Source organism: Humulus lupulus, chromosome 2, assembly GCF_963169125.1.
Source record: "Humulus lupulus chromosome 2, drHumLupu1.1, whole genome shotgun sequence".
Lineage (NCBI taxonomy): Eukaryota > Viridiplantae > Streptophyta > Magnoliopsida > Rosales > Cannabaceae > Humulus > Humulus lupulus.
The window spans coordinates 165,490,572-165,562,660 of record NC_084794.1 but is presented as its reverse complement, the minus strand read 5'-3'; the positions used below and the strand labels follow the sequence as shown (position 1 = coordinate 165,562,660).

Below are 72,089 nucleotides of genomic sequence, written 5' to 3'. Positions count from 1 at the left end.
AGGTTTACCCAGGACAGTGGGGCTTCATGACTCGGTGTGGGTAATAGTGGACAGATACACCAAGTCAGCTCACTTTCTTCCAGTGAAGACAACTTATACGGTGGATCAATATGCAAAGTTATATGTGAGGGAGATCGTACATCTTCACGGGGTTCCTAAGTCTATAGTGCCAGACCGGGATCCTATCTTTACCTCCAAGTTTTGGGGTAGTTTGCAAAAGGCTATGGGAACTCAGTTGAAGTTCAGCACGACCTTTCATCCTAAGACTGATGGACAGTCTGAGAGGACGATTCAAGTGTTGGAGGATATGCTTAGAGCATGCATGATCGACTTTGAAGGATCTTGGAGTACGTATCTCTCGTTGATTGAGTTTTCATACAACAACAGTTATCAATCAACAATTGGAGTAGCTTCATTTGAGATGTTATATGGGAGGAGATGTAGATTGCCCATTCATTGTGATGAGATGGGTGAGAGGAAGTATTTGGGACCGAACATGGTTCAGAAGACTAATGAAGCTACTGAGAAGATTCGAGCTCGAATGCTTGCTTCACGGAGCAAACAGAAAAGCTATGCTGATCCTAAGCGTAGGGACATGGAGTTCCAAGTTGGGGACCTTGTATTTCTGCGAGTTTCACCACTGCAAGGGGTGAGAAGGTTTGGGAAGAAGGGCAAGCTGAGCCCTAGATTTATTGGACATTTTGAGATCCTGGAGAGGATCGGACATGTGGCTTACAGGCTAGCTTTGCCACCGTCATTGTCGGGAGTTCATGATGTATTCCATGTTTCTATGCTTCGAAAGTATGTTTCAGATACTACACATGTGTTGAAGTATGAAGACTTGGAATTGTAGACAGATTTATCTTATGAGGAGCAACCGGTTCAGATCTTAGACAGGAAAGATAAGGTTTTATGGAATAAAACGATTCCTCTGGTCAAAATATTATGGAGGAAAAGCAAGGTTGAGGAAGCGACCTGGGAGCTTGATTTAGCAATGCAGGATCAGTATCCCGAGTTATTCAGGTAAATTTCGGGGATGAAATTCTCAGTAGGAGGGGATAGTTGTAACGACCCAAAATCACTAATAAGGCTTAAGGGCCTTGATTACCATGCGGGGACGGCATAATTGGTTTATGTGTGATGTAAAAGATTAAATGAATGATTATGTGAAAAGCATGCTTATATGATTATATAGATATGTGAAATGCATGTTTATGAGTATTATTATGCATGTGGGCTCTGTTTAGCTTATAGGGGCATATTTTTAATTTTGGCTCGTTGAGGGCATAAATGTGATTATTTGTGGTAAATTGTTGAGGCCACATTATTATGTGGATATATTTGCAGCATATGGCTCGAGACAGTCCTAGTGAACGGTTTGGCAAAATAGTCACGACAGGGATTTACACCGGCTCGGTGGAGCCTGGGGGTATTTTTGGGAACTTAGAAAATATATTGGAGATTATTATACTTTGGGTAAATAATTGGATGATTAATTGGATGATGGAATTTAAGTGGTAAATATTAGGAGCACTTGAGGAAATAATGGGAATTTGGAATAAGTGACTATTTTACCCCTAGATTGAGTTAACGGCTGGTGTTATTTGGGAGGGAAAAGAGGTCTTTTCCTAAAACTAAGGATATACTCAGTTTTTTTTAGAACAAAATAGAAAGTGGTGGAATTTGGAGGAAAGGAAAAAAAACAAAGGAAAAATTCTCTCAGCTCATCTCTCTCTCTCCCACGCATCTCTCTCTTCCTCTCTTGCTTCCATTTGGACTTGAAGCTAAGGACTCAAGAGAAGCTTAGGCTAAGTTTTGGGGGTTGTGATCTTTGAAGAAACCGAAGGAATTAAGTTGGATAAGAGTGAAAGGTTTTACTGAAATTTGGGTCTCCATTTGAGGTAAAATTATTGCTTTAAATTTCTATGTTTTGCTGAATAGTTTAGGTTGAATTTTGAGTTCTTGAATATGGGTTTAATGATGAATTTGACTGAGCTTGTGAGGGGATAATATCTACTGAATTTGGTTATGATCTTAGTTTTTTGGTTAAGGTTTTGGGGATCAAAATAGGTGATTAATTCCCATGTTCGTGGTTTTTTTGGTGATTAAATTGGGAAGGTTTTTGAGGGAGAATAGTGGGTTGAGTTTCAGTGTTCTTGGCTGGGAGAAGGAGGAGAAAACCTAGGCGTTCTCTCGGTTCATAGGCACACCATGACCTGGCTTGGGGGGCATCGCAGCATGTGTGGCCCTTATGGCTTAGGGAGCTCTCTGACTTGGGGGTGCGCTGTGACTTGCTTGGCCAAGTCGCGACCCGCCTCCCCTTTGGCATGGGAGCTTGCTCTCTAACTTGGGGCAAATCACAACTTGCTGAGCTAAGTCACGACCCGCCTAGGAATTTTGGCCTTGGAAGTGTTTTAAGAATTGTTAGGGCTTGGGGGTTCGAACCTAGGTGCTCGGGACAATTTCTACTACCCGGTTTAGTAGAAATTGAGGTCTTGGAGGCTAGTTTTGTTTCCTTAGGTATTTTATTTCTGATCGAAAGTTGATAGATATTAATGGCCCTTGTGACTAGGTTTGTCGCCAAGGCTCGAGGCTAAGGATCATGCTCATAACTAGTTCACTTTCTTCGCTCGGAATCAAAGGTAAGAAAACTGCACCCGTTTGTGTGGCTATGTTGGGACTAAGGGTTCCCTATATTTGTATACAATGTTGTATGATTGTGTTATGCCATGTGAGCATGAAATAAACGGCCTAAGAGTGTCAAAATTGATACTTGCGCACAGAACGCGGCTCGGCCACTGGTAGCTGAGGTTAACTATATAATCATTGAGCTCTGCCTAAGTGAGCTGGAGTCAGTGGGATAAACAGAGGGTGCAGCCTAAGGGCGCCGACCCTGGGAGTTGTATGATTGATTTACTGTTGTTAATCTAATGATTGTGGCATGTTAATTACCTGGATGATAGATTGTTGATTTGTTGATTGATATCATTGATTATGTGAATGCTATGGCCTGTTGAATATCTGGTTAATGTTTTGTGAATTATTTGATTACTATTATTGGTTATGCTCTGTATTATGGTTTTCTTGGTGGGTCTTGGCTCACGGGTGCTACGTTGTAACGCCACGTCACATTGGTTGCTTCCTGGAATGACGACTAGCCCTGCAAACCAACACGAGTCTCTCCAGCATGCTTTGTCCTCACTCGCACACTTCTTGGGAAAACTTCCCAAGAGGTCACCCATCATGAGATTACTCCAGGTCAAGCATGCTTAACTTTGGAGTTCTCAAGTGATGGGATACCGAGGATGGAACTTATCATGCCCATTCATTACTCAACTCTTAATGGATCTAGGCCTCCCTCAAAAATTGGAGGGTAATATTTCTGGAATCTTCTACAAAGAAATTCCCACCTATTCTCAACCTGAGGCTGAGCCAATACTGGTGCTACTCATGGCATAGCAAAGAAAGAGGTGTTCCCTGATAGAACCTACTGCTATTTTAACCACCTGATCTCTTCCTCTTGCCTCTGCAATCTTAATTGCATATCTATAAACACCTGCTGCAAATTCTGAGGGGCAGATGAAGAACTCAAGCCCTGGCTGTAATTCCTAGCCTCTATATAACTACCAACGAGTCTCATTAACTGCCTTGGGTACATAACCTCTTATTAGTCTACAGACAATAGCTTGATCCATTAAGCATGATAAGCATATTCAAAAGCCTTCCCCCACTGGAACAATCACACAACACCACATTCATATACCACTGCAGTGCTAAATATATGCCCACAACATTCATACATCAATCATAATCCCTACTCTTCCAACATACATACCATCTCTCAACTCTAGCATACAAATAACACATTTATATATTCACTGAGCAGGTAATCATATAATCATATCAATAGCCCTAACAGAAACTCATGCTCCCTAATAAGGCATGCAAGTAAAGCATTTACATTTTATTTACGCAATTAAGCACATAACCACATAAATAGTTACCATACCCTGAGTGAAGCTTGTCTTTAGTAATGAGTGTACATGCCCAACTTATCTATAGGAACCCTTAACATTGGCTCACTCTGATACCAAGTTGTAACGCCCTACTACCCAAGGACAGTTACGCTGTGTATTTTAAACAGTGCTAAACTCGTTAACCAAGTCATTTGGCCATAATCATGTAATTAAATGTGATTAACGGTTTAGGGTTAAAAAATTTGGTAAAAGATACAACGTTTCACTAAAACGTTTATTGTATACATTGGGATCCGAAAATAAATTTACAAGGTTAATTATAATAAAAGATTTACAACCAACCGAACTAAGTGGCAAAATAGGGTTTAACCCTAGTTCCTCTTTAAACCCTTGGTCATGGTGGTCGAGCAGCCACATATGTACACATCGTCACCTAAGCTTTCTAACTCAAGGATAGTCCAACTTTCTTTTACCTTTACTTGCACCACATAGCACCCGTGAGCCGAGGCTCAGCAAGAAAACTCAAACACATGCTCAAAAGTAGTTAATAATATGTCATCAAATCATAATAAGCATGCCTAGCAGTAATTCTTGGGGTTTTATGCCCTAATTAAAACCCAATTTCTTTGTAATCTCATTTATTATCAATAAAAGAATAGAGATTAATTTTTTGACTTGGTCAATCACTTTGCTCACATGTTTTATTTTCATGATTATTTGTTTAATATAAACTTCTATTAAATCCCGAGCATATAGCTAATTGTATTTATAGTGACATAATCACAGTGGAATATAAATATGATTATATGCTCAAATATAAGTTAGTCCAAAGATTAGTCAGTGCACAGGATTTACACTGACTTGCCAATCTACGATATAATCTACTTACATATTGTTGTGTTATGTTCTTTCCAGAACATTAGCAAAGTAGATAAGATAGGGTGTATTTGTTACATTGGACATAACCGATATTGACCGTAGATAGGATAAGTAAACATATTGTTATTATCTATTCTAGTCATATCATATAGTTGACCAAATGTCAATTCAATCTCAGTTATGAGTGGTTAGTATTCTAACTGATTGTATTATTTGAGTTCTTTGACTTGTTCGTTACTAGCTAACCCTACGGACTAGCCCATACTTACATCTTGGGAACTCAGTAGTATAATTGAGTGGGAGTGTTAATCATAGATATAAAAATCTATAGCTTCTGATGAAGAAGTGAAATGATGGTTTCCTTTTAGTTTGGTTCAATGTGCTAAATGATAGAGATCTCATTTCAGTAATTAATATTAATTTACTGAAATATCATTTACAAGGAACTAAGTATTTTAAGGATAAAATACAATGAGGGGAAAAACAGTATTTTAGTCCCATCTCATTGTAGACCGTCTATAGAGGATTGAGTGACAATTATGGTTGTAACAATGGATAATTAGTAATGTATCTATATTGCTTATAGAGTTTTCTATGAATTCAAGAGTGCAATTCCGAGTTTTTAGTGGAGTCACGAGGAATTAATAAGTTAGTAAATTTATTTGTTAGATTTATGATAACTTATTGGAGCTTGATTTCATAGGTCCATGATCCCCGCTGTACCTTGGATAAAATCACATAGATAGTCTCAATTAATTGATTTAATTATCAATTATAATTATCAAAGTTGATCAGGTCAATTTTGGATTGTTTCACAGACTTATACAATTTAGAGAAGAAAAGAGATATTATGGCAGATTTATTAATTAAGATAAATTGATATCTAAATTAATAAATAAGTTTAAATCAAGGTTCAAATTATAAATTGATAAAGGAATTGAATAATTATTTAATTAATTAAATCAATAGAAAATAATACAGGTCTTGATTTTAAGTCCAATGGGCTTATAATCAAATGGAAAATTTCACGGGCCTAAAGCCCATGATAATTTCGACCTAGGGCTGTTAATTGGCTATTATTTTATTAATTTTTTTAATTAAATAAATGACATAATTGAGTCTATAAAGGAATGTTAAGTGAAAGTTGAAAACATAAGTAAAAACACAAGTTTAATCACTGGTTTTCTGATACATTCTCTCTATAAACATAAGTCATTTTCTAAGCCTCGTCATTCTTTCTCTTCTTCTCTCTGTATCTATATGTGTTGAGAATTGCCCACTCTAATCTAGGTGATTCAAAGGATACTTTGGAAGGTTGTGAAGAAAATTGAAGAACGGTTCAGTTTCTTGGTAATACTCTGCGATAGAAAGGATACAAGGGTTAGAGAAACTGAAGGAATGACTCATTCATTCCGCTGCGTATAATGTAAGTATTCTTATCATTATTTCTCTTTGAATTCAATTTTAGAAACATGTTCTAGGTTTTCTCATATTAACTTGTTTGATATTATATCTACATGAAAATAAATAAAGATCCTGTATAAGTTTTCCTAACAGTAATAACCCAATTCATGCATGCAGGCAAGTACAAATAATTGATTATGGGGTCCTGCGCCCTGAGTAGATGACTGTCAAGTCAATCCGGGGTCCTACGCCCTGAATAGATGACTTATTAAGTCAATCTGGGGTCATGCGCCCTGAATAGATGACTCATTAAGTCACTCTGGGATCCTACACCTTAAATAGATGACTTACTAAGTCAACCTGGGATCCTGCGCCCTAAATATATGACTATTAAGTCTCTCTGGGATCCTGCGCCCTAAGCCATATGACGTTCTTGTCACCTGAGCCTTTTAGCCCTTGCTTTGAGTAACTAGCCTTAGACTAGCCAAGCGCTTTAGTTTTCTTTGACCAATAGGTCGGTCAAGCATTTAATGCTCATTTCGGCCTGCGTTGAATACGCTAATGCCGCTCTTGACTCATAAGTCAATTCCATACGACCAGCGCTCAGTATCATGATTGATAAATCAGAGCTTCACGACCAGTATTAAACACCATTGTCATTTCTTAACTAATAAGTCAGTGCTTTCTCAATGAGGTAATGCCAAAATGGCATATATCGTATGTCAAATATCCATATATAAGGCATTCAGCATGCTTAATCAATAATCGCAAGCATAATCATAAATCATGCACAATTACAAAGACTCAAGCTCTGATCAATTCCATATTCAACATTCATGCCATGCCATAACCACATGCATCTCATACTGGGTGCAGTTTTCTTACCTTTGGTCCAAGCACAGGTTACCAATAAACGGCCCTCAAGCACAATCCTGTTTCCAAGCCCCAAGCAACAACCTAGTCACAACCATAATATAGAATCTCATCAAAATGAGTAAATAAATACCTCTTAACCGAATCCTAGCCTTCGGGACGTCGAATCCTACCAAACCGGGTAGTAGGAATGATCCCAAGCCTTTAGAGTTAAGTTCCCACGACTAAAAACCAAACCTGGGCAAAACTACATAGGCGGGTCGTGACTTGACCCTAAGGGTCGCGGCATGCCTCTAACAGAGAGCCCTTTGCCTGGGCTTTAGGGTGCGGGCCACAACTTGGTCCTCTAGAGTCGTGGCGCGCCCCCTAGGCAGAACCCTCCTGGTTCTGGGTTCGCGACTTGACCACGATCCTAGCCATTTTCTCCATTTTTTCCCATTTAAAACCTTCCAAAATCCTATCCAAACATATCCAAATCCCAAAAACAAAGTTCCCAAACATCCTAATTTCCCAAAACCATCAAAACCCAAATCCCAATCAAATAAAAAACCCCTCAAAACGTAAAAGTCCAATCAAGGCTTAAAAATTCAAAAACTTAAAACTTAAAGCTTGGATTACCTCTGATTGAGTCGTTTCCCAATTAAATCCTCCGGCTAATAAACTTTTAATCTTTCCTAGAATCGCTATGCCTCAATCCTTGCCTGAATCCGAGTCCTAAAACTCGAGTTTCCTTCGAAAATGCGAACGGTGTCAAAAAGGGAACATGAGAGAGAGAGAAAGAAAATGTTCTAAATGTTCTTTTATATTTCTGACAGGTTACTTCGAGCTTAAGTAACCTCAAGCAAATCCTAATGCTCTGCGTCCCAAAAATGCCCCAGGGTAAAATAGTCAAAATTCCCATAATTTCCTCCTGATCTCACTAACTCCCAATATATCATCAAATAATCATTCCATTACCCAATATCCTGGTAATGTGCTAAATACCCAAAATACCCCTTGACTTACTCCGAGTCAAGTATGGATCCCGTTGTGACTTTCCCACTAGCTTGCTCCCTAGGATCATCTTGCACCAAGTAACCCAAACATATCCACATAGTAAGGTAGTACCACACACATACCACATATATGCCAAATATACCCATAACTGGCCAAATTACAAAATTGCCCTATTAAACAGAAATGGGCTCACATGCATATTTAATACACCTAAACATACATATCAAGTCATATTATAATATTGCTCACATAATAACATAATGATGCACATAAATATCATATAATCATATAATTCCATAATTTGCCATCATGTCCCTCTAATAAAGGCCCTAAGCCTTATTAGGAAATTTGGGACGTTACAACTATCCCTTCCTTATAGAAATTTCATCCTCGAAATTTTATCTGAACAGCCCGAAATATCAATCCTGCATATATGATTCCAGTTTCCACGTCACTCCCTCGACCTTACTATTTTTGTATAATACCTTAACCAAAGTTACTGGTTTCTTCCTTCGAACTCTGCTCTTTTTGTCTCATATCTGGACTGGCTATTCCTCACAGGATAACTTAGCCTCTGATTCCAGATCCTTATAACTCGACACATGAGTCTCATCTAACACATGTTTCCTCAACATGGAAAATATAAAATACCTTGTATACGGCCAACAGTGCCAAAGCTAAGACCGATCCTTAGGCAACCTAACCGATCCCATCAAGGATTTCTAACGGTCCTACTAATCTAGGACTCAACTTACCCTTATCTCCTCACCTGTTTCCATGGTGAGACTCTAAGGAAGATATAGTCTTCCATTTGGAACTCCACATTCCTTCACTTCAAATTAACATAACTTTTCTATCTATTATGCAAAGCGAGCATCCAAGCTCTAATCTTTTCAATAGCCTCAATGATCCTCTAAACTACCTCAATATTCAAACATAACATCTCACCCATCTCATCCCAGTGAATGGGTGATAAACATTTCCTACCATACAACATTTCATAAGGTGCCCTTCCAATAACTGGATATCTCCCTCTGATTCCATCAATCTGAGGATAATAAACTGTACTAAACTCCAACTGTATACTCATCGCCTTCTGTAACCTTCCCCAAGACTTGAAAGTAAAATCAGGATCCTCATCTAATAAGATAGACCTTGAATTCCATGAAGGCATACTATCCCTCTCACATAGAGACCTGTATATTGATCAACTGTATCACTCGTCCTTATTGATAAAAGTGAGTTGACTTTGTATACTGGTCCATAATAACCCGAACTGAAATCACACTTGCCCACTACCTTGGGCAACCCCACCACGAAATCCATCGTGATGTCCTTCCACTATGGAATACACAAAGGCTGTAATGGCCTTATAAGTTTTTGATACTCTGTCTTGACTTGCTAACAAGTTAAAAACTTTGCCACGTATTCAGTTATGACCCTCTCCATCCCAAGCCACTAATATAAAGCTTTTAGACCCTAGTACATCTTCATGGTTCCTGGATGAAGAGAATAAGGGGTAGTATGAGATTCATCCAAAATCCCTCGTTTAATCACAGTGTCCATCGGATCCCAAGTCCGATCCATATACCTCAATAAACTCATACCTGACACTGCATGATCCTTAGCTAATCCAGCTAAGACATTCCCCTTAATTCTTCTCATCTATGGTTCTCTCAACTATTTTCCTTTAATTCTCTCTACAAGAGTAAACTCAAACATAATGTTGACCAACTGGCCCACCAGTAACTCTGTTCTAGTTCTGGTCATACTCTTCAACTAACCTGATGCATAGGAAATTATCTTTTTCTGTCAATGAGGTAACAATCCTAGAGAATTCTTTCACAAAACCCATGTAAAATCTTACTCATCCAAGGAAACTCCTAACCTCTAAGGCGTTCCCTGGCTTTGGCCAATCTCTGACTGAGAGTATACCACAATATCATCAATCATTTTACAAACACCATACTTTGTATTCGCTCAAGCTTACAAAACTAATTGGATCTTGTTCATCTTATCATGAGTTTGGGATCTTTTCTACTCAATAAAAGTGTAAGTGGACATAGGTCATTACCAAAACTTGGGGCAGAAACACTATAAATTATTGTGTTCTTATTTACTTTAGTTCAGTTCCCACATTTCATATCATTTATTTGACTCAGTGTCGTTGGCCAAATTTGTAGTCATCAAACTTCATACCCCTTAGAAGAACAGACAACATCAGGTGCAAGAGAAGGCGAGTCACCATCTCCATAATCAAAGAATTAGGTAGACTCTTCTTTGCCATGATCACCAATTGATTTATCCACAAAAAAATCCTCCAAATTCAACACCTCTAACTCATCAAGGGTTGGATTGATATTCTTTTTTCAGTTGCAAATGTCAAACAATACAACAAAAACACACAAAAAAAAAAATAGAAATATAAATAATTTTTTTTTGAAAAACAACAATGAATTAATATGAATCAACAAAACAAAAACACTACAACAACATAACAAATACTTGCTTTCATGGAATATAACAAATATTGGTCTTCAACTCCTTCAAAGTTGCAGTGGATAAAGAACTCCATTTAAGAATCCTTGGGATTCAATCGCCTTCTAACTTACAATATTTTCCATCCATGCAAGGACAACTTTCATAAAACCAGACATGGAATGCATGAGTAAAACCCAAATACCTATAATAACCTTCATACCTCATTCCCTTATTACTTTCACGTTTATTTTTCTTCACAATACCACTATCTATCTCACCCTTCAAAGAATCCAAAGTGAAAGCAAACACCTCAATTCCCCAAGCAAACTCATTATATCGACCACTGTCAATAATATCTAACTTCTCCCTAGTAACTTTTTTTTCCTCAAGAGAACTAAAAAAAAAACACTTAACTAATCACAACACTGCCAATTTAACAACATCATCATCACTGTCACCCTACCTCTAACCCTTAAATGCATCTTCAATAGATTTTTTGGTAATCTTAGAATAATAATCAAATAATTTTCAACCAAATTGGATTTTTCTTGTTTAAAGTCCAACTTGTTGTACTTTTCATGACAATCTAAACCTGTAATGAAGGCAAATTCCTCAATACTAAATCTAAGTCTTTGACTAGAAATATTCACCCAAAACTTATTATATGAAGGTTTTTTAACCTCCCTTAACAACAAACTATGAAAGACTTGGGGTGGAAAAGTAAAACTTGGAATACCTAAAAAATGACCAAAAATAGTCTCAAAGAATAAGACATTCTGTTGAGTAGACAAAATTGAATTAATATTGGCAATGACATCATGAGAAACACGTTAAGAAGACCCTCGAATTGTAATAATGAGATTGTGCATACTTGTTTTCAAGATCTAGAGAAAGAAACAATGTAAAAAATAACAAACATATCACCATAATAAACGCGAAAAAATAACAAACAATATATAAACCACAAAGTTAAAACAAAACATAACAGAAATGTGAAAACAACGTGACAGAAACCCTAAAAGATGGCTTAAGCAAAAAAATGAGCATATTGAAGGAATCATAAAATTGTTCTAAAACTACATAACATAACAATGCAAAATGACTTAAGTATAAAACTAAACACATTGCATGCATTATCAAATATAAAACTAATATGAACGAATGAAAAAGAATCACTACCGAAAATTAAAAGACAACCTAACAATCATTTTGCAAACAAAATGCATTAACATATCAAACACATAATACAATACAAAAATATCACAAAAAAATCAATAGCATAACAATTAAACTCAAACCTTAATAACTTTCTTCTTCCCAGAATTTTCACATAACTTTGGATCATCATTTTTTTCTTGGACCCTTTTTTCTTTTCTTTCTTCAGCTGAATCCAACCATATCCTCTTTCTTGACGATTTGGGTTTTCGTGGGTGGGCAATAACTTTCTCATATTGGATATCTTCTTTTTTAGATTTGGAAGCTTTACTAATTGTTTTTGGCTGGGGGAGAAAGAAAAGATGAAATAGAGCCAGCAATTGCTATAGGCCATCTCCAACCACTACTTCATTTTAAATCTTACTTAACTTCATTTTTCACATTTTTCAAACTACTATTTCATCTCCAATCACTACTTCAAATTTCACTTCAACTTTTACTTAAAAAAAGAATATTCATTTTTTTTAATTCTTTTTAATCATCAATTAATAATTTAACTAATAATAATCTTATATATTAACATTCATATCTATAATTAAGTAATGATTTTAAAATTTATGTTTTTAATATTATTGTATTCCCAAAAATAAATTAATTTTTATGTTGTATAATTTTTATTTATTCTTATAATATTGGTGTATATTTTAAAAATTAAAAACTAACAAAAACTAATAAAAGATTAATTAAATTAATATATTTAATAAATAATATATGTAATTATTAATTGGACATATGGATATATGAGTAATTTTACCCCTTGCATCAAATTAATAGTGCAACATCAATATTGATGTTGCGTAGTGGAATAACATCAAAATAGCGATAAAGTTAGTGCTAGGTTGGAGAAGGAAAATTGGCCCTTTTGAAGTTCAAGATGCCTTTGATGCATACATTGGAGTGGCATAAAGTGGAAAAAAAAAATAGATTATATATAATGAGGTATAGAAAGTGGGCGTGAATCAAACAGTTAGACAAATTGAAAATATTTTGATCGTGCAATAAAAATGTAGAGAAAAGAAGAAGAAATATGTAAAAAGTGTTGATAGAAACGTGTGTTAGTAAAAATTGTATTTAAATATAATTAATAATATTGTATAAAAGAAAATTGTTAACAATTTATATGTTAAAGGGTTTATACCTTTTTGGATCCTGTGTTTTGACAAATTATTTTTTGGACCATGTGTTTTGTAAAATAGTTCAAAGCATTTAGCCATAGCTCTGAATCCGTCGAACATAGCTCTTAAGTCATGGTGATCTAAGTCTCTTCGTGAAGTCAAGCCATTCTTGCCCAGCCCCAAATGTCGTTGTCGTGAAGACTTTTGTCGATGTCATCCAACACCAGCCGGCTTCTCCCCCAGCAATCAATGCCGTTCGACGAAGACCCTAGTCGACGCTAAGTCCCCTTCCCGCATCGTTACTGTCGAAGACCCCCGCCAAAGAGGAAGTCCCAATAAGGATTTGTTCTTGTTAGTTTTGTTCACACCAAAAGAAATGGTGTTGCTCTTGTTGTTATTGGTTTTGTTGCTGTGTTGTATTCAAATTCAATTAGAGAACTTGATGTTGTTAGAACAAAGGAAGATTTAGGCCATTTTCTAACAAGCTCTATTGCCATCTTTTTAATAACTATTTTCTAACAATTTTTCAAAACTATACATGGATTTGCGTGAATTTGGTGTGAACCATGTGTGAATTTTGTATGAAGCGTGTGCGAATTTTGGTGTACATAGTGTGTGAACCATGAGTGATATTGGTGTGAACCATGTGTGAACTTGGTGTGAAAAAGGAGTGTGAATCAAGTGTGAATAAGGGGTGAACTTGGTGTGAAATAAGTGTGAATTAGATGTGAACTAGGGGTGAACTTGGTGTGAAACAAGTGTAAATTAGGTCTGAGTTAGGCGTGAACCAAATGTGAACTTGGTGTGAAACAAGTGTTAATTAGACGTGAACCAGGGGTGAACTTGGTGTGAATTAGGTGTGAACTATGTGTGAACCATGTTTTGAATTTATGGTGATCATGTGTGAACCAAGTATGAATCATGTGTGAATAATGTGTGAGGTATGTGTGACGCAGTAACCTAAGTCCTAGAAATCAATCAGAAATTCGCCATTTCAACATAAAATTCTTTCTTTTCACAGATTATTTAGCTTAGAATAGATTGAAAATTCCATATAAACTATTACATAAGACACCCATAACCTATAAATAAAAAAATCACTTGCTCATTATCAAATCAAGTGTTTCAATCTTCTTCAACTTTGGGAGATGATTTCTCTTTATTCTAAATGCTAGCGTGGCTAGATAACATTACTTTCCAAATCTTTTAGTGAGAAGATAAGAATGTTGATGATCTTTTTCTGATGATGATTTAAGAGAGAAGTGGTGTTTATTCTCATGGTGTGGCTGCTAGGTACGTGCAAAGAGAAAATAGAGAAAAACCTAATATTTATAAGGGGTATTAATGTATTTTTTTAGTGCTAATAAGGTCATTAATGTGAGAAACATTAATTAGGGTTAAAAAGGATTAATTAGTGTGGTTTCCCAAATCTTGGCCTAATTGTAAAAGGGAAATTTCATGTTATATGCATGATAACTTAGTAAAAAATTTTAGTATGCCAACATAAGTTACTATCCCAAATATATGACAATTTTAATTTTTTAGACAAAAATACCCCTAACATTCAAACACTTATTTTCTCTCTCAATCCGAACTCTCTCTCTCTAACATCTCTCATTCTCTCACTCTCTCTATCATTCTAATCTTGTAGATCTCGAAAAAAATACCAAAATTAAAAAAAAAATCATTTGAAATCGACATTTGAGTGAAAAAATATGAACCTCCAAAGTTTTCGTCAAATTTCAGTGCAGAGCATCAAAATTGCATCAAAAAAGCATCATTTTGGACAAAAATCAAGTTTTAATGATTGCATTGCAACATCGAAACACCATAGATTTTGTATCGAAACACCATCGATTTAGCATCGAAATACCATCGATTTTTCATCGAAAAAGCATTGTTTTGGCTTAAAAACAAGTTTTCATGATTGCATCACAAGAGCATCGAAACATCATTGATTTTGCATCGAAACTGTTGACCCTCAAGTTGGTCAACAACACAGAGTCAAATAAACGATAGAAAATGAGAGGAAAATAAGAAGAGATTCAAATAGAAAACAAACAACACAAACGATTTATAATGGTTCGGCCCCAATTGGATGGTAATGACCTACGTCCACTTAGTGTTCTTATTGATATTGAATCCCAATATTGTGATCAATGAACTATGGCTCACGAGTTTCACAAGCCTTGGGAAGATTACAATTTCGGCGAGAAACACACTATCTTCTTCTTGTCGAGTACAAAGATTAAAAATTCAAAAGTCCCTTCCTTGAGCCCTCTCATTCTTATTTATAGGCTCAAGAATGTTACATGGGCCGATGGCCTTAATTACAATCAGATTTGCGTATTAAGGTTATAAAGGAAAATATAATTAATGCAATTATTACAAGATTGCATATCCAAAAGGAAATAAATGAAAGTATGCGACCAGATTGCTCGCACCTAAGCGTGAGGCTCGACAAATTAATGACTCTCTGGTCGATGGTCGAATAGGATTCATTTAGTTAATGTTGTCATGTGCTTGTCACGTGTAGGTCAATCCTGCCATGTCATCAGGGGCCGTTTTTGGGTAAACATTTGCCCCCAAGTTTATTTTACTGCGACCAGCATAAAGTAAACTTAGGCAACCGCCCTTTCGCATGCCCTATCAAATCTGTCAGAGCTACCCATGCTTCCTCGAAAAAGGCAACCAATCATATCATTGCAGTTTCCCAAAAGTGGTGTGATGGCTATTACACTTACCCATGCTTCGAAAATTTACCCCTTATGATTACCTTGGTAACTGCTCCTCGATCAATATAAATACTCCTTCAAAATCACTTTTTACTTTTTACTCTTCATTCTCTTCCTCAAGAACACTAAAGAACAAGACACAGAAAACTCAGAAACCCAGACGACTTCGACGATCCATGAGGTTTCTGCCCAGCTACCTGACTTAGCGTCTCAAAGATTCACTTCAATCTTCATCCAAGTAAGTTTCTCAAACTTTTCAGTCGTTGAGATGCCATGCAATACCTGTTTCGTACCTTGAGTTCTTGAACGTTCTTGAGAGAAACTGTTTTGGGGATAAATGGGCATGTAGATGTTAGCACAATATGATAAGGAAAAAACACTATACGGGGCTTAGGAATCGGTTTGAGAGTTAGGATTATTGATTTAGGGCGCAAAATCGAAGTAAAAATTCGATTTTTAAGCATGCAGAAAAAACTGGGTTTCTCCCGCCCTTTCAATGTCGAAAAGTTTTTCTTTTCACTTTTGCTTTTTAATCTGTTTTCCAAACTGGTCGCATAGAATTTAGTGTTTTTGTTAGAATACTGCTAGTCGTATAAAAGCTAAGCTTTTATACACGAGCAACATTATTCCAACTTTTACACTACTTGGTCTTTTGGCCGTAGATTCTCATCTCCCCTTCTCTGTTTGCAGATTTTAATGCATGACCCATGGGGAGGTGAGAGGCCAATCAACGACGACTTGCTCGCGCAGTTACTCGAAGATCAGGAATAGCCTTCGCTGCTAATCCCAGAAATTCCTTTTTCTCGTAACTCTTTAGATAAACCTTCGACCAGTCCAAAAAACATGGGTCGAGTAAAATCCACTGCCCAAAAGAAAAGGAAAACAACCTCTCCTCCTGCCAAACAGCCTGCTCCTCAGGCTGAAAATCCTTCGACTAGCCCACATTCTGAAAACACCCCTCAGCCAGGAATCCAAACGAAAGCCCAACCTCGGGACGTCCTTCAACCAGAGGTCGAATGGTACGTAGTACCTCCTAGCAATATTATAACTAGGATGGTAGGGAATTATCTCAAAAAGTACAGACTTTCTAGGATAAACCTAATCAAACCTTCCATCGACCAGCGGGCAAACCTGCCTGGGGGTGCCTACAGCGCCTGGTCGAGATACCATATCGAGGCAAGGGCAACCTTGCCTCTGGTCGCCCCCTTCCAAATCACCCCAAATGGATATAGAGTGCTCTCTGCTCTCTATATCCTGTACTGCCATAAGAAGTGGCATGTGCCTACGGCGCATAAGATCAATTACTTATTTGATCTCAAGTCCAACCCCAATCACAACAACACGAGGTTCTTCCATTTTTACCACCAGGAATCTGCTCGCACCTTCCTGAGTGAGATCACCTACAAGTCCAACGTAGGAAAGTACTTCCAGGAGTACTTTTTAACAACAGACTTGGTTGCCAACAATCTGGCCTTCACTCAAGGAGGTAATTTCTTTATTCTCTGGTCGCTAATTTCTTTTAGTTTTTCTGCACATTCCTTAGAATCTTCGTGCCATTCAGGTCTGTGACACCGACCAGCTCCTACAACAAAAATGGAGATGCGAGCAGCTTCCCTGGCCAGCATGACGGATATAGAAAAAAGCGTCAAAGAGCTGGTCACGGAAAATAATCTAAGGCTGGTTGGCCTTTTGGCCCCACACCAGGATGTGAAGGAATCAACTACGAGGAGTGCTACTGGCGGAGAAGTTCCCGAGCAGCACCACGACGTGTCACAACCTCCAAGAAGGACAACAAGAGTGACTATCAAGGAACCCTCCAACACCCCACGAGTAGCTACTGCCCATGCTCCTTCAGGAAAGGGCAAAAAGAAGGTTTCCGAACACCCTACGCCTATTCTTGAATCTTCAGATGAGAACGGTACTGTCTTCTCACTCTTAGACAGTTTGCCCATTCCTTGTCATTTATTTGACGGGGATGGCAACTTTAAATACACGCCTAATTTAAATTCAAACTTCTTCAAGGCAGTGAGTGAGTGTAGTTGTAGTACAGTAAATAATATAGCGACCAGTAGTTATAGCTCAGGTATTTCACTTACAATTTTCTTGCTTTTATTTCCCTGATGTAGTAAGTACATCTATTCATATTGTCTAACTATTCGTTTGTTTTCTTACTTGTAGATATGTCATCTGACGATATGTTCGAGCTTTACAGCGTACTCGTCGCTCCTTCGAGCAAGAAGAAAGAGAATAGGCCACACCGTGGAGAGAGCAGCAAGAATCCCCCAACCAAAAAGGCTCAGACTAGGGACCCTCCAGCAGTAGTTCCTTCAAAGGAAACAACGCCCCCTCCGTCTCCCCTCGACCAGACGTCTCCCCCAGCACCAATCGACCAGAACCCTCCTCTACCAGCACCTACCGACCAGACACCTCCTGACCAAACTAGAGATGTCCTGACAAATGTCGCGCTTAGCTCGGCCAAAGAGAGAATGACTAAACTCTTTAGGCACCGCCGCAGTCGAGAGGCCATCCTCAGCACCGACTCCATGGAGGTTGACCAGATAATCAACCGTGCGCTGAACGAAATAGCCAGTGTAAGCTGCTTTCTATCGCTAAGTTTTATTTATTTATCTTTTCATTTTTGGTCATCACCTTGTATTTTTTGTTGATTGCAGGGAATGCTAACTATGACCGCTAGCTGGCGGCACTCGGGGGCTTTGATTACCGAACTCAAAGCGTCTGAGGCCATGCATGCTGAGGAGTCCAAGATAGTTGAGAAGAAAAATGCAAAACTGCTCGAGCAGAACACCAAGCTGGCCGAAGAACTAAAGATGTTCCAGACTGCCTTGACTAAAGCCCTTGTAGAAAAATAGAAGTAAAAGGAGGCTTCCTTGCTCAACTTCAAGGAAGCCACTAAGCTTCAGGATGACTTGGTCACTAGCAGAAAGGAAACTGAGGGGCTGGAGGGGAGCATCAAAGAGCTCGAGAAGACCAATGCCAGCAACTTGGAGAGGTATAAGGGAGCGCATGAGGCAAACTGAAATAAATTGGTGCCTTGATCGCTTGGAGGAAGAGGAGAGAGCAAAAATCCCAGCCTCCCCCGAAATCTCCTTGGCTACGAGCATTGATGGCGCGGAAGAGGAAGCTGGGACCTCTGTCGACCAGAAAACTCCTCAAGACCCTCCTACTGCTTCATAATTTTACTTGTTTTTCTTTATATTTAACTTGTAGCTTAAGAAACACGAACTATGGTTCATGATGTCGAAACAATTTATATTTTTATTACTGCACGGGCAACTTTTCCTTTTAATGGACAATTACATCCGAGTAGTAACTGCTCGCGGTGTAAAGGATTTTTCTTTTGACATTATAATATTTTTATTTTATTATAACATCTGTTCGCATGACCGAACTTATCATAGCACTTTGATTTGATTTAACAAAATTTAAACAAAAATTTGAAAAATACTCTAAGTACCGTAGCATGCTTTCACTTATTTTGCTCGTGTGTTTACATACATGTTGATATGCTTTGTTTACTAGATACCTTATATGCCCCCAAGTGATTGAGGATCTTTAGGTCCTCGGTCACTTGCCTTGACCAAGACCTGTTCGAACATTCCTGCTCGTAATAGAGATATAGAAAAAATGATTATTATAGCAGAACAACACACATAATGAGCAAATACTTGTAATAAATACAATAGTTGGCAAGATTGATTGGCTGCACACAGTCCCTTTTATTTCTCGTAATAAATGGACAATCGTGTCTGTACAAGTGATCAAAAATATGATCTTACACTTATAAGCGATCAATCATAAGATTGACTAACCCTTGTTCATTAACTTGTAAAAAGTAAAATTAATACAAGCCAATTCTTTAAGAAGAATTGTTTATTGGTAGTACTTGCGCAGGTGTTCTCCATTCCAATAGTGAGGAATGAGATCTCCATTTAAGCGAGCAAGTTTATAAGTGCCTGGATGGAGATCTTCTTCGATTTGGTATGGTCCTTCCCAGTTAGGTCCGAGTACTCCAGCAGCTTGATCGCGGGTGTTAAGGAAAACTCTTCTAAGTACCAGATCTCCCACATTAAATTTTCTTTCACGTACTTTAGAGTTGAAATAACGGGCGAATTTTTGTTGGTAAGCTACTACTCGAAGTTGGGATTGCTCGTGCCTTTCATCGAACAAATCCAAAGATTCCATTAATAACTGGCTATTAGTTCCTTGATCGTATGTCATCCTCCTATGCGATGGCGGATCTAATTCAACAGGTAACATAGCTACATATCCATAGGCTAAGGAAAATGGAGTATGGCCTGTTGCTGTTCGATGGGATGTTCTATACGACCAGAGGACTTCAGGCAACTGCTCTGGCCATGCCCCTTTTGCTTTTTCAAGCCTCTTCTTCAGAGTATCTTTTAGCGTTTTATTGATAGCCTCGACTTGTCCGTTTGCCTGTGGGTGAGCTACTGAGGAAAACCTCTTAATAATCCCATGCCTTTCGCAAAAATCCATGAACATATCACTATCAAACTGAGTGTCGTTGTCTGAGACAATTTTTCTTGGTAATCCATAGCGACACACTATGTTCTTGACCACAAAATCCAGCACTTTCTTGATCATTATGGTTGCAAGTGGCTCAGCTTCGGCCCACTTTGTGAAGTAATCAACAGCTACCACAACATATTTGACGCCGCCCTTTCCCGTGGGCAAAGACCCGATCAGGTCTATTCTTCATACTGCGAATAACCACGGACTTTGCATCTACTTTAGCTCGTTAGGGGCTGCTCGCGAAATCTTGGAGAATTTTTGACACTTGTCGCATTTTCGAACAAATTCCATCGAGTCTTCATTCATTGTTGGCCAGAAGTACCCTTGCCTTAAGATCTTTTTCGATAAACTCTGCCCCCATAGTTGTAACGCCCCAACTCCAGGGACCGTTACGGTGTGCCTTGTAAACAGTGCTAAACTCGCTAATCGAGTCATTTGGCCAAAATCTTGTAACTAAGCATGATTAGCGGTTTAGGGATTAAAATTTTTGGTTAAGATGTAACGTTTCACTAGAACGTTTAATATATACATTGGGATCCCAAAAATATAATTTCAGAGTCTATTACAGAAAAATATTTACAACAGGCCGTTCTATGCGGCAAAACTGGATTTAACCCTAGTTCCTCTTTAAACCTCAGCCGTGGTGGACGAGCAGCTGCATATGTACACGTCATCACCTAAGCTCTCCAACTCAAGGACGGTCCAGCTTCCTTTTTGCCTTTACCTGCACCACATAGCACCCGTGAGCCGAAGCCCAGCAAGAAAACACAATATAACATGATATAATGTCAACAGTAATTGTATTGATTATTCAGGACCAACAGTCCAAACAAATAGGTGACTAACACAAGAGTCACAAATGTGGGGTCAACACCCTTTAGCCATGTGACGATAGGGTCACCAGAGCTTAACTGGTAGGTTGTCCTTTCATAAGTTCAATCAGGACAGGTGCATGGTGAATGGTCACCAACATAACCTTCCTCCCGACTCTAGAGTCGTAACTATGGACAGCCTCCCCTAGCCATGTGCAAAACAGTCATCGGGGCCATATGCCCTGGCTATGAACATCTGGTCTTAGACCAGGCAAGCGCTTATGAGTTCATTGACTTTAGGGTCGGTCCAGCATTAATGCCATAGAGTCATTCAATGCATGTTCATCGACTTTAGGGTCGGTCCAGCATTAATGCCATAGAGCCATTCAATGCATGTTCATCGACTTTAGGGTCGGTCCATACACAAGTAAGCCATGCCACCAAACATATATCACATGTTCAATATCCATAAACAAGGTATTCAGCATGCTTACTAAACAAGTACTAGTACAATTAGGATCATGCATAAACACAGAGGCTCAAGCTCTGAACGATACCATACTCAGTATACAAAGCATGTCCTAATCACATGTTTCTCACGCATCATATGCATAATATTCAACAATCCAACATGCACCAATAATAGCCATGCATGTCACGTTCAATAGTCAATCAACATGCATCAAGAATAGCCATGCATGTCATACTCAATAATCAACCAACATGCATCAAGTATAGCCATGCATGTCATACTCAATAATCAACCAACATGCATCAAGAATAGTCATGCATGTCACATATACACAGGGTGCAGTTTTCTTACCTCAGATTCAAGTTATAATGATTAAAAGAACGACCCTTGAGAACGATCAACTTTTAGTCCTTTAGCGGTCACCTAGTCATAACTAAATATAGGATAACATCAATAAAAATGATCAACAAATGGTTCCCAAACCAAAACCTAGCCTCTGAGACATCAAACACTACTCAACCGGGTAGTAGGTTCGACCCTGAGGCCTAAGGCTTGAATCCCCAAGCTAAAAACACATTTCTGGCCAAAAAGCCACTAAGGGTCGCGACCCTCCCCAGCTGCGCCGCGGCGCGCCTCTCAAACAGAGACAGCCCTCTCTGTCACACGCCAAGGGCCGCGGCACACCACAGCCATGTCGCGACGCTTAGCCCAGACTAGCCAAAAACCCAACACGCACCAGCTCGACTTCCCCTGCGTTTTCCCTTGAAACCAGCCCTTCAAACCTGTCCCAAACCTCAACCTAACACCCAATTCAACCACCAAACATCATCTACAACTCACCCTCATCATAACCCAAGTCAAACATCAACCAAACTTCTATTAATCCAAACTTTCTACAAGAAATTCACAAGCTGAAAACTAAAGCCCAAAACAGAGTACACCATAAAATTCATGGCTAAAACTTACCTCAAGCTTGATTTTGAATCCCCTTTAATGGCTGAATCAAGTTCCTAAGCTCCCACCTTTGATCTCCTAGCTTGATACCTTAAGATGGCTCTCAAAAATTGAAAGAAAGATGAAGGAGAAATGGTGTACGGGTGAGGGAGAAGGTTGGGGATAATGATGCTTTGTTTTTTAACTATTCCACAACCTTCTAAAACTCTAAGGCTGATACAAATCCTTAAGGTCAAAAGACCATAATGCCCCTAGGCCAATAAAATCCCTCAAAAGACTTCCGAGGGTAAAATCGTCCTTTCCCACCTATCACGTTAATTATAATTAACAATCTCCAATTCCCACTATCCACAACATTCTCAAATACCAATAAATCATATCCCATTACCCTTTTATTCCCAGTAATGCTCTAATCATCAAAATGACCCCGAGACTCACCCCGAGCCCCGAACTTAATCCCGTTATGACTAGACCGAAAACTTGCATCCCATGATCGTCTCATGCCGAATAGCTCGAACCAATCCACCTTATAATATGGCTATATTAATTAATCACAACCATGCACCCAAAGTACACAATTATGACCACAGCGGCCAAATTACCAAAATACCCCCATAATTAACATATGAACCCATATGCATGCATTCACCATCATATAATAATATAATTCACATAAACATGCATTTAATCATTAAATATCAAAATAAATCAATTATGGCCCTCCCAGCCTCCTAATCAAGGTTCTAAACCTTATTAGGAAATTTGGGGCATTACAATAGTGATCTCCGCAGAAACCTTCATGGACCTCTCGCATCAATTCTGTTGCCTTTTCCTTTGAGACACACCTTAGGAGTGGCATTGAGTACCCCCTTTGGTATAGAATTCCGTCGACCAGGATAAACTGAGCAGCCTGCCTCTGGAGGGTTCTTGCTTTGTTTCGGTCCGTAGGCAACACTCCATGCGCCAAGTACTTAGTGAAAGGTGCCATCCAAGTATCTATTGCCTAAATAACCAAAGAAGTTTCTTCTATTCTGATGCTTGGCGCAGATAGCAGTTCAACAGGCACTATGCTCAGTGTGTCGACATCCTTTTCACTCGCTAACTTGGCCAAGGCATCAGCGTTTGAGTTCTGGTCGCAAGGCACTTGCTAAAGAGTATATCTTTCAAATTGTGCCAACAAATCCTTTGCTTTGCTCAAGTAAGCAACCATCTTCAGACCTCGGGCTTGATTTTCTCCAGTAATTTGATTAACCACCAGCTGGGAGTCACTATAGATTTCAAGTGACTTTATGCTCATGTCCCTAGCTAATCGTAAACCTACAAGCATGGATTCATACTCGGCTTCGTTGTTGGACGTTGTAAAGTCGAATCTGATTACGCAGTGGAATCGATGTCCTTCAGGCGTTACCAAAATCACTCCGGCTCCAGCATGATGTTCATTAGAAGAACCGTCTGTAAACAACTTCTAAGAGGGAGTTTGACTTTGAGGCTCAGGCTCTTCTGTCTGTTCATTGTCTGGAAGCCCAGTAAGCTCTACGATGAAGTCGACCAAAGCTTGCCCTTTTACTACTGCTCGTGGTAAGTAAGAAATTTCAAACTGCCCAAGTTCAACTGCCCATTTCAATAATCGGCTAGCGGCTTCTGGCTTCTGCAGAACTTGCCATAAGGGCTGGTTGGTTAGTACTGTGATGGGGTGAGCTTGAAAGTACGGTCGCAGCTTTTTGGAGGCTAAGATCAAGCAGTAGGCTAATTTTTCAATGGGCAGATATCGCAGCTCTACTCCTATTAGCCTTTTGCTTACATAGTATACGACTTTTTGCCCATTTTCCTCCTTTCTTACCAAGACAGCACTAGCAGCATATTCTGTGATCGCCAACTAGATGAACAGAGTTTCTTTTTTGACCAGCTTAGATAGAATCGGTGGCTGCGACATATGAGACTTTAAAGACTGAAAAGCCTGCTCGCATTCCTCCGTCCACTCGAATTTCTTATTGCCTCTAAGTAGATTAAAAAATGGGATGCACTTGTCCGTCGATTTAGAGTTAAATCTACTTAGAGCAGCGATTCTCTTGGTTAAACTTTGAACATCTTTTATCTTTGTTGGCGATTTCATATCGACCAGGACTTTAATCTTTTCGGGATTAGCTTCGATACCTCGTGAGTTCACTATAAATCCCAAAAATTTCCCTGATCCAACTCCGAAGGAACACTTGAGGGGATTCAGCTTCATCTGAAACTTATTCAAGATGTTGAAGCACTCTTGCAAGTCCCATATGTGTTCTTCTGCCTTCTTTGACTTAACTAGCATGTCATCAACATATACTTCCATGTTTGTACCAATCAGCTCCTTGAACATGTGATTGACTAGTCGCTGTTAAGTCGCACCAACATTTTTCAAACCGAAGGGCATTACTTTGTAACAGTAAAGCCCTTTATCAGTCCAAAAGCTAGTGTGATCCTCATCAGGTGGGTGCATACTGATCTGATTGTACCCAGAGTATGCATCCATAAATGACTGGATCTCGTGCCCTGAAATGGCATCGACCAGCTGGTCGATCCTTGGGAGTGGGAAACAATCTTTCTGGCAAGCTTAATTAAGGTCTGTGAAATCCATGCATGTTCTCCACTTGCCATTCGGCTTGGGTACTAGTACGGGATTAGAGACCCACTATAGATAAAACGCTACCCTGATGAATTCGTTCTCCTTTAACTTCTCGACTTCTTCCTTTAAAACTTTCAATCTATCTTTGTCGAGCAGCCTTCTTTTCTATTGCACTGGTGGAAAGCTTTTGTCTACGTTCAGGACATGGCTGATAACTGCTGGGTCAATTCCAACCATGTCTTTATGCAACCAGGCAAAGACTTCCTAGTTCTTCTTCAAAAATTCCACCAGCTTTTGTTTTATCGTTGTCTCTAATTTTTTACCGACTTTCACAACCCTGTTCAGATCTGCTTCATCGAGTTGGACCTCTTCGAGGTCCTCGATGGGTCCTACTTCTTCATCAAAATCCCCAAAGCGAGGATCCAAATCCCTATCCTCCCTTTGGGAAACACCCTATTTGGTGATGTATTCACCTGATTGGGATTGTGTTTCATTGGTTGTCTGCAATTCTTTTCAGGCGTCTTCCCTCAATCCACCTCTCTTCGTCTTAGAAATTGAGGAATTGTAACATTCCCTCACTTCTCGCTAGTTTCCCAATACGCATACTATCCCGCGTTAGTTGGGAATTTCATGGCAAGGTGCCAAACCGAGGTCACATGTAATGACCCCAAATTCGCTAATGAGATTTAAGGGCCTTGATTAGTGTGTCGGGAGGGTATAATTGGGTTAAATGTGATTTGAGTGACTTTATAGATTTAAATGCATAATTATATGATTAATGATGCTTGCATGATTATATTGGTATTAATGTGATATATGTATATGGTATTGTGAGAACCACATTATTATGTGGGTAGGTCTGCAGAGCACGACTCGAGGCGATCCTAGGGCTAGTTAGCGGGAAAAAGTCACGATAGGGCTTAACAGTTGACTTTGGATAAGTCAGGGGTATTTCAGGTATCGGGTAGCTATTTAGACTATCGGGTTATGAAAATAAATATATGAAGATATATTTGAGGTTAGGAAGTCTAGGTGGGAATATTGGAGAATTTTACCGTTTTGCCCTCGGGGACATTTCCGGCTCCCCGAGCCTCGGGATTGATTTAATGGGATAAGATTGGACTGAAGCTTTAGAAAACAGTAGACAAAAAATTAAACCGACCCTTTATTCAGCCTTTCCTCTCTCTCTCTCCCAAGGAAAACCACAAAGGAAAAACAAAGAATTTCTGGGATTTTAAGCTGGGAATTTGCTGGGAATTCAGTGGGGATTTGAAGCTAAGCTCAGAGATTATCCAGGAGATATTTAATCAAGGCTAAGGTAAGGATCAAACTATGTTTTTGAAGTTTCAATTCTGAGTTTTCAGCTGGGTATTGAGGTGATTTTAGTTTTGATGTTTAAGGTGGAATTTGAGCTGGAAAGCTTTGGGAATTAGCTGGGTTTTGATTAGGGAAAGGATTTCATTGAAGAGGTAAACTTTAATTTATAAATTAGAGGTTTAAATCTAAGCTTTGAATGGTTGGTTTTGAGTGTTTATGCTCTTAAGTTTCATAAATTAAAAGTATGATTTCAATGAGTTTAAGTTGACTTTTTCTGTTGAATTGTGTAGTTTAACTTGCTCTGAAAGTGTTGGGATTGTTGGGTGTTGAAGTAGGGAGCTTAAGGGTGGTTTTGGCTAAGGTTTTAAGCCTAGAAATGGTGGGAGTTCTGGGTTCAAAGGGAAGGGTCGCGGCTCTGTTCTAGAGCGCTGCGGCCCTAGGTTGAAGATGAGCCAAGGAGGCTCGGCCAGGGGTGAGCGCCGCGGCGCCCAATGCTAGGGCCGCGGTGCGTGTCTTTGTCCAGGGCTGCGGCTAAGCTTCAAGGGCCGCAGCCCTTAGTTGTGCACTTGAACGTTTAGGGTTTTTAAGGTCGGGAATTGAGCCTAGAGTGCTTGGGATCAATTTCACCACCGTGCTTGGTGGGATTTGATTTCCCGGAAGCTAGTTTTGTACCCAAAAACCTATATTTGAATATTAATGGAACCCTATGCCTTGGTTGTGACTAGGTGATAAAAGCTTAGGCTTGGGAACAGATCGTGCTTGAGGAGCGTTGCTCGTAATCCGAAACCGCAAAGATTAAAGGTAAGAAAACTGCACCTGGTTGAATATCTATGACGGGACTAAGGGTTCCCTATTGTGTATGCTTGAAAATATGGTATTATGCCATGCAAGCTAATTAGTGAACCAACGTCCTAAGGGTGCCAAGGGTTACACTAGCGCACAGGGCGCGACTTGGCCACTGGTAGCCAAGGACAGCTTAATATGCACTGAGCTCGGTTTAAGCGGGCCAGAGTCAGTGGGGTAAACAGAGGGTGCGGCCTAAGTTATCGGCCCTAATTATTACATGATGTGAATGTTATAAGTGTTTGATTGCATCCATGATTTTGAATATATGCTGAATGATTAATGTGGATTAGTGAGTTTGCTATCTGTTATTACTGTTTGTGTTGCACATGTTTTCTTGCTGGGCCTTGGCTCACGGGTGCTATGTTGTGCAGGTAAAGGCAAGGGCAAGCTTGATCAGCCTTGATTGGAGAGCTCTGTGAGCGGAATGTACATGGCCAGCCGCCACGGTTGAGGTTTAAGCAGGGACGCGAGACCTAAAGATTGTCTATTTTGCCTTAGTATGGCTAATAATTGTTTATGTACTTTTGGAAGTCTGTATATCAACTTTTAACTCTGTTTCTTTTGGGATCCCGTGTATATAACAGTTTAATTATATAAAATGAAACTTTTGAGACCAAAACCTTTTTAACCCTAGCTCATACATGTTTAGTGACACGTTTTCAAATTAATGACTTGATTAGCAAGTCTTGCACCTTTATAAGTACACAGTGTAGCGGTCTTGGCTATCCAGGGCGTTACATCACTACTATAAAAGTAGTGAGTAATGTCCTGTTCACGGGCGCAGCTCCTGCTGTAACCGGAAGCCTAATCGACCCTGTAGGCGCGAGCCCTTCGCCAGAAAAACCATAAATGGTTTGGTTGCACGACTCCAGGTCCTTCACGGACAACTTCATCCTCTCCAGTGAAGATTTGTATAAGATGTTGAATGAGCTCCCTATGTCAACTAACACCCTTTTAACCATCATGTTGGCAATCTGGACGTCCACGACCAGAGGGCCCGAATGAGGGAATCGGACATGCTGAGCATCAAGCTCAGAGAAAGTTATTAACTCTTCCTCTGTTCGAGCTTTTTTGGGCGCTCGCTCCTCCACATTTAGCATCTCGATGTCTTGATCATGGCGTAAGGTCCGAGCGCATCGCTCCCTTGCCTTCCCACTATCTCCTGCAAGGTGTGGGCCGCCACAGATGGTGAACAACGTTCCTGCCATAGGAGTTGGCTGTAAAGGTGGCGAGCGTTGGCTTATAGGCGCCTGCTCGTTGCCTCCTTGAGCCTCTCGTTGAGAATGGCTCGTACGTACCTTCTCAGGTGTCCTTGTCTGATAAGGAACTCAATCTCGTCCTTTAGCTGGTTACACTCATTAGTATCTGACCATAGTCGTTGTGAAAATGACAAAATTTTGTTGTATCTCTCTTGGAGATATCCTTCCTTATAGGTGCTGGTCGCTTGTAAGGGACATTGGAGTTGGTTGCCTGGTAGAAATCCACTCTGCTCTTGACAAGGGCCGTGTAGTTGGTGAATCTTGGCTCATACCTATTGCCTTTAGGGCTCTTATTTTCGGACGTTGATGTCTCATTGTTCGCCATTTTTCCATCATTTTTATCGTTCCCGTTGCCTTTGCTATTGCCATTGGGTTTATCCGACCCGTTGGCGGCTTTAGCGGGATCTTCCTTTGGTCCCTTGTCTTTCACAAGCGATTTTCCCTCGTTGGCAATCGTTTCCTCGAGCTTAATGTATCGGTCTACTCGATCAAGAAATTCCTGGGTACTCTTCACCCCATTCTTTCTTAGACTGTTCTAGAGGGGAGAATGGTGTCTTACTCCAGCAGTAAGGGCCATCATTTTCCCTTCATCGCCGACAGTTTTAGCCCCAGCAGCTGCTCGCATGAAACGCTGGACATACTCCTTCAAGGATTCTCCCTCCTTCTGATGTATCTCGACCAGTTGGTTAGCCTTAGTCGGGTGAACATGACCAGCATAAAATTGCCCGTAGAATTCCTTCAGGAACATTTCCCATGATACTATGCTAACAGGAGGGAATTTAAAGAACCATTCCTGAGCAGTGTCAGATAGGGTGGCCGGAAAGATCCTGTAGCGAGCATCGTCCGACACCTTCTGGATGTCCATCTGTATCTCAAACTTGTTCACATGAGATATTGGGTCCCCGTACCCATCAAAGTTTGGCAATACTGGAATTTTGAATTTGCTGGGGGTTTTCGCCACAACTATTCTCTGTATGAACGGAGTACCTCTTCTCCGATCGTACTCAATGTGGGATGTTCGACTTCCCACCAGCTGCTGGACAACCTAGTTTAGTGCATCAATCTGGGCCTGTACGACGTCTGGGATCGCTGGGGCGACTGGTGCCGGAGGAGCGTACTCATCGTGCCTTTCGCACCTGTCGTTGAGTACGTCCCTTAGGTCATCATCTCTGCGCCTTTGCTCGCTAGTGCCCAATCGATCAAAGACGTTATGCTACATAGGCTGCCCCCCAGCGTTCTGGCTCGCAAGCCTATTTTCTCTTGGTGGAGGGTTCCTGTCTCCACCTCTTTCTTCATGCCCTCGACCAGCATTCCTCCTGCTGGAGTCAGCTTCATTATAATCATGGCTGTCCCTAAACTGCGACCGACTATGGCGCGACTGGCTGGTCACGCTGTTTCCCCCTCTAGCTGGCACCTCCTAAGCGTCAAGGGGAGGCCTTCGTTGGTCGGTGGGTCCCCGGGCATTATTATGTCGTGGGGGTCCCCTGACCGCAGAGCCTGACTCGGTGTACCTTCTGTTAGTAGAAGGACGTTGCCCCCTGCTCGGTGGGTTTGGCTCATCAGCCATTGGGCGTCTAGGGCTTCTGGGAGGCTGCTCGACCCTATTCTGCCTTTGACGCTGGGGATTATCTCGACCAGTGCGAGAAGGTGGCTGCTGCTTAGGATCCTGAATTGGGACATCCTGTTGAGCAGCAGGCGACTGCTCTGGCCTTTGAGGGCTCGCTGGCTGAAGCGGAGGACTTGGATTTGAGGCCCGTTGTGGTGGTGCATTTGGTGGATGATCCGGTTGAGAAGCCAGTGTTGCTTGCGCCCGGGCCAACTGTATGGTTGCTTCTAGGGCGGTAGTGGCATCTCTCTGCCGACGGTCCATGTCTGCTTGCCGCTCATTCAGTTCCTGACGCTGACGTTCGATTTCCCTCTGTTGTAGCGCCAACGTCTCTGCCGCATTCTCTTGATTGGCCCTCAGGTTGGCCAACTCCTCTTGCAACACACTTGGTGTTGTCCTCAGGGTTTCAGAATCTATTTCCTCCTCTTCAAAATCCAACTGTGGCTCATCTTCAGTAACATTTGGTGGAGGAGGCTGGGTGGATGCGGCGCCAGAAGTCAGCCCCGTCTTCCTGGATGTCTTGAATTAGTCTCTCAATGAAAGCACCAAAATGTTGACCCTCAAGTTGGTCAATGATACGAAGTCAAATAAACGATAGAAAATGAGAGGAAAATAAGAAGAGATTTGAATGGAAAACAAACGACACAAACGATTTATAGTGGTTCGGCCCCAATTGGATGGTAATGACCTACGTCCACTTAGTGTTCTTATTGATATTGAATCTCAATACTATGATCAATGAACTATGGTTCACGAGTTTCACAAGCCTTGAGAAGATTACAATTTCGGCGAAAAAACACACTATCTTCTTCTTGTCGAGTACAAAGATTAAAAATTCAAAAGTCCCTTCCTTGAGCCCTCTCATTCTTATTTATAGGCTCAAGAATGTTACATGGGCCGATGGGCCTTAATTACAATAAGATTTTCATATTAAGGTTATAAAGGAAAATATAATTAATGCAATTATTACAAGATTGCATATCCAAAAGGAAATAAATGAAAGTATGCGACCAAATTGGTCGCACCTGAGCGTGAGGCTCGACAATTAATGACTCTTTGGTCGATGGTCGAACAAGATTCGTTTAGTTAATGTTGTCACGTGCTTGCCACGTGTAGGTCAATCCTGCCACGTCATCAGGGGTCGTTTTTGGGTAAACAGAAACACCATCAATTTTGCATCGAAGTTGCATCGAAACACCATAAAAAAGCATCTAAGTTGCATCAAAACGATGCATTTATGATGCAAAATCGATGCAATTTTGATGCTCTTGCAATGCAATCCTGAAACTTGATTTTTGGCAAAAACGATGCTTTTTTGATGCAAAATCGATGGTGTTTCGATGCTCTTGCGATGCAATCATGAAAACTTCGTGTTTTTTTTTGCCAAAACGATATTTTTTTGATGCAAAATCGATGATGTTTCGATGTTGTTGCGATGCAATCATGAAAACTTGATTTTTGGCCAAAACGATGCTTTTTCGATGCAATTTCGATGCAAGATCGATGTTGTTTCGATGCTTTTGCGATGCAATCATAAAAACTTGTTTTTTTTTTTGCCAAAATGATGTTTTTTCGATGCAAAATCGTTGATGTTTCGATGCGATTGCGATACAATCATGAAAACTTGATATTTGGCCAAAACGATGATTTTTCGATAGTGTTTCGATGCAATTTCAATGCAAAATTGATGATGTTTCGATGCTCTTACGATGCAATCATGAAAACTTGTTTTTTTTGGTCAAAACGATGTTTTTTCGATGCAAAATTGATGGTGTTTCGATGCAATCATGAAAACTTGATTTTTGGCCAAAACGATGCTTTTTTAATATAATTTCGATGCAATTTCGATGCTCTGCACTGAAATTTGACGAAAATTTTGGAGGTTCATATTTTTTCACTCAAATATCTGTTTCAAATGATTTTTTTTTATAAAATTTTGGTATTTTTTTCAAGATCTACAAGATTAGAATGAGAGAGAGAATGAGAAATGTTAGAGAGAGAGTTCAAATTGAGAGAGAAAAATAGTATTTGAATGTTAGAGGGACTTCTGTCTAAAAAATTGAAATTATTATATATTTGAGATAATAACAGTTGGTATATTACAAAATTTTAGTAAGTTATAATGTATATAATATGAAATTTCTTGGTATATTACAAAATTTCAGTGAATTATGATGTATATAATATGAAATTTCTCTTGTAAAATTGAAAATATGGAGCTAAAAAGGGTGATTCGTGTAAAATTCTCTAGTTTTTGCTTCAACCCTATTCATTTTGAATAATAATATTATGTACACAAAAGTATTACACAATGATGTGATAATTTTTTCTAATTAATCATATTAATATTTTGCTGCATCCTTTGTGTGCATATTAGTTAATCGTATATATGTAAGTAATAAAAACAAATCCTTAAAACCAACATAAAGCATAAACCTTGTTCTCAAGTCAAAACCTTCGGAGTCTTAAACCCTAATTGACACGAAAATGGAGGTGGAAGCGCCAGGACAGGGAGAGATGGAGATTGTGAACAACGTGATGTGCCTACTGACTGACCCAGAGGGGATTCCCTTGGGACCAGCCATGTACCTTCCTCAAAACTCTGGTCCTCAGCAGCTTCAACAGATCGTGAATCAGCTTCTTAATAATGTAAACTTCACTTCTCTGTTCACAATTTTCTTACTTCATTTCTCTATTTATTGACTTTGAAAACTCATTTTTTAACCATAGTCGAATTGGACTAAGTTGTCAGAGTGAATTAGAAAATAAGTGCTCAGAGCAGGGTAAACCGTGCTTTTGATTTTTGTTTCTTGAAAGGTTTTGGTTAACAGTGTGTACAATGGATTTTCTGTTTGTAGAATTTTCTTATTCCCCTCATTTTTCAATTTTCTATACTATGCGCAGTCAAGTTTTATAAGCAATTTTAAGGATAATTTTGTGTGATACTTCATGCCACTGATGTATCAGTATGGTAGTAATATTGCGAAGTTTAAGAAAAATGAATGCCCAGTTGTGTTTTTTCCAGGAGGAGAAGTTACCATATGCATTTTATATATCTGATCAAGAGCTTCTTGTGCCGCTTGGAACGTATTTGGAGAAGCACAAAGGTCACTCAAATCACTATGACTCTTATTTAGTTATTAATAGTGTGCATGCAAGCTCTAACATTTTGTTTTGTATTTTATTTGATATTGAATTTTGCAGTTTCCGTGGAGAAGGTACTCTCAATAGTCTATCAACCTCAAGCTATTTTTCGGATCCGCCCAGTTAATCGTTGCTCAGCAACAATTGCTGGTATAAAATTTTTGCCTTGTCTTCACTATATGTTTATTATTATTATAGCTTAAGTGTTTATAGTTATTACAAAACTATGTAATATCACAAAGACAATAATATATATATATATATGTATATATATTTTCCATCTGGGCTGTTGTAAGGGAGTTTTAAAAGGTAAGCCTTTCGCTTAATTTTTTTCTTCCAAAGAGTCTAGTTTCCTCCATTTTTTCTCTCAATTTTGTAAAAGCTTTGCGTGTACTTGAATTTCTTTGTTTCTTGTTCATTGATGGGATTTGGATAAAGTCTTATTGTCTACTTAAATATGTATAGCTGTTTCATAAGGTGCGCACTTTTGATATTACTACTTGAATATTTTTTTACCATTCTCATGCCTTGATTAGAAATACAAGCAATAATCAAACCTAAGTAGTGTTTTTGGTCACAGTAGAAGTTGTCTAGAGCATCGACAATGCATGGATGTATCAATAATTAATTGACAGATGCCTCGTACTTTACTGCATTCTCCTTTTCCATGGATCTACGAACTTTTTTCTTTTACACACAAATGCGTAGAAAAGCTTGACTGATACTTCTGAAGTCTTTCTTTGGATTTTTAATTATATTTTTCATTGGTGGTTGGTTTTGAATTTATGTATACATGTATGTGTATGTGTTTATAAATATATTATATGTATATGTGCATATTTTTATATTCTATTCTTCCTTTTCTCTATGAGACAGAAGCCAAGTTGAGTTGCGTTATTCTTCCTAAGTTTCTTAATTTTCTCTTTGATTTTTTGTCCTATTTAAATTACATCAAATTTGTATCATTGTAATTGAAATTTGAGAGTGAAAATAATGCTAAATAAAATTAATTACAGAACTGAAACCTACTTGTTCCTTTCTTTTACTTTCTTTCAAACTTCCTCTTTAGTTGTTATATCGTTCCACTATTCTTTGAAAAATATCTTATACATATATGTAATCCTTTCCTCTTGCCTTCCTACATAGCAAATGTTTTTTTTTTTCCTTTTTAATGTTCAACATTGATAATTTAGTTTATTGTGTTGTTTTCTTCTTATCACTTTAATACTGCAGGTCATACAGAACCTGTACTTTCAGTCGCATTTAGTCCTGATGGTCTACACTTGGCAAGCGGTTCAGGTGATACTACTGTTCGCTTGTGGGATTTGAATACCCAGACTCCATTGCATACATGTACAGGTATGGGATAGGGAACTTATTTCAGTTTTAATCTAATTACCTTTTATATATGTTTGATCCTTACTTCTTTTTTCTCAAATTATAAAGAATTGATTTTGGAAAAGCACTCTTTGTGCAGTATCAAGGGTTTGTATATAGCAATTTTTTGTAGCACAGCCCAGTTATCACGGTTTGTGAAAATGCTCGCCTTTGTATTAATATCCTATAATTTCCTGTTGCATATATGGTGAGAAGATTAATATTTTTATTATTATTCATTTTAAAAAATAATTTTATTATATTGTTTTTTTGAATTTTTCATCAAGTTATTTCTGTTATGGATGACCATTATATTCATCCTTGAGTCTATCATTTATATCATTATATCTCTGATTTTTCAGGACATCGGAACTGGGTTCTCTGCATTGCCTGGTCACCTGATGGTAAGTATCTAGTTAGTGGGAGCAAGGCTGGAGAACTTCAATGTTGGGATCCACAAACAGGAAAGCCAAATGGCTACCCGTTAAATGTAAAGTCTCATATTTTTGGTTTGGACTGATATAGTTTTCTTTTATTTTTAGAATTGCTCTGTCTTTTTACTCTATTGTTTACTTAACTTATTAAATGAATTGGGTAGATGTGCTACCACTTCCCATCCTTGTAGTCTTCATGAACATAGTGGTATTCATATGTATTGCTTGTGGTTCTGAGTGTTTACTTTATCTTTTAGTTACAAATCTTATGTAATTTATTCTAATGGCTATTGATGGTATGGTACTCTTATATTTTAGGGACACAAAAAATGGATTACTGGTATCTCTTGGGAACCAGTTCACCTGAGTGCTCCATGTCGGCGATTTGTAAGTGCTAGCAAAGATGGTGATGCACGTATATGGGACGTTGCTTTAAAGAAATGTGTCATGTGTCTAAGTGGTCACACTCTAGCAGTGACTTGTGTCAAATGGGGTGGAGATGGGATGATTTATACAGGGTAAGTTTTTTTCTAGTTCTTAGAATATGATGAAAATTGTAGTTGTTTTGGTCTATATTGTTGGATTATTCAACCTTAGATTTGGTTGATCACATTAATGCTTGTTGTTTCTTAACATTTTACCGCCCTTGATATTTAACGAATGAAAATTTCAAATAATCATAACCTCATGTAAAAGCCCAAAGGGCTCCAACTGAGGTAGGGAAGAGATGAAGCTGGAATAAATTCCATCATATGATGGGTGAACATTAAATTCCTCTTTATGCCGTAGTGGCCAATGCTAACGTATTTCCTTCCTTTATGCAAACCCCTTCTAAATGTCATGTCCTCACAAGCATTAATACTTCAAAGCTTCATCATATTAATTACCTTCAATTTGCTCATATTTATAACTCATATTTTCACCTCAACTGCTATAGCTCGCAAGATTGCACTATCAAGGTCTGGGAAACATCACAAGGAAAGCTAATACGTGAATTGAAGGTACTTGCACAATAATTTGTGGTTTTCATTATTTCACTTTCGATATTGATAGTAACTAGATATTCATATTCTCTTGGCGAACACAAAAAAATGTTTTTTTTTATTTTATAAATAATTATTATTAAAGTTTCTTGTTCATCATTTAAACTTTCAATGCTTATGCTTTTTTATCCCCCCCTTCCCTCCCTCCCCTCTCTCTCTCTCTCTCTCTCTCTATATGTATATATCTATTTCCCCCTCAATTAATGTTTACTTTGGTTTTGTGATATTGTTCAAGGGCCATGGACACTGGGTTAACTCTCTTGCCTTAAGTACTGAATATGTTCTACGAACTGGAGCTTTTGATCACACTAGTAAAAGATATTCATCTCCAGAAGAAATGAAGAAGGTAAATTTCTGATTGTGGTTCTCCTCAGTTCTCACTCTGTAGGTGGGAGTATTGATGCTATATCATTTCTGAGATCCTTCGTTGCATTTATTGTATAGATATTTGACTTATATTGTCCATTAAATGTTTATGTAACCCTCATTTAATTTTTCTACCTAGTTGATTGGATTTTCTTGAAATTCATTTGTTTGTTTGGATTTAGGAGTCTCTCAACATTTTTTTTTTTTTTTTGTATTTTATTGTTCAATTTGCTACACCATTTTTTGAATATAATCTGGGTACAAAACAGTTTTGAACACAATAAATGCAGTACAATGGTACAACATCTAAAGCCAATGTTATTATCTTCAGGAATTTTTCTTTTATTGAGCTCTTGCATACACGAATATCTTTTTTTTTTGTACACGAATATCTTGATACTATTATTTCCTGTAACTATACTACTAGTCGAAGCCTTGTATTTCTACCTTTTCTACACTTATTTATATGGATCAATGGAAAATAGGGGGTTTGTTATCTGCACTTCTATTACATGCAAGATGCTTTCTTTTGGTTTCCCACTTAAAATCATTTCGTAGAAGTGAAGCTTCTTGATTTTGTGGTAGACAAGAAAAAATTTAGGATGAGATGGAGGAAATAGATTATGGGCTGTTTGAAATCTGTATCTTATTCATTTTTCAATAATGAGAGATGGGTCAAGGGGTTTGAGGTAAGAGGACCCTGTGTTCCTTTTCATTTTTACCTTAGTTGTTGACATTTTAGGGAGTTTGGTAGAAAAGGCAAGAAAAGTTGATTTCTTACATGGTTTTCCAGCGGGAAGAGAAAAAGTGGAGGTGACGCACTAACAATTTGTCGATGACATTTTGTTCTTTGTACAAGCTAACACTTGTTTCTTGGAGAGGCTGGTTAAAATTTTGAAGGCTTTTTGTGCTTTTAAGGGCATTAAGATTAATATTAACATTAGTAGTTTGCTAGGACTGAATGTGGATTCATCTTGGCTTCACTATGAGGCAAAGAAGATTGGTTGTTTTGTAGGAAAGTGGCCACTGAAATATTTAGGATTGCTTTTGGGAGATTATCCTAGAGAGCTATTGTTTTTGGTAACTGGGTTTCAGAAAGGCTTCAAAGAGACTAGAAGGATGGAATAAAGTGGACGTGACTATGAGGCAAAGAAGATTGGTTGTTTTGTAGGAAAGTGGCCACTGAAATATTTAGGATTGCTTTTGGGAGATTATCCTAGAGAGCTATTGTTTTTGGTAACTGGGTTTCAGAAAGGTTTAAAAGAGACTAAAAGGATGGAATAAAGTGGAGGTGACGCACTAACAATTTGTCGATGACATTTTGTTCTTTGTACAAGCTAACACTTGTTTCTTGGAGAGGTTGGTTAAAATTTTGAAGGCTTTTTGTGCATTTTAGGGCATAAAGATTAATATGAACAAAAGTAGTTTGTTAGGACTGAATGTGGATTCATTTTGGCTTCACTATGAAGCAAAGAAGATTGATTGTTTTGTAGGAAAGTGGCCACTGAAATATTTAGAATTGCTTTTGGGAGATTATCCTAGACAGCTATTGTTTTGGGAATTAGGTTTCAGAAAGGTTTCAAAGAGACTAGAAGGATGGAAGAATGCCTATTTGTTTAGTGGAGGTAGGTTGGGAGGGTGGGGATTTAGTAAGGGGACTATTTAGTCTCTTGGGAAGTGGTTCGCACAAAAAAAATGTAAAACTGGTTGAGGGATTGGGACTAAGAAATAAGAAATAATTCATTACTAATGAAATGGTTGCGTAGATTTCTATAGAACTCTTTGTGGTATGTATTTATTAAAAGCAAGCATGGATTACATGAGAATGGATGGGATACAAAAATGAGCTCTATGTGGACTCATAGGTGCCTTGGAAAGGTATACTTGCTTGATATGATTAATTTGTGCAAATGAGTTGATTCAAGGTTGTGAATGGGAATTAGATTCTGTTTTACAAAGATGGTTGGATTGGCTTGGAGGCTTTGACGAACTCCTTTCCCATTTTAGCCATATTAAGTCTAGAAAGAAATAAAAGTATTTAAGAGTTTGTAGCTCATAATGATATTGGGTCTCCAGTGACATGTAATTTGAATTTCTTTAGGGCTATTAATAACAGGTAGCTACCAAATTTAATTCAATTGGATAGATTGGGGTTAGTAGGACCTGTGAAATGATTGAAGGTTGCATAATTTGGAAGGGGAATCAGGTAGGGAAAAACCTTTGATGTTTTGCGAACAAAGAAGTCCATTCAAGATGTGTATTGGGTTGCCTGTCCCACCCAAGGTTAGAATTATTTTGTGGTTTCTGTTGTAAGTTGAATGTTTACAATGTTCTTTGGAAGAGAAAGTCGTTTTTCTGTTTGTCCCTTTTGGTTGGTATGTATTGTGCAAGAGGAATGAGACATCAACCGTTTATTCTTACATTGATTTTTTATTGTAGTTGTGGTACAAATTTTCAAATGAACTTAACTTAAACTAGGGTATTCATGTTAAGAATGAGGAGGTTTTGATGTTCCAAGTTATTGGGGGTTGTTATATGAGGTGAGAAGAATTATATTCTCTTGCTTTTTATAAGAAAAATGATACATATTTATATACAAACTAGTGTAGCTAACTTAGGAAACTATGTCAATTAGGATCTCTACAATTAATCTAATTGATAACTAATTGACAGCTATATACATGCTGTAACACTCCCCCTCAAGTTGGAGCATAAATATTAATCATGTCCAGCTTGTTACAAAGATAATCAACCCGAACCCTATTCAACGCATTTGTGAAGAGATCCTTCTCCTATCTTCACATACCCAGTAGAAATCAAACCTTGCTGAATTTTTCTCACTGACAAAATGACAATCAATTTCAATATGCTTAGTTCGCTCGTGGAATACAGGATTGGATGCAATATGAAGAGCAACTTGGTTATCACACCATAATTTTGCGGGGACTGAAGTTTTAAAACCTACTTCAGTCAAGAGTTGATAAATCCATATTATCTCGCACACAGATTGTGCCATAGCCCTATATTCCGATTATGCACTGGATCTTGACACAACATTCTGCTTCTTACTCTTCCAAGAAACCAAAATTTTGTCAACAAAAACACAATAACCTGAAGTGGATCTTCTATCCACTTTGGAACATGCCCAATCTGCATCTGAAAAACATTCAATTTGAGAGTGACCATGATGTGCATATAAGATACCTTGTCCTGGTGCTCCCTTCAAATAACACAAAATTTGAAACGCTGCCCAATGATGAGTTGTTGGGGATGTCATAAACTGACTGACAACACTAACTGAATATGCAATATCTGGTGGACGAGTTATAGTAAGGTAATTCAACTTTCCAACCAACCTTCGATATCTCTCAAGATCCTCAAATAGTTCTCCATCTTTTGTAAGGTGCATGTCTGGTGTCATTGGAGCACTACAAGGCTTTGCTCCCAATTTTCCGGTCTCAGTTTACAAGTCAAGAACATATTTTCTCTGAGATAGAAATATACCTTTCTTACTCCTTGTGTTCAACACCCAAGAAATACTTTAGCATCCCCAAGTTCTTCGTATGAAGGAAAAACTTGAGAGATAAGATTCCCATAGTATCACTTCTAGTAATCACAATAGCATCCACATACACAACTAACAGAATGACACCAGCTTCAGATTGTTGGTAGAACACAGAATGATCTAACTTACTTTTTATCGTGCCAAAATTTTCAAAAGCATGACTAAATTTACCAAACCAAGCACGGGGACTCTGTTTCAAACCATACAAAGACTTTTCAAAGACGACAAACTCAGCCATACTCCCCCTGAGCAACAGAACCAGGAGGTTGCTCCATATACACCTCCTGAAGATCACCATGAAGAAATGCATTCTTTATATTAAGTTGATGCAAATGCCAGTTATGAGTTGCTGCCATTGAAATAAACAATTGAACAAATGTCAATTTTGCAACCGGGGAAAAAGTGTTAGAATAATCCACTCCATAGGTTTGAGCATAGCCCTTAGCGGCAAGAGGGACTTTCAATCGAGCAACTGACCCATCTGGATTAACCTTAACGGCAAATACCCATTTGCATCCAATAGCTCGTTTCCCTTAAGGTAAATCAAACAATTCCCAAGTACTATTGTCATCTAAAGCATTTATCTACTCTATCATTGCATAATGTCAACCAGAATGAGATATGACTTCACGAACCGTTTTAGGAATAAAGATAGAATCAAGGGAAGCAATAAAAGATAAAGATAAAGACGACAAGTGATTATAAGAAACAAAAGAAGAAATAAGGTAAGTGCATTGATGTTTTACCTTTGCGTAAGGCAATAGGAAGATCATCATTTGGGATGGGATCTGATGACGAAGGAGCAGGTGTAGGACATGAATCAGGAGGTGGACGCCTGGAGTAGACTTGTGTAATAGGAAGCCTGTTTGGAGCTGTGTTTGTGGTTGAGACAAGATCAGAAGATGTGATAGAGTAGTCTAACAAATCATCATCCTCCCCCCTGACGAGTAGAAATAGGTGATGATGGAAAGTAAGGTGTGTCTTCCATGAAGGTAACATCAATTGAGACGAGATATCTGTTAAGACTGGGACAGTAACACCTGTACCCTTTTTGAAGACGAGAATAACCAAGGAATACACACTTCAATGACTTTGAATCTAATTTAGTGACTTGCGGACGAACATCTCGAACGAAACAAATACTACCAAATATCCTAGGATTAACTAGAAACAATGACTTATTGGGAAAAATGGCTTTATAAGGAATCTCACCATTAAGAACAGAGGTTAGCATGCGATTAATAAGAAAACATGTTGTAGAATCGACATCGACCCAAAAGGGTTTAGGAGCATTCATTTGAAATAAGAGGGCTCGTGCAGTTTCAAGGAGATGTTGTTTTTACGTTCTGCTACACCATTTTGAGGTGTAGTATCAACACAAGAAGTTTCATGAAGCATACCATTCTGAACCATATATGAGTGAAATAAAACAGATGTATATTCTTTGACATTATCACTTCACAAAGTACGAATGGAAACATTAAATTGATTTTTGATCTCAGCACAAAATGCACAAAATATAGAAGGGTCATGGAGGCTTAATCACAAAATGTCAATTCATGAAGGCTCTCTTGAATAATAGTTCCTTGCACTTCAGCAAGAAGGGTCATGGAGGCTTAATCACAATTTTTCTTGCTTACAATCAAAGGAGCTCACATTGAAGAGGGGTGAGATTGTACTAGAAATTCTGCAACAAATTTTGGCAAGGTATTTGTTGATTTGGCATGGGTACCCTACTCACAGCCGTGGTTAATCCGATGACTGTTCTTGAGAAGCATCGTAATGGGAGTGAACTTTGTCCATTGATTGTAACTTGGATGAATTTTTCTTGGATTCACTTAAACGATGGTGAGTGTCAGCCCACAACCTCTCCATAGTCCAACAAGTGTTGGGCCTAGCCTAGTCAAAAGCCCAAATGCCATTCACCCTCAAGTGGTTATGTTAAGCATAAAATATTTACTACTTGACAACATGCAGTTGCCTTTGTATTTTGTGTAGATCAAAATGGTGGGGGCAATGGTCATGGTCATCGAGTTGTTCACTGCGGATATGGTGGTATTGACAACAATGATGGGTTAAGTTGGAAATGGCGCATTCAACATTTTGATCGAGGTCGATACTATGAAAGAGAGAGGAAGCTGTCAAAAGGAATCTCTAGGGTTGTTAATAGATCTCAACAAGAAGATTTGTTGAAGTTTGCACAAAGATCTCAACACGACCATTTGCAATTCGTAGAAGGATTCGTTATTGAAATCAGGTTTGAACCTTTCCATTCCAAGTGGGATCCAGATCCTCATCCTTGATTCATATCAAAAACTATCTTTTTTTCACAACCTAGAACAATTCGCCCCATTTGCCCAGAGTCAGGAGATATGGTGGTGATTTTTCATGGGCAGACATCTCGATGATAGAATTTAAGTGTCTTATGGAAGTGGGGCCAAATTCAAGGAGAGTAGATCACCAATTGTTCCTCTAACTCTTTTTATGAGCCTCTACATGGAACTTATTTAGGTTTTTATTGTTTCATTTGCATGAGAAGGAAAATGGGATAAGGTTTGTGTCCAAGGATATTTGGGGGAAGGTGCAATTGTGGGCATGCCATTGCAGCTGGTTGTTACTGGAAAGGTCGTCAAATTTGTAGATTGGGGTGCAGGTAGTGCAAAGAAAACGTTTATCAATATTGGTCGATAAGTGATGATGAGATGGATGAACAAGATGACATATTTCTTCTGGTGGTTTGTCAACATGCTGTAAGAAACTTTATATTTCAGGATAAGAGATTGGAGTATGTTGCATCAATTGGGGTTTGCTATGTCTATCAGCTTCTCTTTGATGCAAGAGCCCAAGGTCCAATACGAGAACCTCTCTGTTGTGTATTTCCACCATCTCAAGTCAAAAATACCCAGCTTATACATGGGGTCAAGGTTTAAAAAAATCGATTATATGTGGACTGACCGATATATTTCAGGTGGAGAATCTTTTCTGTAAAAAATCTCCCAAATGTCGGAGAAATATCATGAGATACGGTAGAAAACCGATATTTCATAAAATTTCCAAATAAATAGATTAAACATCCCATTATCAATGAAAATCTGGTATTTCACCTATATTTGATAGATATTTCTAAAGTCGTTTTTATTAAAAAATAAAAGATAAAAGTCTAATTGTTTTATATATAAAAAAAAAATCATATGTTAAAATGTTTGAAATAGAAGAAACTCGAATAGTAAATATCTGAAAAGAATACTTGTATTACCATGTTCAGTTATAAATAAATAATTAAATAAAATCTTACAAAATTTAATGTCTACTATAAAAGACAAGAATCTTACAAATTGAAAAAATATATTACTGTTATAAACTTAAAATATGGCCAATCTTTCATTTATTTATTTAAAGTTTTGATATCTTTAGACATATATGTATATCTGTGATTTTTTTTGAAATATTCTATTGATATTGAAAACTTATAATATTTCCATAAAATTAAAGTACTGATATTTCCATCGATACCGATATTTTTATAAAGCTGTTGTATCAAACAGGTTAAATAGTTGGGGTGACCAATGCAATGGTCATTCTACACCAGATTCTCGTGTTAAATAGCAGGTGATAACTTGGAGAAACTCCCAGAGGAATCTTTTAATCAAACAATCACAAAACAATAATCAATACCTTTCATAGACTTAATCTGAGTATTTATAGGCTAGACTAACAAACTCCTAAACATCCAACCAATGGAAATCTAAGTATTTGACAGCTAGCTCACTTAAAAACATTACATTTCAGAACTAAAACACCCTACCAACAATACCTCTCAGCCACTAAAGACTTAGCAACTGAGCAACCATAATCCTAATTAACTCTTCCTGTGCAATAATATGTTTAGGCTAATTTGAGGCCTAACAATATGTTTAAGGTTTAAGGTGACGGCGGCTGTTGCCTTCCCAATTCAAATACCTAACTTGAAGTTCTGGGTAACTGAGGTGTTCAACAACACAACAATGTTGAATTTTGTTTTCTGACTGAGGACGGTAGAAAAGTGGAAGTTACCATGTCTTTGAAGCAAACATGGAGGGAATGATGTTGGTTCGTTTTGCAACAAGTCCTAGCTGTGTCACTGTTATAAATATTTTTGCCCTAGGGAATGCCAGCTCAGTTGAAAATAATTTTTATCAAGAATTTTGCTGAAGGCAGAGCACATATAGTGGTTGATGCTTGTACTTGCCATGCTATAAAGTGGCTTCCTTTGTTCTCCATACCTTGAGGACAAGGTGAAAGTTTGACAGTGCCAACTGTTAGATATACTTAACCTAGAAAGAGAAGAATGACTAGGACTGTAGTTAGAAGGGGACTATTTTAATATTAGTCAACTATATAACTAACTACTTAAGTACAAATAGGATATTCTAACCAATAGAAGTTATTGGATTGATTTCTATATTGGGAGACCCTAGCTCTACTGGGAGAGACCAAGCCTCTCGAAAGCTTGAAACCTATATGTACTTTGTGTGTTGTATGAAATAAGAGAATTTATCTGATTTATTTCAGAAATTGTCTTTGATAGAGAAGAAATTCCCTATCAAAAAGAAATAGAAGGTCTTTTGAAGGACTATCCAGCGATGTACATAATTTTTGAGATAAGATCAGGTTATGGGTAGCTATTTTGTTACATGATGTAAAGGAGTGTAAAGATTTTTCACTCTAGTTTATCCCTATGCTTGGTAAAGAAGAAAAGGGAGGGGAAAGAAAGTATAAGAGATTAAAGTACAAAGAACAGAGAAAAATTGGTTATTTGGTAGGAAAGAAAAGTAAGAGAAGAGAAAAGTGAAATGAATAATATTATGTGGGGCCACTTAAATTTTTTCCCTCCAAATTGGAAAAAAATGGAGGGAAAAGTTCTACAAAAACAAGTAATATTGAAGTTACTAAATTACTTTTACACAAAAAAATTATATTAATAATTTAATGATAATATAGTAATGCTCCAATAAATCAATTTTCTTTCTTTCTTACACGCCAAACCTCTAAGAAAGAAATATGCTTTCCTTTTTTCTATCTCTCCCACATTTTCTTTCTCACCAAACATAATGGACCTTTTTTGTGTAACCCTATTTTTTTTTGGTTGTATCAGGGTTTTCTTTGTGATACGGTGGCTTTTACCACCTCCCTATTTTTATTTTCTTTGTTTTAAAAATAAAAATAAATATTTGGTTGTTTCCCTATTTTATGTTGAATTTATTAATTGTATTATGTGTAGGTTGCTTTGGAAAGGTACAACAAAATGAAAGGCAATGCTCCTGAAAGGTTGGTTTCTGGTTCTGATGATTTTACTATGTTTTTATGGGAACCTTTTGTCAGCAAGCACCCAAAAACTCGCATGACAGGCCATCAACAGGTACAACGTATTTTCTTTTTATTATTTTTGTTAGTGTTATTTTATTTAAAAATGTTGTAAGCAAACACTCTACTTTGGTGTGGCTTTAACATAAGGCTGTTGAAAACAATGTTTGTTTGATTATGTTGGTTTTTTGCTCCGAGCATAAAATCCTGGAAAAAACTGGTCAGTAATAACGCAGTTTACTATAGAATCAATTATGTTGGAGTACTTGCAAGGCGTATGGAAAAACTTTATTGGCATTTGATACAACATGAAGCTTTCTTCTACTATATATTGTTCTCTCTCTGTTTCGTCTTTATCTGTTTTTGCCTCCCTCATCTTCATCTCCTGAAATATGTTGAAGACCAAGTCATCTGACATTTAAGGTGGTCCTGTTATTGCCCTTTTCGTTTTATATATGTGTATATGTCAGTGTTGTGTTCATATATATGCATATGCATGTACATTTATACATGTCTTTATGCTTCGAATTTTCTTTTTGTAGTCATTTTCATTTGCTAGGCCAGCTCAGTGCACAGCATCCTCTAACTGTTCCTCTTCTGATAATTTAAGATCCTTGTGTTTGATGACAAGATGATCTTTGAATTGTAATTTAATAACATGCATAGATTTGGTTTGAGTTCATTATACTTTTTTTTTTGCCAACAGCTTGTAAACCACGTTTGTTTTTCCCCTGATGGGCAATGGCTGGCAAGTGCATCATTTGATAAATCTGTCAAATTATGGAATGGCATTACTGGAACATTTGTGGCTGCTTTTAGGGGACATGTTGGCCCTGTTTACCAGATCAGGTATGTATCGGTTTAATCTCTGTTTTTCAAATTGTTTGTCTTCTATGGCTAATATTTACACCTTATGTTGATTCACAGCTGGTCAGCTGATAGTAGGCTTATTCTAAGTGGCAGCAAAGACTCTACACTTAAGGTGAACTTTGAACAAATTATTAGATTTCTTTCCAGTAGATTACCTTCTTCTGTATTAATGTGTCATTGTAATAAGAAAAACTGTTAAAAAAGTAAAATAATCCATGTAGCTGTTATAGCATATTTTGAAATTCAAAACAAAATATGATCTAAAGAGTTTACAATTCAATACAAAATATTAAATCAACCAAATGTCCCCCGCAATGTTTAATGGAGATGTGGAGTTATTTACAGGCATTTGAACCTGTAATTTATTCTGCTGTACGTTTAAAATTGTATAGCCTTTGTATCATGCAAACAATACTATTACCAATGATGAAAACAAGCCTCGTTTTTAATTATTATCAACTGTTTTTTTTCGCCTACATTAATTTTGACTAGGAAATTAGTTAGTAGCCTAAATGTTAGTTTTGTTGTTTATTTGTTTATTTTTTTTATTATTATTCTTTAAGTTCTTTGTTCATGGGTGTTGAGAATCCTAACCCCATTGTATTGCTGGAGTTGCTTTTTCTTGTTCCTATTCATTATTCTGACTGAAGCTTGTGCTTCTGATTATTTAGATATGGGATATCAGGACAAAGAAATTGAAACAAGACCTTCCAGGCCATGCAGATGAGGTATGTTTATTCTTCATATTAGAGGTAGCCAAAGTAAATCACTCCATTTTGTTAAGAGATTCTTTACACAAAGTACTTACTGGAGGTGGATTTTGATTATACAACTTGGTTTTGAAAAGGTTTTTGCTGTTGATTGGAGTCCGGATGGTGAGAAAGTAGCTTCTGGTGGCAAGGATAGAATGCTGAAGTTATGGATGGGATAAGACAAAATTGGATACCATTGTTCAAATATCCGATGATTTGCTAAGAACTTAATTTGTTCTTCCATTTCCAAGTGTTATTCTAACTATTTTGGCGATCGAGGCTTCAAGGATTACACTATGCAGAAAGAAGTATATCAGAGTTGGCTAAGACTTCATTCTCGGATGGAAAACAAGTTCTTCGAAGAAAAAGAATGGGATTTTTTTTTTCGTTTCTTATGTTCTCTTATTCATTATGGTTCATAGTTGATAATAGGCACCTTGAGAGATTTCACTCAGTTTTGTTGAAAATAATTCTAGCCCCAGTATAGTTGAACAAACCAAATGCTTTTCCAGAAATAAGTTTCTTATTTTTGTTTAGGAAATTTTACTCAGTTTTGGTAAATATTATATTTTGAATGTTTGGTTCAGATTTATATACCTCTTGGCACTCATATATATTAATTGGTTGAAACGACAAAAAATAGATGAATTTATTCTGTTATTGATAATATATCTCTTATACTCAACTTAGTGCTAACCCAACATAAGTACCTTATAAAATGTGGTGTCATTAATTAGTATTTGTTGTTAATTTCGATTAAAATAAGCTATTGTTGCTTCTATGTTTTTCTTCCCACTTTTTTTTCTAAATAAACCTTTTATTAAATGTTAAAATTTACAATTTCTACTTACCATTTAATGTTTTATTAGTTGAAAATGCCAAAAGAGAGTATTAGAAGAGTTACTAAGCGTTGAAGAACAAATATCAATGACGTTGCTTGAAAAATAAGACTATATCAGAGACAATTGACACCTTTATTTCAGGTATTTTAGCCTCAGAAGTCTCTTGAAAACATATTTGGCACCTTTATTTCAAAGGTATATTTCCAGTCGCCATGTCCCATATTTCCAGGCTCCATGTCGTTTGATTCACTATTTTCGAAACCAAAATAAGGCAAATCGTGCCTTAATTTCAACAACTAAAATATGCTCAATGCCAAATATTGATACGTATTGATTTTTAATCAGTATTTCTAACAATGCTTGACTTGGTTAAGAATGAATAATTTCAATATGAGTCAAATAAAAAAAATGTAAAATCCATATAGTAAATTATCTTTTGATTCCGAACTTTATCTTAGTGAATACTACAAAATTTCACTGAAATTCCACGAAGCTTTGAACTAGTTATTCTATATAACAAGATCAGTAACATAACACATACACATGCTGATATATCAACGCAAATCTAGCTTAAAACTATAATAGCTATGCTCATCCCATTCATAAATTATCCTGAGAGAAACTTTTTTACTATTATCATAGTCGACACCACCTCTAAATTCATATAGGTGAAGTTCTTTCAGCATCTTTGTTATTTTAAGATGCTTGTCACACTTAAGCTGAATTTCCCTAAAAGTTTAAAACACTTAACCTTCAAACAATACCATTCACCACCAACCATCACAGATGAAACTAGTTTTAAGCTTAGTGCTGCTTCATGTCCACTTATCAATATCTTATTCTTAGCCATTAAACTTAAGACTAGTCATTTCCTTTTCTTAAGCTGGGTTATCATCATTGGTATAGAGTTTTGTGAAATGATTCTCTGTGATTGAATTTGGCCAAAGCCATGGATATATACAAAGTTATTCTAACGTTCCTTGGACAACAAGAAGATTTACAAAAATAGCAAAACTAATCTAGGAAACAAATAAGCTAATATAGGAAAGTATATCAATGATACAACTCATTTTGAGATATCATAGCCTAGAAAATATTTACAAATCAATTACAAAGATATTCCACTAATACTCCCCCTCAAGTTGGAGCATAGGGGTTGCAAATGCCCAACTTGTGAAGAAGTAAAGAAAATTGTGATTTACCAAAGAGCTTTGGTCAAAATATTCGCGAGATGTGCACCGAATATGAGATGTAGAAATCGTTCCATCTTGCAAGGCATCACGAATAAAGTGACAATCCATTTCGATATGTTTCGTTCGTTCATGAAAAACCAGACTAGCTACTATAAAGAGAGCAGCTTGACTATCACAAAACAATCGCATGGGACGAACATGTTGTATCCCAAAACAAGCCAAAAGGGATTTTAACCATTTTAACTCACATGTAGTAGTGGCCATAGATCTATACTCGACCTCCACAGAAGATTGGGAAATAGTTGGCTGTTTTTTCGTTTTCCAAGTGACAGAAGAAGAATCTAATAAAACAAAATAATCCGTCAATGATTTCCGAGTCAAAGGGAACTTGCCCAATCACTATCATAGAAGGCAACTTTCCATTCAAACCAGAGACTCTTCTACCACTTCTGCTCAAAGTCCTAGTATATCTACTCTCACAGTGATACCAACTATTAGTATTCGTGAAGTTTACCAGTTTGTCATTATACCCAGAATCATCTTGTTAGAATTTTTGGTCTGCATTAAACATTCGAACACATCAGCAAAGTTACGTTTTTCTTCCAGTCTTGTCTATCATTTCGCCAGATGAGTCTGCGTTTCTTTATGGTATTTTTAAGTTAGATGACAGTTGTAAAACCCCTTATAAATAAGCCTTATTATCTCAGTTGTTTAGGGGTGAGATGAGAACAGATTTCATTTTGTAAAATAGGAGCTTTTTCAGAGAGAGCTTGAGAGAGAAACACTTGGGTCTTGGGTGAGAGATTTCTTTGTACATGGTCAAGTGTACTTGGGGTTTTGCTTGGGTTCAAGGCATTGTAATCCATCAAGTGTAGAAGTTCTCTAGTGGTGACAAGTTGTAATCTTCATTGCTGTTTCATAGTGCAGAGAAGAATATCCCAAGGGGAGTTCAAAGAGGATGTAGGCTCAAGTTATTTGGGCTGAACCTCTATAATTCTTGGTGTTGATTTTATTGTGTTTTTCTTGCTGATTTTCCTATAGAATTTGTGCATGTTGTGTCTATTGGTTTGTTGCTTTTGTGTTTGTAGATGAAGTTGGTGTGAGGAAGGTGAATTCCCTCCCTACACATCTCACGGACGACAACATGCCTCTAGAAATCATTCTGTTCACCATTACTATTTCATGTAATAATTTTTTTTAATAGAACACATTTTCCTCTTCTCCAAAGTATGATTTGCATGTCGCGAACAACTGGACTATATTTCTAAGTATAGCAGAATTATGTCATATGCTATATTTATGGGTAGCTTAGGGCTTAGTATTAGGACTACTTTGTGTGAAGAACACTAAGTGTGTCTTTTTCTTGATTGTTATACATGCATTTGATCAAGATTTTGAACCTTGCGCTTTGTTTTATTGGAAGCCTGAAACAGAGATTATTAGTGCCTAAGATTTTATTATGGAAATCTTTTAAACTGGCTCACTTTAATCCAAAAATTGTTTAGGCGACATTCAAATATTGTTTTTGCTCACCAAACAAATTTGGACTTATCGAGTAAATCAGAATTAATCGAGCAACAAAAATAAATGCAATATAAATAAAACTTGCAAGTATCGAAACCCATTGATGAGGCAATGAACCATATCAAACAACATCAAGCACGAAATAATCACAAATGTATCAAATTGTATCGACTAGTATCGAATTATATCGAGTAGAAAAAAATGCAACATAAATAAAAATTGCACATATGGAAACCTATCGAGGATGCATTGAAACATATCGAAAAACATAAACACAAAAAAATTTCACTCACAAATGTATCTAATTGCATCGAGTAATATCTAACTATATCGAGTAGACAAATCAATTAGAAGAAAATAATTTAAAACTATATGCATCGAATCCTATCGAAACCCAAGTTCGCATCAAAACACTTCCCATTCAAATTTGACATAGTATCAAGTAGGCATCGAGCCACATTGAAAAGCATCGAAAACATTGACTCTTGCAATTCATATATAAGTATTGAGACACTATAAAAAAATATCAAAATTGAAAAAAACCCATTTTTTAAAATTAAAAAATTCATACATTTCAATCCAGGAAAAATTATATTCCATCGCGAACAATCAAATTAAACTCACTAAAATTGCAAAAACTCATACATTTTAACATTAAATTGACGAAAAATAACTAAATTTTTTAATCTAACTAATAAAAACATAAAATAAGTTCGAGCCCTAACTTTTTAGATCTAGGATGAGGTGACTAGTTTTTTTGACAACGTGTGTGTGCAGAGGTTCTTTGCATTAAAGTAGAGGTGGCAAAGTGGGTCGAAAGATATCCTTTAGGGTCGAGATTGGTGCGTCGCTGTGGTGTGGGTCCATTGGGGTTTTGGAAGGTGGATGGTGGCTTTGGTTTAGGTGAGAGAGAGTGAATTATGATCAGGTTAGTTTAGTTTGAGTTTTGAAACCTAAGCATAGTTTTGAAATTATTGCATTTAGGGAGAACTTTTGTTATATTGGTCCACTTTAAGCATAAAAATTCAAATTTCCTTTGGTTTGTGTAATTCAAAAGATTTTAGTTGTATTTATTCATAATTTCCTGATGAAAAAGATGATAATAATGACCTCATTCCTAAGCGCATTCTCTTAGAGGAAGAAGACGTAGAATCTCCGCAATGAACCTAAGGGTGTATGTTTGGCCCAGTGGGTGAGATCCAGTAGTGCTCGATATTAATGTTGAACATCCTTTGCTGCTTCAACCATGGCCATGGTTGCTACAAGTAATGCATGTTGCTAATTGCAACATGCATCCTGATTTCAGACCTAAAAGTGATATTTTTGAAAGAGCACTTGGCCCAAGTGTTAGTTTCTAAAATAAATAAACCTAATGATATTTTTAAAGTCTAATTTGAATCTAATGTATTTTTGAAAGGGAAATTTTACTTTCTATGGATATAGTGTGATGTACCTAAAAAACACGAGCTGACGTGTCCTCTTTGTGGTACATGTGTCAAGCATATAAATAAGTTATTCATAGCTCCAAGAATGCCGTACTAGTTCCCTGAACCATTAGATCGAGTCAAGATCTATTTGACCAGACAATATGGAGATCGCTCAGCTGAATCCTCAGGTCGCATAATAAGTAGCTCGAGCATCTTAATGTTTGAGTCAGTAAAAGCCTAGAAGCCTCTAGATAGCGTAGCACACATTAGCTTGTTGTCAACACGTGGAATGCGCAGAATTGTATTCCTAAAGATTTAGAAACTTATACGTTTAATTACTGTCTTGTAATTCCTACCTGGTGAATGTATACCGCTAGGCAGTTAATGTCTTTAAGTGAATTTAATCATACGTTTGGGGAGTTACTCAAACTTGTAAGTTATATTATTTTAAATGGCTCCCAAATCTTTCCAAGGGATCCCTATAAATAGTCAGGGGATGGATAGATCAAGGGACCGAAACTTTGTATGCCAAAACTCTACAGAAATTGCCATAAACAATTTCCCAAGAGAAAACCAGCAATAATATAGACTCGTGGATCAGGTGAATTTTAACCACTGAACCACGTAAATTTCTTGGTGTTATTTTTATACGGTTTAAATTGAGCCTAATTTATATTATCAAATTTCTTAATTCAGTGTCGGGGAAAACCGCATCAACAGATTGGTGCTTTCATTGAGAGGAAAATTAGGCTTGCAAATTTTTCTGCAATTTTTCATCCTAAAACCTTTTCTACAACCATGGTGGTAATGTGAAGGACAACACGTGAAGGCAAGTTCTAAAGGCTTGGAGACCAAAGGGAATCTTGAGTAATAATCCCTGTTGGAGAGGCCACCTCTATGCCCAAGCGTCCTAGAAAAAAATCCCAGGCCCAGACTGGAAACCATCAAGATACGAGCAATTCATCATCATCACGACCCCATCGTGAAAACCCGCATTCTGCCTATTACATAAGAATGGCCGAACAGAAGAATGCTGACCTTAGGAGTCACCTCGCCTATGCCAACATGTGTATTGAGGAGATTCTGTCCTAACTACCACCTCCCGTAACCGATCCACGAGGGCAAGTGGGTCTCAAGGGAGTAGATCGCGGAGGTGCAGTCATGCAAATGTAAGTCGTTCAGTTTGAACTTCCACTCTAATCATTGTGCCATCGGAACAAGTTCCTAGAAGTAATCGACCTGCACACTCATAGGAATGAGCAAACTGCTCATGTATCTAAGAAACAGTTTGAACAAACTGGGCGAGCTGGGACTACATCTAGGCGAACAAACAGAGACAAGATTCCCCTGAATCCACCAGCTCAGGTCCCTTTGAACAACCATGGCCAGGGAGATGGACCACCACCAGAAAGGGAGATTGGGGTAGATAATGGGCGACCTCAGGTAGTACGCCCAGATGGACGACATGTGGCCTCCTCAATAAGGCACCCACCATCACCAATTTTCCATCCATCACCTCCACAATCTCGAGGAATTAAACCTCTTTGTGGAAATTACCGAAGAAACTTTGTTCACAGAGAGGTCACCTACGTCACTCGATCTCTTGATACTAGGATTTGAGTTCGCATTAACAACCCAACTCACCAACCTCATCAACGTATGGTGAGTTTTGCTAAAGATAGTTATTGGACAAAAATATGTCATGAAGATAGGTCGAAGAGTGTTCATGTAACGACCCAAATTCGCTAATAAGGCTTAAGGGCCTTGATTAGCGTGCCAGGAGGGCACGATGGGATTTATGTGTGATTTTATGAGTTAAATGCATGGTTATGATTTAAAGCATGTTATATGACTAATTGAACATTGAGATGCATGACTACGTGGTTAGTATGCATGTTAGGTGAATAATTACGCATGTGGACCCCGTTTGCATGATAGGGGTAAACTGGTAATTTTAGCCCGCTGAGGGCATATATGTGATAATTGTATTCCGTGATTTGTACCACGTGAGGGTGGTGTTGTTATGGTGATGCACGTGCCGAGACGGTCCTAGTGAGCAATTTAACTTAAGAGTCACAACGGGATTTCTATACCCGGCTCGGGAGGAGCCTAGGGGTACCTCGGGAATTTTATGGTTAAGTTGAGATTTAGCGGGTAATGGTTATTGGAGATTTAGTAACCTGGGTAACCATTAGTTACTGCTGAGAGTAACAAGTTTTAGAAAGAAAATGGTAGAAATGAAAAGACTTAAGTACCCTTGAGGTTTAAGTAGGAAAGGGTAGGCAAGGAGGGGCAAAATGGTCTTTTGGCAAGGGTTATAGACAAAATTCAGCTGGGATTTAGGGGGGTTCGGTTTGGGCATTATGTCACTTGAGGCTTGATAGAAATTAAAGAGAAGAAGAGAAGGAGAAAGAAGGTTAGGGCAAGAAGAGGAGGAGAAGGAGAAGTGAGAGTCTAGGAGGAGATCAAGGAAGCTTGGTGTGGATTCTTGATTGAGGTAAGAGTTTTAAACATCCTTGGGTTTCTTTTCTGTTGTGGTTTAAGATTTTGGAGCCATGGTTTAGGATTTTCAAGCTTGGGTTGTGTTTTTGGCCTTTGGGTTTGAGTTTTCTGAAATTTGAAATCAATTGGGTGGATTTGTGAGTGTGATTGTGTTTTGAGCTTGAATATAGTGTTTATGGGTTGTTAGATGGTCCATTTGAAGTTTTAATTTGATTTTGGGGTTTGGGTATTGGTTTGGTGTGATTTGGAAGGTTTAAGTTCGGGAAAAACGCAAGAGAAAACCCAGATTTTCTGGGTTCGCGTATGAGCGCCGCGGCCCTGTTCTTGGGCGCCGCGGTGCGAGGTTGCATCAGGAGGAGGCCAAGTCGCTGGGCGCCGCGGCCCTTGAATGGAGTGCCGTGGCCCTAGGCCATTTTTGACACCCAAAATTCTGGTTTTTAGGGCTTTTGCCCGGGGACTCGGGGGATGGTTCCGGTGAATTATTTTAGGGATTTGGGAGTCCCGAGAGTGTGGGATTGGTCCCGGGAAGCAGTTTTTGATTTGATTAGTGTTGAGGGATATTTCTTGTGTGTTGTGACTAGGTTATTGGAGAGGCTCGTGCTTGAGGACAGTGCTCGCGGCTTTAGTGCATCAGGATGCTCGGAATGCAGGTAAGAAAACTATAACACCCGAGGTTAGGGCTTGGCCCCAGATTGTATTGTGTGCAAATGTTTAAACCTTAAATGAATCATGATGTGTGTGAATGATTATTTCGAATGTACTATATGTGTGATTATGATGAAATGAGCGGCAAGGGCCGAGTACGGCGTAAGCCGGGGCGGCCGTGGGCCGAAAGTAACACCTAGCACATGGGATGCTATAGTCAGGGCGGGGCCCGGTGGATACATGTGTTATGCTATATTCAGGGTGGGACCCAAGGGATACATGAGTTATCCTCGCGGTGAGAACCGATACCCCAGGCTTCGGTAAGGCCCTGGGGCGGCTTGGCCGTGTTTGCTTAGTCTAATGATTGACTTGTTTATTTGTGGTTTATCTGTTATGATAACTGTATACATTGCATATGTTATGTTCTGCATGAGTTTTCTTGCTGGGCTTCGGCTCACGGGTGCTCTGTGTTGCAGGTAAGGGCAATGACTGAATCAACCAACCATGAGTACGGAGAGCGTGAAGCGGCGCGTACATGTTCGGCCTGCCCGACTGCTTTGGTTGGGGGTTTATTCGAAAATGGCTGTAATAACCTATGATTTTTTTGATTTCTTAACTGTAACCTTATTTCAAAAATGTAATTAGTTTTCAAACCTTATTTTGGGATCCCAAATGTTTAATAATAGAAGTTTTAATGAAACGACGCATTTTCAAAGATTACAGCCTTAACTTTTAATTAGTCACACTTTTGTTTCAAAACCTCGGCTAGCGAGTTCATTGCACACTGTTTTGTCTTAAAAACTCACTTAGTAACGGCTCTAAGGAAGTAGGGCGTTACAGTTCACAACACCCACTCTCGAAGGCAGGATCCCGACCTGAGAGATCATCTAAAATCTGCTCACAGTTATCGTACTAACCGAAAGTTCGACCTGCGTGAACACTTCAATGCACAACGGAGACAACAAAGTCAGGACAACGAGCTAAGTTACACTCAGACCAGGGAAAACCCTCCTATGAGGCGTGATGATAGGAATGTCCCAATAAACCAAGCTCAAGCTTGGAGGTACAATAACTCGAATAACAATCATCCTGGGTTAGGAGCTAATAATTAACTCCCAAACAACCCGATAATGAGTGATCCAACCCTAGAATGACTTGCTATGATGGAGGAACAGAAGATGCTCATTCTATTCGGAAGAAACAAGGATGACTGTGATTCTGACGAGGAGCTCGATCCCTTTGCTCCTCACATTGCTGCAACTCTATACCCACAGGGCTTAAGATGCCACATATGGCGACCTACGAACGGAACTACCTATCTGTCAAATCACATTGGAGATTTCAACACCTTGATGAGAGCCCATAACGTGAATGTCTACATGCGATGTGTTCTGTTCCCCACCACTTTGACTGGTGTGGCCAAAATGTGGTTCGAAAAGTTTAAGAGGCATACAATCACCTCCAGGAATCAGCTATCATCAAAGTTCAAGAAGCAGTTTTGAGTTGCCAAGGAGATATGGGTGGAGGCCAATTCTTTGGTCAACAAAAAGAAACAACCAGGTGAGTCCCTCAAGGCTTCCATAAATCGGTTCACCAACATTACAACTCGAGCAAGAGATGCTGATGACAGTACCAAACTCATGGCCATGCAATCTGGAATCATCGTAGGGGGTAAGTTGTGGAAAGAACTCCAAAGAAAATGGGTTAAGAACATAGAAAAATTCTTGTCTCGAGCTCAAGGATGGATTAACCTCGAGGAGGTAGAATTCACCATGGTGGGAACAAGCAGTACTCCTGTTCAGCCCCCTGGAGTGGTGACAAACAACTAGGCGAGTAATAATAAAAGAAAGGGGAATAATGAGGGCAACCAGACAGGGTCCAAGAAGAATAAAGCTGGGGATAGATACACATCAATTTTCATCGTGTATACTGATCTAACAGTGTACGCCCTAAATATCCGCGCATATTGGCGAGCTAGAAAATGGCCTAATTTGATCTGCCACGTGTAAATCGTCCACCCGGAGCTGTGTGTTACGGACCTCCATCTATCCAGCCCGAGATGATTAGAGAGTTAACTGCTACTCGGAGGCGTCGTGTCAGCAGTATGAGTGTCACGAGCTGGCGCCACATTAAGCTCGTGATGCGGCAGAGATCTGACACCCGAATCCTTGTAAAGTCAACCACGCAATATAAACATGCATATATTAGACATCACATGTCTGTTTTATTCCTAAATTCTTGGACACGCAGTATAACGTGCGTGTTCAGACATCCCACACCTGATTTGGGCCATGTGGCCCATTATCCCTCCTTACCTATTGATTAGACCACACTTCACTGCAAAGTTTAGGAATTAATCATCAGTGTCACAGAGATGGCGTGAAGGATAAAGAGATCACGGGATGACCCCATTGCCAACCCAGATATTTTCTTCCTATAAATACCAAGACCCTGGGTAGTGCAAGGGGTTGGCATATTTTTGTAAAGAAACACTCTGTAAGAAATAGTCAAGAGATATCAATAATATCGACTGGTGGACTAGAGGGATTTTAACCTTCGAACCACCTAAAAAGAAAGGAGTGACCATCTTCCCATGCTATTAGTTTCTCAAATCTAGAATATAATTACTTTCATATTACGGTTCATCAATTTGCACTAATCCATCCTATTTATTCGTATAATTACCTGTTGGCGAAGAACCGCATCAACAGTTTGGGGCTTTCATTGAGAGGATTTAGATTGGTGCTATCACAAAAACCTGATCATGGTGGTTACTCGTTTGAGGCATGGTAACGAGGCGGATCAACATGATGGGCAGGAGGCCCACCATGACGCCATATCCGATGAACCAAACCCCGAGGTCCAGCAGTGATCAGGAAAGCAGCCGATGGACCGGGACGACACCGGGAGTTCGGCGCCCTAACCGCCAAATCCGAACCCGGGTTTCTTGACGGCGGTAGAGATGGAGAACATACAGTTGAGGAGTCAGCTATCCAGAGCAAGTAAGCAAATCGAAGAAGTCTTGGCCCGGCTACCCCCTCTTACAACCGACGTTAACGTCGGAAAGAGGCAAAGTGGGACGCAAGTCCCGCGGGGATAATCGGCCCAGACCTAGTCGATCGGTCAGAACCTCAACCTCGAGTTCTGCACCCATATCACTCCATAACCGGGAAACTATGTTTGAAGAGTTTCCCAGGACTAATCAGCAATTCAGCCGATCAGTCCGAAACCTCGACTCCTAGCTCGGTTCCACCGTCGAACGAGCCCAGAAGGGGTTGTGGCAGCTCGCGGAGGAGATTCGGGGAAGGCTCGCGCAGACAACCTGCTTCAACCAGCCCTCCCGTGCCGCGGTTAGATTCCCGGGCGCAGGAAGCTGGAGATGGTAGAGTAGAGCGGCCACGAGCTAATTTTATCCACCCGGATAGGACTAGGATCGCTTCACCAGTTAGGCATCCCCCGTCGCCGATAAGATACCCATCTCCTCCCTGTCTAGTTCGAGACATTCCGGCGCACAGGAGCAGCAGAAGAAATCCTCCTCCCCCCGACCCTTCCCATCACAAACGAGCACGTGGGGAGGTCCCGGATCCTCACCCCCAGCAGCGGGCTCCAAGCTTTTCCAACGGGAGCTACTGGACCGGGAGCCACCGAAGTGGTAGATCTGGTGGAGACTTGCGTAATCACTTGAGTTCGGTGCAAATCCCTCGGGCCACCTCGAGGACCGACCTTCGAGATTGCCTCAACTCACAGAGGGGGAGTCCGGCCAGAAATGGAAGTCATGCTCGCTGAGAGGATGGTCTTTCCGAAGTACGTGACAGTGGGAATGTCCCACCTAACCAAGCTCAAGCTTGGAGGGAAAATAACCTGCCTAACGCGTACAATGGAACTGGAGCTGCTGAACAGCCCTAGAACAGCCAAGGGATTAAGGACCAGACCCTAGAACGTTTAGCTCAGATGGAGGAGCTAATGAAGAAGCTCTTGTCAGAAAGGAGAAGGACGAGTATGACTCGGGGGACGAACTCGAGCTTTTTGCCTCCAACATAGCAGCCACAACGTACTCGCCGGGTTTTTGGATGCCCCACCTATCTAAATTCGATGGAGACGGAGACCCGTTAGATCATTTGGATATGTTCAATACCCTGATGATGGCCCATAATATCGGCCCCGAGCTGAGGTGTTTGATATTCCCTTCCACCCTGACCGGGCCAGCTAGGCAGTGGTTCAAGCAGTGTAAAAAGCATTCCATCAGCTCGTGGAAGAATTTTTCTGCTAATTTCAAGAGGGGGTTCCGAGCTTCCCAAGCTGCCCGCGTCAAAGCTGACACCCTGGAGAATGTGAAGCAACAACCCGGGGAACCTTTGAAAGCTTACCTGAGCAGGTTTGCAAATGTCGCGGCTCAAGCCAGGGACGCGGACGATAGTTCCAAGCTTATGGCCTTGAGGACGGGAATCCTCGTTGGAGGCGGGCTATGGAAAGAGATACAGAGAAGAGGTGTCAGCACCGTGGATGAATTCCTGAACAAGGCCTAGGAATGGATAAACCTGGAGGAGGCACGAGCATCGGTCGCAGGAACAAGCCAAACCCTTGATCAGCCCGTTGGAGTGGAAACAGATGTCGTAAAAACGACTCAAACTGTTACATAGAATAACCAAGGGGGTGGAGGTAAGAGAAAAGGGAGCGGTGATGGCGGCCAACATGGTCAAAAGAAGAACAAGCCCGTGGAAAAGTTTAAGCCAGTCTACGCGGCTTATATAGAGCTCACAAACACTAGAGAACACATTTTCCTAGAAAATTCTGCCCGCCTCCCTTGGAAAAAGCCGGAGCCTTTGAAACACCAGAAGGCTAAGAGGGACCCTTCCAAGTTCTGCCGATTCCACAATGACATTGGCCACAACACTGACGATTGTAGGCATTTGAAGGATGAGATTGAGACACTCATTAGAGCTGGACCTTTGGCTCAGTATGCGCGGAACCGGGTTCCTACTAGTCAGCCAGCATCGGAAGCTCCAGTAAATCAGCTTGGGCCCCGGATAAGTCAGGATACCCCTCATCCTATAATAGGAGGAGAGATATCCACAATCTTCGGAGGCCCCCATTTGGCCGGCACGAGCAGAAGTGCCCAAAAGAGATATGTCAATGAGTTGGAGGCTCATAACGGAGTGGAATTCGTCCCGGAGCAGCATCTACCCAAACAACAATGATTGGAGAGGCAACCAATCATTTTTACCGAGGAGGATGCTGGTCACGTCCAGTTCCCCCACAACGATCCTCTAGTCATAACTGCCCAGCTCGCCAACCAGAGAGTTAGGAGGATACTAGTCTATAATGGGAGTTCGGTGAACCTGCTGTTCCGGTCTACGCTGGAGAAAATGGGATTGTCTGTCACCAAGCTGAAGGCCACCTTCATGATGCTGTATGGATTTTCCGGAGAAGGGTCGGCAGCAATAGGAACAATCGAGCTAGTAATAACCTTGGGAGAGGGGCCCCGAACTATCTCTAAGCTCCTTGAGTTCGCAGTTATCGATTGTCCCACTGCATACAACGCTATTCTGGGCCGACCTACGTTGATGGCATTTGAGGCCATAACTTCTATCCGCCATCTTGCAGTCAAATTCCCCTCCTCTACAGGGATATGTACGGTCCGAGGTGATCAACTCACTGCCAGGGAATGCTATAGCATTTCCATGAAGGGAAAATCACGACCCGGGCAGCAGACGATGACCATTCAAAACGGACATGAGGAATCTCAAGAAGTAGGACCTATTCCTGAGACAGAAAAACTTCAGGAAGCCAATGGGGAGGGTATCACCTTGAATGATGATATCGACCCCAGGATAGGCGAAGATAGATCTGAGCTCTAGGCCATCGAAGAACTCAAAGAGGTGAATATCGATCCGAAAGACCCCTTGAAGGTGGTGAAGCTCGGGAAAAACCTGTGTAATAAGAGGAAGGCGGAGCTGCTGAGATTTCTACAAGAGAATCTAGAAGTGTTCGCCTGGTCTCATGAAGACATGATAGGGATCAGCCCAAGCGTCATCATGCACACCCTTAACTTGGAAAAGAACGTGTCTGCGAATTCCCAGAAACAAAGGCGCCTGGGCATGACCCGAGCTGAGGCCCTAGAAGAGGAAGTAGCTTGACTTTTAAAGTGAGGTTTTATTCGCGAGGCAAAATACCCGATCTGGGTCGCCAATCCTGTTTTGGTCCCAAAGCCCAACGGGAAGTGGCAGACCTGCATCGACTTTTTCGATCTGAATAAAGCTTACCCCAAAGATTTCTTCCCCTTGCCAAGGATTGATCACTTGGTAGATGCCACTGCGAGGCACGAGCTCATGTCCTTTATGGATGCATACTCGGGCTATAACCAGATCGCCATGAATCCTGCGGACCAGGAACACACTAGCTTCATGACCCCAACTAACGTTTGTTATTATAAAGTCATGCCCTTCGGGCTGAAGAATGCAGGAGCTACATATCAAAGATTGGTCAACAGGATGTTTGCTAATCAGATCGGGAAAAACATGGAAGTGTATGTTGACGACATGTTGGTCAAGTCAAAAATTGTCGATAACCATGTCCCCGATCTAAAGGAATGTTTTAAGATTTTAAGACAGCATGGTATGAGGCTGAATCCCCAAAAGTGTACCTTCGGGGTTGCGTCAGGAAAATTTCTGGGTTTCATAGTCAACACCAGAGGAATAGAGGCGAACCCCGATAAAATCAGGTCGTTACTCGAAATGCCATCACCCTGGTCGCAAAAAGACGTCCAAAGTCTAACAGAAAGGGTGGCAGCCATTAATCGGTTCATTTTCAAGTCAACCCACAAGTGTTTGCCATTCTATAACCTGCTCCAGGGAAATAAAAAATTCGAGTGGACCGAGGAGTGTGAGCGGGCCTTCCTCGACCTAAAAGAACATTTGGCTGAGCCGCCCGTGTTATCTAAACCAACACCAAGAGAGCCTCTTTTTCTTTACCTAGCTGTAATGGAAGATGCAGCTAGCGCCGTGCTGGTTCGTGAGGAGGACCGGTCTCAGAAGCCGGTCTACTACATTAGCAATAGGCTTCTCAGAGCCTAGTCTAGATATCCGATGATGGAAAAAAAGGTGTTCTGCCTTATCACGGCCTCCAGAAAGCTCAGTCCGTATTTCCAGTCCCATTCAATCCACGTCATAACCTATCAACCCTTAAGGCAGGTTTTACAGAAACCTGAGGCATTGGGACGTCTTTTGAACTGGGCTATCGAGCTCAGCCAATTCGAGATACTGTACGTGCCGCAAACTGCGATCAAAAGCCAAGCTCTGGCTGATTTTGTAGTAGAGTGCACGGGATTCCAAGAAGAACCAGTGGAATAACCGATACGGGCCTCGTGGAAAGTCTTTGTAGACGGTTTGTCTAACGAGAATGGATCCGGAGCTAGAGTCATTTTGATATCCCCAGAGGGACATCATTTCCACTCCACATTGCGGTTCGGATTCGAAGCATCCAACAACGAGGCCGAGTACGAAGCTTTATTGGCTGGGCTAAGGGTGGCCCAGGAGCTGAAGGCCAGCTCCATCCAGTGCTATAGCGATTCCCAGCTCGTGGTAAACCAGGTGTCAGGAGAATACCAAGCGCGGGGAACCAAGATGGCGGCCTACCTGGCCAAGGTAAAGAAGGAGCTGTCCGCATTTGAGCACATCCTAGTTGAACAGATACCTCGGGAGCAAAATGCCAATGTTGACGCCTTAACAAAACTTGTCACCTTCGGGGAGGTCGAAACCTTGGGCCTGGTACCGGTGGAATTCTTGGAAAGGCCAAGCATAGAGGAAACCGGGAGGGAGGTCGAGATGATCGATGCCAGGCCGACCTGGATTACTCCCATAGTCGAATACCTCACAACAGGAAAATTACCTGAAGAGCTAAACGACGCGAGGAGGATAATTTACCAAGCTCCGAGGTAAACAATGGTAGACGGGACGTTGTACCAGCGTGGTCTTTCTTTACCTCTTCTGCGGTGTGTTCTTGTTAGGAACGAGTTTCCTAATACGCAGCGGGAAGGTGGTATGGTTGGCCCAGTGTACAACAAAAATTTTGTAACATATTTAAACTACCTTTAAATATGCGGATCCATTAATATACATACATTAATCATAAGCAAGATAGTGATAGAAATCATACCTCTTGAAGCCTATCAAGTGTCCTTGCTATCTTCTCGTATTTAGAACGATCTTCCTATCCAAGCCGCTCCACGTACTCACACCAAGATCTTCCAAAGCGTTCTCTACACCTCAAGAAATGTGTGGGCACTTAGAGAATGAAGGATAGTTTATTTGTGATTCTACTTGATGTACTCAACACATGAGATCAAGAGAATAAGCCTGAGAATGGGTTCTTTATTTTCAGGGAGAGAAAACTATCGTTCTATTTTTACAGAGCGAAAATTGTGAGAGTAGTCTCACTCTCTTTTCTTATCTTAATAATTTTCTGATTAGTCATACTTAACAGAAAAAATTCAAAATTTAAAAATTAAATCTGTAACCATTTTACAATTTAATTTTTAATTAATTAATTATTCCATTAATGAAAAAATCCAAAAACCAATTTTCGAATTATCCATTAATTAATTAATTAAATAAATAAAATTGAAAATCCCATCCCTGAAAAACACTGGTGCTACACTCCACACACAGTCCTGGACTGTGTGTGAACGTGTAGCTTCCTAATTTCTAGGGATATTTGTTTTTCAAATTTTATTTAATTATTTATTCAAATTACTTTGTCAGATAAGATCTAACAACCTGATAGCTAATTCAAATTTGAATTCAAATTAATTATCAAATATAATTAATTATTTGAATAAATATTAATCTTTTAAATTCAAATCCAATTTGAACTTATCAGATTATTTTCTCCTACTCAAATAAAGATATTTAATTAATTATACTAATTAATTAAACCCAAATTTTCGAAATTAAATATTTAATTTATTATAATTTCGAAAATTATAATTAATTAATTATTTAATTAAATTTCAAAAATTAATTTAATTATTTAATATAATTTCGAAAATTATATATAATAATTAAATATTAATTAATTTGGTTAACTACAACTAATTTGTAATTAATTAATTAATCACTATTATCATATAATTGCATATTTGGCCTGAAGAACAAATTTCTTCCTAAATATGTCTTTAAACTATTTTCCCTTCATATCAACTCTTACCTTGAACACTGTTGATAGAGCCGCTATGGGGACCTATGGACCTATAATTCCAAGCTCCAATAAATTTGAGATTATTAATTAAACTCTTTAATTAAATAATCTTAATTTATTAATCTCATGATTATTCCACTATAAATATGAGACTGCACTCTTGTAATTATAGACATTTCATTTATTGAGTAATTTATAATCATAAACCGTCCATTGATTTAATCATTGCATACAACTTGACCCTCTAATAATGGTTCATAATTAATCGGGAATAAAATTACCATTTTACCCTTTTAATTATCTCTTGTTTCCTTAAGTACCATTGACTCTACTAGTGAAGGTTAATTCATAACTAAATTATGAATTTGAGCTCAATAACCTTTCAGTCCCAAAAGTCAACCCTCAAGAGAACCATCATTCAATCTCTTGCGAGAAGGTATAGATTCCATATCTGTATACTATGTCCCCAGCCATCTATATTAATGAGTTCCCAAAACAAAAGTTTTTAGCCTGATCATTCTGACAGACCCTAACAAGTGAATCAAATAACTCATATAACATAAACAGGAGTTCATAGTAACCTCAGGATTAAGATCTATTTGTATATGATCATCAGTTGATATATTTAATTAATACTTCGAAACGGTATTTAACCAAGTATTAATAAACATATCTGGTCCAGTTCTATATATTCTCAATATATAAAGCACCTCCACTAAAGTGTCGTACCACACTAGTGATCCGGATCTAGATCACATGTATTCATAATACTAGTGGACCGTACTTGCAGTAATTAATCTAAAGATTCCATAACTTTATTTTACTGCGAACTATTCAAGTTCATTTATCTCAAACACAATCCTCTCGTACCAATACGTGTTTGAGATCACATATATGAACTTAGGAATTTTCCTGATATTTACATAATATTATCATAGAATAATACAGTCCATAGAATATATTCATAACAAATTCAATTTATTTATTTATTTCATAAAAACAATGTCTACTACATATGCTTTCAGGGCACATCTCCAATAGTTCTGCCACGCGAAGCAAAAACTATTCTGCAGGAGGTGCATGAGGGATTTTATGGGGATCACGCTGGGGGGCATAACCTGGCCTTGAAGATATTAAGGCAAGGATATTGTTGGCCCACTTTATCAAAGGATTCGATTTCTTATGTCCAAAAGTACGACAAGTGCCAGCGGTTCGCCATGGTCGCCCGAGCCCCTCCAGTCGAGCTGAAGATGATCTCATTCCCGTGGCCGTTCGCGGTCTGGGGAATCGATTTAGTTGGTGCCCTGCCCATGGGAAAAGGAGGAGTTTGCTATGTGGTGGCGGCTATTGACTACTTCAAAAAATGGGCAGAAGCGGTGCCCCTGGCGGCGATTACATCAAAGAGGGTCCTCGACTTTGTAGTTAAGAATATTGTCTGCCGATTCGGGCTGCCAAAGAAGATCGTGTCGGATAACGGAACCCAGTTCGATAGTGACCTCTTCACCGAATTCTGCGAGAGGCACGACATAATTAAAAGTTTTTCCTCCGTGGCCTACCCCCAGGCTAATGGACAAGTCGAGGCTGTGAACAAGACACTAAAAGCGAGCCTTAAGAAGAGGTTGGATGAAGCCAAGGGAGTTTGGCCTGAACAGCTCCCCCAGGTGATGTGGGCGTACCGGACCTCGCACCGAACTTCGACGGGTCACACTCCTTTCTCCTTGACTTTCGGGAGCGAGGCCGTCCTTCATGTCGAAATAAAGATTGCCTCGCGTAGAGTCCGAGCATTTGACCAAGACCAGAACGACAAATTTCTCAGCGCGTCCCTCGACCTAATTGACGAAAAATGAGAAGCTTCGCAGCTGCAGCTTGTGCATTATCAACAAAAGATCACTCGTTATTTCAACTCAAAGGTCAAGAGACACATCTTTAACTTAGGCGACCTGGTGCTCCGAAGAGTCTTCTTAGCCGGTAAGGATCCCAAGGACGGAGTTTTGGGACCAAACTGGGAAGGGCCCTATCAGATAATAGAGATTGTGAAGGAATGGGCCTTTAAACTAGCTCGGCCTAATGGAGAAGCACTCGCATGGACATGGAACGCTATACACCTAAAGAAATATTATCAATAGTCATAATTTTGTAAGGCTTAATTATGAAAGCCACCTTGTTTTATTAAAAAATGAGAAGTACTTTTGTATATCGTTGTATGTTTTTGTGTGCGGGTAGTGAGCGTGCTCCAAGTGACCAAGAAAGATCCCTTTCTGTTTACTTGGGGGGCATATATCCTGGATACAACCAGGTCCTATATCCTGGATACAACCAGGTCCCGAAACTTAGAAGTTAGTTAAATTGGCTAACCAATATTTTTCCTAAAGAGCACGAGGTGTCGATAAAACTAACACGAACTGAGTTTTTAAATATATATCCTAGATACAACCAGGTCCCGAAACTTAGAAGTTAGTTAAATTGACTAACCAGTGTTTTTCCTAAAGAGCACGAGGAGTCGATAAAACTAACACGAACTAAGTTTTTAAATATATATCCTGGATACAACCAGGTCCCGAAACTTAGAAGTTAGTTAAATTGACTAACCAATGTTTTTCCTAAAGAGCACGAGGTGTCGATAAAACTAACACGAACTAAGTTTTTAAATATATATCCTGGATACAACCAGGTCCCGAAACTTAGAAGTTAGTTAAATTGACTAACCAGTGTTTTTCCTAAAGAGCACGAGGTGTCGATAAAACTAACATGAACTAAGTTTTTAAATATATATCATGGATACAACCAGGTCCCGAAACTTAGAAGTTAGTTAAATTGACTAACCAGTGTTTTTCCTAAAGAGCACGAGGTGTCGATAAAACTAACACGAACTAAGTTTTTAAATATATATCCTGGATACAACCAGGTCCCGAAAATTAGAAGTTAGTTAAATTGACTAACCAGTATTTTTCCTAAAGAGCACGAGGTGTCGATAAAACTAACACGAACTAAGTTTTTAAATATATATCCTGGATACAACCAAGTCCCGAAACTTAGAAGCTAGTTAAATTGATTAATTCAGTGTTTTTCCTAAAGAACACGGGGTGTCGATAAAACTAGCGCGAACTAAGCTTTTTAAAAAATTAATGTCCTGGACATAACCAGGTCCTAAAACTTAGAAGTTGGTTAAAATTGATTGGCAATGCTTTGTAGTTTCGATGAAAAAGTCAATAAACTAACGCGAATTAGATTTTTATCAATCACATCATATTAAAGAAAAATAAGTGATGAAATTCAGGGTAACTGAAATCAATTGTCTCAAGGAGGAAAAAAAACCTCGTGATAAATTATTACAAATAAAAAAAAAATACAAAAAATATTAGTCCCCTCCAGGCCGCTCTGACGAGGTCACCCCCTCGGTCTCTTGCTCGCTAGGAGCGGAAGTCTCCCCAGTATCAGAAGGCGGCTCCTGTTGAAGACGGGCTTTGAACTTCTCGAGGAATGGCTCCCACACCTCGGGCACCAAAGAGGAGAAGTCACCATCCTAGTTGAAGGCCCAGCAATGGTAGAGCATGGCCTCCATGGAGGAGCTGGAAGACGCCCTCTCTGCCACGATGGCGGCCTCGGCCTCCAACTGCTTAGCCTTGGCCTCCTCGAGCTCGGTCTTCACAGCGGCCAAGGCGACCTGTGCAGCCTTTTCACTTTCTTTGGCAGCCGTCAGAGCGACCTTGGCACTTTGCTCTTGCTGTTGGGCAGATGTGAGAGCGGCCAAAGCAGTCTGGAACTCGCCCCTGATCTCATCAATCCTGGCCCTGAACCGAGCTATGCTGCGGTGTAGAGCCAAAGCCGCCTGCAAAGACATAGATAGTAAGGCACGTGCTGGGAAGAAAGCAAAGAAATTTAACTAAGTAAACTCACCGTGAGGGTCATCCCCAGCGAAGACTCCATGACATTCTCGGGGCTCCTCGTCTCGATCTCCCTCAAGTCCCTCGGGGTGACATTGTAATAATGCTCCACTGTATAGCTCGCGGTCTCATAGACCATCCCTCGGAAGGCCTCGGGGATTTTATCCAAGGCCTGGGTGTTAACTGGGATGCGGACGGTGGGAGTGGGAACTGGCGGGGTTCCAGCTGGTGCCTCCTGTTCCTGAGTAGGGGATGGAGGTCGCGGGGGAGGTGGGGGCATGTTCTCTGTGGCTGCAGGGACCTGGCCCCTCCCCTTGGCGGGAGACTTGGAGGTGGTCTCGGCAGGAGGAGTCTTCTTGGTCATTCGAGGTTTCTTGACCAGTGGCCCGGACGAACCTGAGGGAGGATTCCCCCCTGGAAGATGGATCGCAGGACGTTGCCTCCGGGCTGTGCCATCTCTTCACCTGAAATAGAAAGGAACGCTAGTATACATGTAAGGTTACTTTATTACAAGAAAAATCTAAAGGTGTATTGAAAAGGTCCTACCCTCCGAGCTGGAGGAGGAATCTATTGCCACGACCTCCGACCTCAGAGCTTCTATGGGGGAGTCTAAGTTTATTACTTCACGGATGAGAGGGGGCTCTGGGTCTGGATCCGCCTCAGGAATGGACTCCTCTACATATTGCCTAAGCCCTGGAGTGACTACACCCTCCAGAAGGGAGGGCCACGACCTAAGGTTGGTCCCGTACTCCTCAAAGAAGGCCGACCTAAAGAACAGGGTGTTGTCTACTACTACGGTGCCCCTACGACGGACCATATCATGGCGCAACACTAGTTGATCTACACACTGGAGTAGGGTTATGTTAAGATCTGGGTTATCTCGATGGCGATGTACGAGCTGGCTTAGGTTAAACCTAGCAAGCCTTAGGTCTGCGGCGGCCCTATCTAAGTCCCTAAACAGGTATGGGTTACCTTGGCCGAAGGGGCTGGCTGCTGCCCCAGACTAAATCCGATCCACGTTGAGGCCCTGAGCAGCCTCGAGAACTCACTTTCGTTGCACGGGCGGCACCTCATCTTCTTCGTCTTGCTCGTCACTGTCCGTGGCATCCCCCTCGGGGATGGGCACCAGCTCGCGAGCTACTGGGATAGCCCGTGACCTCCTCAAGGCCAGAGTCTGGCCTAGAGAAATTAACTTACACACCAGCATCGTCTCATCAGATATGAGATGGCAGTAGTCTTTTTCACTTGGTGGGAGTCTCGCCAAGGTTTCGTATTGACCCCCAAGGGTCATCGATTTGGCCATCCTCGCAAAAATGGCTACACGATGATGTTCAAGTCAATTCCCGCAAAAAGAAATAAAACAATATGGTGATTTCGCGAGTTGAGAATAGAGATAACTTAAGAGGGCGATTGAAGTAGTGGTATTCGCAGTTGCGAAACCCTGTCGACATGAAGAATTGGTCCTTGAAGTCGTTGGGGTGGCTGGGTAGCTCGATGACTGTAGAAGAGTTGGGAAAATGGGTCAAACAGTAGAACCTATCGCCTCGCCCCCGTTGATCCGGGCTGGCTTTGAGGCAGAAGAAGAAAAGGATGTTCGCTGGTGTATGGACCTCCCACTCGTGCCTCAGGAAGAGGTACCTCAGCCCCGCCAACAGACGGTAGGATTTAGGGGCAGTTGGAAGGGAGCCAGCTTCACGTAATTCAGGAAATCTGTGAAGTACTGGTCCAGAGGTAGGAAGGCCCCTGCCTTGAGGTGTTCGTCGCTCCAAGCCGCGAACTCCTCGTCGAGAGGCGTGCAGGTCCTCTCGCCCTCGAGGGGAGGTCGGGCAACAAGAACGCCTGTCCCAATTTCGATGTTATGGGACAACAGGATCTTGTTGACCCTCCCTTGGGTCATAATCTTCGAGATTATCCTCTCTGCCTCGAAGAAGGCGTCAGGTCCTACCTCGATCTCTTTCTCCACCATGGGACCGAAGTGGGGGATGGGAGAATCCACCGCAATCCCTTTCCCCTTGCTGGCCTGCTGGGATGACGAGCCAGCCGTGCTCTTCTTGGGTACGTTCTTCCTGGGTCCCATCTGGTCGTCTAACGAACAAGAATGAAGAAAAGTTTAAATAGGCGACCTAAAAATAGAAAAGGGAATATAGCACGAGAAGTGATTTTCGTACACGGGCTATGGTAATCTCAGCCCGTGGTGTGTGAAGCCACGCGTTTCCATGGTCACGCGCCCACGTTTCCAACGGATCCCCGATTGCTCGGGATCTGTGTGTCAGGAGGGTCAGAATAATACTTGCCTTGGAGGGAAATTTTTAAAAAGCAAAACCGCCTAGGAAGCGTGACCCCTAAGCTACCCGATTTTTCACCCTAGAAACCTCTCACCTTCCATTTTCCTAACAAGCTACCCAGAAAAGTAACCCAGAAAAATTACCTAGAATTTATCTTGTCCTAAACATCACATTCCTAGACATGTTCTCAAATAGTCGATATGCCTAGGATCAAAACCTATGCACCAAAAACCAGCCAAAAACAACCTACAGTGTGCGACTAAGAAAGAGGTTTACCTAACAGAAAAACGGAAAGATCAAAACATGCAACAGGCAGAGGACTTACAGTGTATTTTCCATGTGAAAGTCGCAAAAAGCATAGGAATCGAATTCCTGGTGGAGTCTTTAAAGTTGGACTGGTGAAGAAACTCTTATGGAGAGAGCGTAGGGATCTCTGGGATGATAACCGGAAGAAGAGAAACTTCTGAAACTAAAAAGGAGAGAAAATGAGGAAAAAATTTCAAATGAAGGGTGGCTAATATGAAAGATGGCCAACCTTATATATACGTAAGAGGCATAAAGAAACGAGGACCATTCGATCAGATTAATGCGAGATACGAGGGTCATAACTCGAGAGGCGAAACGACGGCCGAAAGCAGGCTAGGCCATTTAATTCAATTCTCGGGACTTGGGGGGCTAGGTCGAAAACAGTCGCCAACCACGACGCTCCACGTGTCCGATACCCACACAGTGGGCGGGACATGAAGAGTTGGAAGGGAAACTCAGAAGCCCCCACTATGTAGATCACAGATGACGTCATGGGTCATGAGCAGGGGCTTGGGGGGAAAATGTATGCCCTAAATATCCGCGCATATTGGCGAGCTAGAAAAGGGCCTAATTCGATCTGCCACGTGTAAATCTTCCACCTGGAGCTGTGTGTTATGGACCTCCATCTGTCCAGCTCGAGTTGATTAGAGAGTTAACTGCTACTCGGAGGCATCGTGTCAGCAGTATAAGAGTCACAAGCTGGCGCCACATTAAGCTCGTGATGCGGCAGAGATCTGACACCCGAATCCTTGTAAAGTCAACCACGCAATATAAACATGCATATATTAGACATCACATGTCTGTTTTATTCCTCAATTCTTGGACACGCAGTATAACGTGCGTGTTCAGACATCCCACACCTGATTTGGGCCATGTGGCCCATTATCCCTCCTTACCTATTGATTAGACCACACTTCACTGCAAAGTTTAGGAATTAATCATCGGTGTCACAGAGATGGCGTGAAGGATAAAGAGATCACGGGATGACCCCATTGCCAACCCAGATATTTTCTTCCTATAAATACCAAGACCCTGGGTAGTGCAAGGGGTTGGCATATTTTTGTAAAGAAACACTCTGTAAGAAATAGTCAAGAGATATCAATAATATCGACTGGTGGACTAGAGGGATTTTAACCTTCGAACCACCTAAAAAGAAAGGAGTGACCATCTTCCCATGCCTTAATATTCGAGTTCCCGAGCCTTAAAATCTTAATTCCCCTTTTACCACATTTAGGGCCACGACCCGCTACTTGGTCAGAGGGCAAGGCCCACCCTGCTGGAGGACACGGGCTGCGACC

The 72,089-nt window shown here is 39.7% G+C and overlaps 1 protein-coding gene across 2 annotated transcripts; it reads left to right on the top strand.

Annotated features, from left to right (window-relative positions):
* Positions 1-32,465: 32,465 nt before the first annotated feature.
* Positions 32,466-47,648, top strand: LOC133818679 (notchless protein homolog). Of its 2 annotated transcripts, none has more exons than XM_062251701.1 (13): positions 32,466-32,743; positions 33,105-33,201; positions 33,299-33,388; positions 34,472-34,597; positions 34,978-35,105; positions 35,368-35,567; positions 35,987-36,050; positions 36,328-36,438; positions 45,284-45,421; positions 46,073-46,215; positions 46,294-46,348; positions 46,908-46,964; positions 47,084-47,648. In XM_062251701.1, exons 1-13 carry the CDS (start codon positions 32,582-32,584, stop codon positions 47,165-47,167), a joined length of 1,455 nt encoding a protein of 484 aa, XP_062107685.1. In that variant the 5' UTR covers positions 32,466-32,581; the 3' UTR covers positions 47,168-47,648. The 2 variants fall into 2 exon arrangements, with proteins under 2 accessions (XP_062107685.1, XP_062107686.1); XM_062251702.1 differs by having other exon boundaries at positions 32,470-32,743; positions 33,120-33,201.
* The last annotated feature ends 24,441 nt before the right edge of the window (positions 47,649-72,089 follow it).

Bases quoted from the DNA above. Each gene is read 5' to 3' on its own strand.
- LOC133818679 (XM_062251701.1), top strand. From the start codon at position 32,582: ATGGAGGTGGAAGCGCCAGGACAGGGAGAGATGGAGATTGTGAACAAC. The intron at 33,202-33,298 runs GTCACTCAAATC...TGAATTTTGCAG, and splicing joins GTATTTGGAGAAGCACAAAG to TTTCCGTGGAGAAGGTACTC. The intron at 35,568-35,986 runs GTAAGTTTTTTT...CAACTGCTATAG, and splicing joins GATGGGATGATTTATACAGG to CTCGCAAGATTGCACTATCA.